Source organism: Aegilops tauschii, chromosome 2 (genome assembly GCF_002575655.3).
Source record: "Aegilops tauschii subsp. strangulata cultivar AL8/78 chromosome 2, Aet v6.0, whole genome shotgun sequence".
NCBI lineage: Eukaryota > Viridiplantae > Streptophyta > Magnoliopsida > Poales > Poaceae > Aegilops > Aegilops tauschii.
The window spans coordinates 340,239,387-340,311,475 of NC_053036.3; positions in this window are offsets into that span (position 1 = coordinate 340,239,387).

The window sequence follows — 72,089 nt, forward strand, 5'->3', positions numbered from 1 at the left end:
TGTGCGTACACATTCCCGACATGTTATTTAGACTAGCACACTCCTCCGGAAAGCAGCGAACACACTACTACAAACTAACGTACAGATAAAACACATCATACAAGCAGACATAACGCGCGGCTACTCGGCGCTCTTAGTCGGAGATGGTGACGATGTCCTTTCCCTTGCCGAGGGCAAGACTCAGCGGTGCAGGAGATTCAACCTCCACCTCCTCTCTAGCAGGCTCCTGGCGCGTAGCACTGCGCTGCGGTGATGGCGCGGGAGCGACGGGCGGCAGTGCGGGTGCGGCAGGCGGTGCAGCTCTGACTGGAGTAGGAGCGATGACTCGGTCGAACTCCTCAGTGGTAGGCAGACGGCGAGCAGTGGCCAAAATGGCCGGTGCATAAGAGGCTGAAGACGAGACGAATGTCAGAGGCGGTGCCGTGTGGAGAAGCTCCTTCCTGCTGGCAGGACTGCCCCGAACTAAGTCCATGCGGGCAGCCACAAGATCGTCCACGAGGTTGTCGAAAGATACCTCCAGAGCCTTGAGGTACTCAACAACCATCTCGATCGCTTCATCTCACTCTCCCCGATGGCAGGCGAATGCATAGTGACAAGTGTATGGCACATGGCATGGGAGGTAGCGGTAGCGACGAGTCTTCATCATAGGAAGAATGTCCCGAAGGCGAGCTATTGCCTCAACGGCAGCCATCTGCATGGCATGCCTCTCCGTAGGCATGGCCCTTCCCACAAAATGGAAGTGGCGAGATGCAGAACATCCTCCCTTGAATTGCACCACGGCCTGGTGCATAGACACGTCGTCGCTGAGCTTGTGCTAATAAAGCGTGAACTCCGAACGAGTCGCTGGCCCGATCGCGAGTTTGGTGATGGAGACGAGGAGTTTGACAAACCCCTCGGGCACGTTAGTGAACATCCGAGTCTCGCAGTTGCTGCCAGCCATCTACAAAAGTAGGCAAAAATTCTGAGTAGTCATGTCATAAATTTATGATGACCAACAAAAATTAGCTACATTTGCAAAATGCTGAAAAAGCACAAAGGACGCTAATAACCGATTAGCGGTCGCACCTAGTGGCTTCCTACAGTCAGCCTGGCTCTGGTACCAAGCTTGTCACGACCGGTTTTTCAATAAAAATATTTATTGAGAGACCAATCCCTTTTACGGACCAGTAAAGAAGAATTTCTTTTCACTGGTAGACAATATCTTGGTCACAGAAGAAAATACCAGGAGTACTGAATATAATACAAGGTTGAGCAGAGACTGCCCAACAATTTATTACATGCATGCCATTAAAACATAATGGCGGATAGGGTGGCATAACTACTAACTCACGATAGAAGTGGTGGTGGAAATATCACCGCGATGTGGGTGATATGACTCCTGAAAACTAACAACACTTCGAGCGTCGGAGTGAGGCTCGAGGAGACTTATTGCGGGTGGCGGAAGCGTATATAATACAAGTGACCAATATCCAGGATCGCACGGGACTGACTGGGATTCCTCTAGGCGTCGGACTCACTATCAAACTCTTCACCCAAGATATCGCCTTCGTCAACATCTGGCCAAATCAACAAGCCAGGTGAGTACTATGAAAGTACTCGCAAGACAGTTCGGACTTAAGATATAACAAATGTAAACATGATGCATATGGACAGGTTAACAAGTGCATTTAGACATAGAGATAATATTGCATGGGAAATAAAAGAGGAATCGGGTAGTAGTCCTCCCGAAATCCCAAAATAAATACTAAGGGCCAAGCGAGTGTCTGAATGACTCCTCGAGAGGAAAATGCAAGAATAACAATGCCGTAGCTGGGCGTCAAGGCGACACCACATAAAGGGCTTATAATTGAAAATAAATGACAGTGCGTGCCACAGTCGGACGTCTGAGCGACATCGCATAAAGGGCTTATATTGAAAGTAAAAGACAAACATGCCATAGTCAGACGTCTGAGTGACATCACATAAAGGGCTTATATTGAAAGTAAGAGACAAACATGTCACAGTCGGACGTCTGAGCGACATCACATAAAGGGCTTATATTGAAAGTAAAAAACAAACATGCCACAGTCGGACGTCTGAGCGACATCACATAAAGGGCTTATATTGAAAGTAAAAGACAAACATGCCACAGTCGGACGTCTGAGCGACATCACAGAAAGGGCTTATATTACATAACTTGATATCTCAGCAAGTCGAGAATTTAAAACATTTCAAGGGCATAATCAGGTATGAAGTAAACAACAGGGTTAGTCCATCCACAGGAATAATGTTTAACCAAGTTTACCACTCAAGTTTGTTTACCGGGGATAATACCACGAGGACTTGACATAGATATGGGTTCACCGATCACGGTCCTTGACCATGGATACGATGACTCGGAAGGATTTGACTCTGCAGAGTTTGTACTTTAACCACAGCCAACGGATTTCAGTAGTCACGGGGACTAGTTCTGTTTATGGTGTTTTGGAAGAAACACATCTAACCAGTCCACACCCATTCAACATTACGAAGCTAGGAATCACCCTCGGCAACGTTCAAGAAAAACCTTGAGACGGGGAGGCTACAACCTCGCGTAGCATGGGATCAAATTTCTATTCGCGCGCTCTAAGGGGTGCCCCCCTCTCGGTCCCAACCGGAAACACCCATGCCCCCTGACCGGATGGCTGGCTTTAATCCAGGGCCATGGAACCCTCATCCCGGCCCCTCTAATTGGTGTGTACACGGAAAGAGGTTACCAACTTACTAAACCGTATTCTGGCAGAAGACATGTGGTAGCACGGAAGGGGAAAGAACGATAACGTGACTCCGTCCACGTTAACGTCGGAATTAATTGGATGACGTAAGGCTGGCATGCTACAACAGCACCACCTTACTGCCCTTCATGTCACCACATGACTAGGCCATCTCTCATCAGAGATCATAGTAACTTCGGAACACACGGGTAGTTGCCTTACATGCAACGAGATAATCACCGATGCTCATATGCCATGCACAACCTTTCAAGCAAACATGCAAAACACCTATCATATCAAAGGTTCAAACATGCTTGCCTGGTTCGGAGAAGTCAGAGTCAAGCTCGGCGAAGTTCGCGGCTCCGTCACCTGTTCCGGAACCTACGGTATAGCGAAAATGCATACTAACGTGAAAACCAACGCGTGCATAAAATTTGTCTCAAAAAATTTCCAAATAAATCCTATAAAAAACTAGACAAAAATATAAGACTGTCAGAAAAAGAATCACTCAAAAATCACTTTTTATTAAAAAGTTATTTGGGTTTTTGTCCAGGGACTAAGTTGTGATGAAACAGAAAAGAACCAGGGACTTAACTGAGAAAACAGAAAATGGTTCGAATAGAAACGCGCCAGCCCACAGAGAAAACGTACTTGCCCGAAGGCGCCAACAGAAAACGCTTCGGGGAGAGAAAGAAGAGAGGCTGACGTGGGGGTCCCACATGTCAGGTTCAAATCCTCGCCGGCGCCCGAAGGCTGCGGTGGTCGCCGACGTCGAACCACGGCGAGTCAGGGAGATCGGAGTGTACCAAGAGGTTCAGCGTGTCCTTCCGCGTCGGTGGGTGGTGGACTTGGTCGTCGGAGAGCACCACGTCGACGGCGACACTTTCTCCGGCGGACGGCGGCTCGGGCGATGGTGGGGAACTCCGGTGAGTGCTGCAAACTCCGAATTGAAGCGCGGGTCAGAAGAGTGGATGCACTAGAGAGCTACTGGCAAGAGCTGGGGGTTAGGGATGCACGCACGGGAGTGAATCGAGTTGGATCCCGTGGCGGGTCGCGGCGGCCGGAGTTGAGGAAGAAGGCTCCCTCGGGGCTCTCCCAGTGGCTAGCCGGGGCGTTGGAGGTGTGCAGAGGTGGTGTGAGTTCGAGGTGGAGCTCGGGGCCTCTATTTATAGGCGGCTCGAGGGGGTGGCCGTGAACGGGATCGCTCCGGTGAGCAATTACGGCAAGGCAGTGGCTTGGTAAGGAGTTTGAGTGGCCAGGGAGCACCAGTGAGGTGTACTGGTGCCGTTCCCCCGCTAATCCCGGTCGGTCTTGGCGTAATGGCGCCGGTCCACGGCGGGGTGGCCGTACGGACACGACGGCGGCAGAGAGCGCGCTCCGCGCCCAGCGGTTCACGACGAGGGTGGCAGTGCGCACGGGTAAGTGGAAGACCACACGGCGACCTCCGGTGGCTTGGGCGGCGCTGGACGGCGCCGTCTGCGCTGCGCCTCTCTCTGGCGGCCGCAAAGCCCCGCTGGCGTCGGTCACGGGGCGGCGCACCTCCTCCTGCTCGTCGCCGACGCCCGCAACCTTCCAGGCGCTCGTGCGGTGCAGAGGACAAGGGGGAGGGGACAGGAAGCACGGCGATGCCGGGGCACTGGCGAGATCGACAAAGGGCACTGAAGAAACGACAGTAGTTTCAGACACTGTTAACCGAACTTGACTGAACATTATAGAGACAGTGTCCAGTAGGTGTTCGATGAAATGATTTGGCAAGAAGAAAATTTTCCTGGAGCTGGGACTTGGTGAGGTGACCTCTCAATGCACCCAGAGGCTGCCTGATTTTTCTCAGATTTTTAGGAGAAGGAGTTGAATGAATTTCATCAAATTTGGCAAATCTGGTCCAAACTTGCAGCAGGTGTAGTTTGAAAATTTTGAACTGAAGACCAGTGGATCTTCATGGATCTTGGTTGAGGGTTCAAAGGACTAGCTAGGGAAATTGGTTTGGGGGCAAAAATCAAAACAGAAAAGAGCTAGAATAGGAGGCAGAAATTGTTTTTGATAAGAAATAAATGGAAATATTTATATGGAGAGGTTCAACTTGCTAGATCTGAAGCACATCATGATCCAAAGATGAGGAAAGGCTTATGGGAGAGGATTCGCACTTGGGTCATGGCAAGAGGGATTTTTTGAAAGTGGAGAGAAACATTCCAAAAGCCATTGGATATATTTAAAGGAATTTTCAAAAGGAAAATCTCCCAAGTGAAAGGCATTTTGGTTTTGAGTCCAAATAAAAAGGAAAACTTCCAAGACCAAAAATCAAGTCTTGGGTGAATCCCAAAACAAAAACACTTGTCACAAAAGAAGATATTTTGAGAGGGAGAGTTCTTTAGAAGAAAATTTAAATCACCTCCCTCAAGTCAAATAAAAATTGTGAAAAAGCCAAATAAAATTTTGGGTGTCACACCCAGCAGCTGCTAGCTCAACCAGCTGGGCAGGCACCTGCGTGGCGACGAGCGGCCTCTACACCAACTCAGCAAGCACCTGTGTGGCAGCATGCAGATCTTCGCGAAGACCCTGCCATCGTGCCACCTCAGCAGCATGCCTGCCTACATGGCACTGCATGCATCACTGGCCCGGGCGCGTGTCAAAGCATGAAGGAGCGGTGACGGACGAGACGGGCCTCGTTCCTGTCCCCGATAAAGCTAATGGACACCTAACTAGTGCATTTAATGCGCTTTGTCCCGTAATGCCGGGTGATACGTCTCCAATGTATCTATAATTTATGAAGTATTCATGCTATTATATTATCCATCTTGTATGTTTAATGGGCTTTACTATGCACTTTTATATTATTTTTGGGACTAACCTATTGACCCAGAGCCCAGTGCCAGTTCCTGTTTTTTCCCTTGTTTCAGTGTTTTGAAGAAAAGGAATATCAAACAGAGTTGAAACGGAATGAAACCTTCTGGAGAAGTTATTTTTGAAAGGAAAGCAACCTGATAGACTTGGAGTGCACGTCAGGAAGAAACGAGGGTGCCACGAGGTAGGGGGCGTGCCCTCCACCCTCGTGGGCCCCTCGTGGCTCCCCTGACGCATTTCTTCCGCCTATATATATCCATATACCCTAAAACGATCGGGGAACAGAATAGATCGAGAGTTCCGCCGCCGCAGGCCTTTGTAGCCACCAAAAACCAATCAAGGCCCTGTTCCGGCACCCTGCCGGAGGGGGGAACCCTCACCGGTGGCCATCTTCATCATCCCGGCGCTCTCCATGACGAGGAGGGAGTAGTTCACCCTCGGGGCTGAGGGTATGTACCAGTAGCTATGTGTTTGATCTCTCTCTCTCTCTCGTGTTCTTGATTTGGCACGATCTTGATGTATCGCGAGCTTTGCTATTATAGTTGGATCTTATGTTTCTTCTCCCCCTCTACTCTCTTGTAATGGATTGAGTTTTCCCTTTGAAGTTATCTTATCGGATTGAGTCTTTAATGATTTGAGAACACTTGATGTATGTCTTGCCGTGCGTATTTGTGGTGACAATGGGATATCACGTGATTCACTTGATGTATGTTTTGGTGACCAACTTGCGGGTTCCACCCATGAACTTATGCATAGGGGTTGGCACACGTTTTCGTCTTGACTCTCCGGTAGAAACTTTGGGGCACTCTTTGAGGTTCTATGTGTTGGTTGAATAGATGAATCTGAGATTGTGTGATGCATATCGTATAATCATACCCACGGATACTTGAGGTGACATTGGAGTATCTAGGTGACATTAGGGCTTTGGTTGATTTGTGTCTTAAGTTGTTATTCTAGTACGAGCTCTAGGGCTGTTTGTGACGCTTATAGGAATAGCCCAACGGATTGATTGGAAAGAATAACTTTGAGGTGGTTTCGTACCCTACCATAATCTCTTCGTTTGTTCTCCGCTATTAGTGACTTTGGAGTGACTCTTTGTTGCATGTTGAGGGATAGTTATATGATCCAACTATGTTATTATTGTTGAGAGAACTTGCACTAGTGAAAGTATGAACCTTGGGCCTTGTTTCAACGCATTGCAATACCGTTTACGCTCACTTTTACCACTTGTTACCTTGCTGTTTTTATATTTTCAGATTACAAAAACCTATATCTACCATCCATATTGCACTTGTATCACCATCTCTTCGCCGAACTAGTGCACCTATACAATTTACCATTGTATTGGGTGTGTTGGGGACTTTGTATTGGGTGTGTTGGGGACACAAGAGACTCTTTGTTATTTGGTTGCAGGGTTGCTTGAGAGAGACCATCTTCATCCTACGCCTCCCATGGATTGATAAACCTTAGGTCATCCACTTGAGGGAAATTTGCTACTGTCCTACAAACCTCTGCACTTGGAGGCCCAACAACGTCTACAAGAAGAAGATTGCGTAGTAGACATCAAGCTCTTTTCCGGCGCCATTGCCGGGGAGGTGAGTGCTTGAAGGTATATCTTTAGATCTTGCAATCGATTCTTTTTGTTTCTTGTTTTAGCACTAGTTTAGTTTATAAAAGAAAATTACAAAAAAATGGAATTGAGTCTACCTCATACGCTTCATCTTTTTAATATATTTTGTGAGTATGATGGAAAGGAAAATTGTGCCAAAGTGTTAGAAGAAGAATGCATTAAAATGTTTGGCATTAAATCTTTGAATGATGAGCATGATTGCAATGTTGTTAGTATGAATTCCTTGAATATCCATGATGCTAATGATATGCAAAGCCACAAGCTTGGGGAAGCTATGTTTGATGAAGATGATATTTTTTGTCCCCCAAGGTTTGATGAGCAAATTTACTATGATGAAAGCATGCCTCCTATCTATGATGATTATTGTGATGACACGTATGCTTTAAAGAATATTGATAACCATGAAACTTGTCATCTTGATCTTAATTTTCAATCACATGATAGTTATTTTGTTGAGTTTGCTCCCACTATTATTCATGAGAAGAATTTTGCTTATGTGGAGAGTAGTAAATTTTCTATGCAAGTAGATCATGAAAAGAATGCTTTAGGTGCTGGTTATGTTGTTGAATTCATTCATGGTGCTACTGAAAATTATTATGAGGGAGGAATATATGCTTGTAGGAATTGCAATAATATCAAGTTTCCTCTCTATGTGCTTAAAGTTTTGAAGTTATGCTTGTTTTGCCTTCCTATGCAAGTTGATTATTGTTCCCATAAGTTGTTTGCTCACAAAATACCTATGCATAGAAAGTGGGTTAGACTTAAATGTGCTAGTATATTCTTCATGATGCTCTCTTTATGTTTCAATTGTTATCTTTTATGTGAGCATCATTGAAATCGTCATGCCTAGCTAGGGGCGTTAAACGTTAGCGCTTGTTGGGAGGCAACCCAATTTTATTTTAGTTTCTTGATTTTTGGTTATGTTTAGGAATAAATAATCCATCTAGCTTCTGGTTAGATGTGGTTTTCTGTTTTAATTAGTGTTTTTGCCAAGTAGAATCTTTGGGAAGACTCGTGTGAAGTCTTTATGATCATGCTGTAAAAAACAGAAACTTTAGCACTCACGAGATTTGCTTCAACGTTTTAATGGAGAGTGCTATTTAGTTGATTCTTTTTGCAGATGATTAATAGACAAATTCCTCAGGTCCACCAATTTGTTTTAGAATTTTTGGAGCTCCATAAGTATACGTTTGATACATATTACTACAGACTGTTCTGTTTTTGGCAGATTCTGTTTTTCGTGTGTTGTTTGCTTATTTTGATGAATCTGTGAGTAGTATCGGAGGGTATGAACCATAGAGAAGTTGGAATACAGTAGGCTTAACACCAATAAAAATAAAGAATGAGTTCATTACAGTACCTTGAAGTGGTGTTTTGTTTTCTTTCGCTAACGAGCTCACGAGATTTTCTGTTAAGTTTTGTGTTGTGAAGTTTTCATGTTTTGGGTAAAGATTCGATGGACTATGGAATAAGGAGTGGAAATAGCCTAAGCTTGGGGATGCCCAAGGCACCCCAAGGTAATATTAAAGGACAACCAAGAGCCTAAGCTTGGGGATGCCCCGGATGGCATCCCCTCGTTCGTCTTCGTTCATCGGTAACTTTACTTGGAGCTATATTTTTATTCACCACATGATATGTGTTTTGCTTGGAGCGTCATGTCATTTTATTTTGTTTTGCTTGCTGTTTGAATAAAATATTAAGATCTGAAATTCTTAAATGATAGAGAGTCTTCACATGGCTAAATAATTATTTAACTACTCATTGATCTTCACTTATATCTTTTTGGAGTAGTTTGTCATTTACTCGTGTGCTTCACTTATATCCTATGAGTAAATAGTTGAATGATTTGAATGTCATAAATCTGAAATTATATATGTTTCATATGCCTTTCCCATGGGGAGTAATACCTTCACATATAAGAATTAGAGGTGGTAAATTTATTGAAGGTTAGCAAACATTGTATTGGTCACTTGAACAATTCATGAAAGAATATTGAAGGAAGAGAGATTTCACATATAAATATACTATCTTGAACATCTTCTATGGTTGTGAGCCCCATTAATTATTTTCAAACCTGAGCAAATTAGTTGAAGTTGGACAAGGAAGACAACATAATGAGTTATGCTTGGGTATATTTGTATAGAAGTTATATTGCTATGGATCCTCTAACATGTGGTGCTTGCTATTTAGAATCCTTTGCTAGCCAAAATATCTGTACTAAGCGGGAATACTGCTTGTGCATCCAAATTCCTTGAACCAAGTTTCTTCCATGAGTGTCCACCATATCTACCTATATGCGGTATTTACCTGCCGTTCCAAGTAAATTTGCATGTGCCAAACTCTAAACCTTCAAATAATAATATGTTTTGTATGCCCGAATCGCTCATGTAGCGACTACGAGTTAGCAGTATCTTCCATGCTAGGTGGGTTATTCTCACGATGAGTGGACTCCGCTCATCATTCACGAGAAAACGGCTGGTAACTGGGATGCCCAGTCCCATGATCAAAATATCGAAATCAAATCAAAAATAATTGCAAACAAAACTCCCCCAGGTTTGATGTTAGTTGGAGGCACCCGTTATTTCAGGCAAGCCATGGATTGATGATTGTTGGTGGAGGGGGAGTAAAAATCTTTACCTTTCTGTTTGGGAACCGCCTATAATGTATGTAGTATGGACGATATTGGGAACTCTTGGTCGTTATGTTGACAATGAAAGCATACTTCTCAAAATTATTTTCATCTCTGTTTTTGCTTCGAGCTCTGGCACCTCTGCAAATCCCTGCTTCCCTCTGCGAAGGGCCTATCTTTTACTTTTATGCAAGAGTCAGTAGTAATCCTTCTCATTCCAACCTACTCTTTAGTTGGCAAGCATCATGTGATGGAAAGATCTAGGCATATATGGCCATTCAAATATATTTGAGCATGAATTATTACTGTTGACATTACCCTTGAGGTAAAAGGTTGGGAGGCGAAACATGAAGCCCCTATCTTTCCCTGTGTTCGATGAATAGTATTTGTTCTAAAAATATGCTTTGAGTGGTAGCAATCATGGAAGACTAAATGATAGTTGTGTAAGTGAAGTTTGCTGAATCAAAGCTCTGACATAGACTCTTCCTGAAAATAAGATGAATTGTAATTGTTTGATGACTAATAACACGGTTTGTTAGTTTTCAAGAAGGTTTATGATCTATACTTTAACATGTGAATAGTTTGTTACTTGATCATGCAATGTTTTATGATATGATCTACTGTTATGACATATAATGATGCTAGAAAAGGTGATTGAAATTATCATTGATCAAACTTATGCACCTGCTAGCATTCACACTTCATAAATTATTTCTTTTATCATTTACCTACTCGAGGACGAGCAGGAATTAAGCTTGGGGATGCTGATACGTCTCCAACGTATCTATAATTTATGAAGTATTCATGCTATTATATTATCCATCTTGGATGTTTAATGGGCTTTACTATGCACTTTTATATTATTTTTGGGACTAACCTATTGACCCAGAGCCCAGTGCTAGTTCCTGTTTTTTCCCTTGTTTCAGTGTTTCGAAGAAAAGGAATATCAAACGGAGTCGAAACGGAATGAAACTTTCTGGAGAAAAAGTTATTTTTGGAAGGAAAGCAACCTGATAGACTTGGAGTGCACGTCAGGAAAGAAACGAGGGAGCCACGAGGTAGGGGGCACGCCCACCACCCTAGGGCGCGCCCTCCACCCTCGTGGGCCCCTCGTGGCTCCCCTGACGTATTTCTTCCGACTATATATATCCATATACCCTAAAACGATCAGGGAACAGAATAGATCGGGAGTTCCGCCGCCGCAAGCCTCTGTAGCCACCAAAAACCAATCGGGACCCTGTTCCGGCACCCTGCCGGAGGGGGGAACCCTCACCGGTGGCCATCTTCATCATCCTGGTGCTCTCCATGATGAGGAGGGGGTAGTTCACCCTCGGGGCTGAGGGTATGTACTAGTAGCTATGTGTTTGATCTCTCTCTCTCTCTCTCGTGTTCTTGATTTGGCACGATCTTGATGTATCGCGAGCTTTGCTATTATAGTTGGATCTTATGTTTCTTCTCCCCCTCTACTCTCTTGTAACGGATTGAGTTTTCCCTTTGAAGTTATCTTATCGGATTGAGTCTTTAATGATTTAAGAACACTTGATGTATGTCTTGCCGTGCGTATCTGTGGTGACAATGGGATATCACGTGATTCACTTGATGTATGTTTTGGTGACCAACTTGCGGGTTCCACCCATGAACTTATGCATAGGGGTTGGCACACGTTTTCGTCTTGACTCTCCGGTAGAAACTTTGGGGCACTCTTTGAGGTTCTATGTGTTGGTTGAATAGATGAATCTGAGATTGTGTGATGCATATCGTATAATCATACCCACGGATACTTGAGGTGACATTGGAGTATCTAGGTGACATTAGGGTTTTGGTTGATTTGTGTCTTAAGGTGTTATTCTAGTACGAACTCTAGGGCTGTTTGTGACGCTTATAGGAATAGCCCAACGGATTGATTGGAAAGAATAACTTTGAGGTGGTTTCGTACCCTACCATAATCTCTTCGTTTGTTCTCCACTATTAGTGACTTTGGAGTGACTCTTTGTTGCATGTTGAGGGATAGTTATATGATCCAACTATGTTATTATTGTTGAGAGAACTTGCACTAGTGAAAGTATGAACCTTGGGCCTTGTTTCAACGCATTGCAATACCGTTTACGCTCACTTTTACCACTTGTTACCTTGCTGTTTTTATATTTTCAGATTACAAAAACCTATATCTACCATCCATATTGCACTTGTCTCACCATCTCTTCGCCGAACTAGTGCACCTATACAATTTACCATTGTATTGGGTGTGTTGGGGACACAAGAGACTCTTTGTTATTTGGTTGCAGGGTTGCTTGAGAGAGACCATCTTCATCCTATGCCTCCCACGGATTGATAAACCTTAGGTCATCCACTTGAGGGAAATTTGCTACTGTCCTACAAACCTCTGCACTTGGAGGCCCAACAATGTCTACAAGAAGAAGGTTGCATAGTAGATATCACCGGGCGATAAGCTCGCACACTGTACGCCTTTCCACCTCCTGTGTGCCACTGTGGCAACCCCTTTTCGACTAGAAAAGGAGGCCCAAGGCATACTGGAGAGGGATTCGGCTCTTTGGAACTACGCAGCCACCGTAGCTTGTTCAAAAGCTCAAGAACACTCAATACATCCACCAAAGCAGGACTAGGGTTTTACGCATCCTCACGGCCCGAACCTGGGTAAACGATCTTTGTGCTGGCTCCTGGACCTGCTCTTCTCACAACCCCGCGCCCACTGACCGTAGAAGGGATTCCAGTGATCCCATAGGTGTCGTTCTCACCGACATCTTTGGCGCGCCAGGTAGGGGCGGCGCAGTTGTGAGGATCTAGTTTAGCAACCAGCTTAGCAGTTCCTCGTGGCCATGGTTTCTAAGGAAGAAGACGGCCAAGAGAACTGCACTGCCTGCAAGCGCGAAGGGTGCCAGTGCGGCGACAGGAAAGCTAAGTCATGCCGAACTTTACATATTTCCTTTCTATATAAGGTTTTTTCCCTCAGAGATCTTGTTCTTTGTATGGAAAACCTGCACGCAAAGGGGCCCTCATGCGATTGGCAACGCCCTTGTTTTGTTTTGAGTCTGCTCAACAGCTCAAGCGGCCGCGTCGAGAGTGGCAGGTTAGCCTTCCGCAACCGGGAACGCTCTCGATTCTGACTCGAGTCAAGCTCGACTGTTCGAGCGGCCGCGTTGGGGGCGGCAAGGTGGTTCGCTCGGCTGCAAGCACACCCGGCAGGCCATTGGGGATCCGTCCTCAAGACGCCGCCCTGGGTTTATGCGCCGGAAAGCCTACCCGGTTAATGTAGGGTGGACGTACAAAGGAAAATCGAACATGGAAATAACATGCATTGTATCAAAAGCACTGCAGAGTTATATTACATAAATTGTTGCCGCGCTTCTAACTAAAGATAGAAATTGTCTTGGTCATGAACCTACAGCGGCAATGAGAAACGGGGTGTGTTGAGGATATGACCATTAGAGTCACCCGCCCAGGAGGGGCCGGGTTAATCATAATGATCATCACGTGAAGCCCAATACCAAGCTTGAGGATGGCGGATCAATAATGGGCTTAAGACCCGGAGGCGGCTTAAGGCCCTTTGTGATAACCCGCCGTTATGGCAAGACTTGTAACGTAAGGCAAGAGTAGTTAAGAGTCCGAGCCGGATACGGTTATAAGCCGGCCGGGACTCTGAGAGCCACGGGGCGTCAACCTCTCTATATAAAGGGATGACCTGGCGGTGGTTCAGGAGGAGAGACAACAGATCGAGAGCCAGGCATAGCGATTAAGCTCCCTGGTCATCGAAACCCTAAGTAATACCACCTCAACTGGACGTAGGCTTTTACCTTCACCGTAAGGGGCCGAACCAGTATAACCCTCGTGTTCCATGTCCCGCTTAACCCCTTTAAGCTTCCTAGATGCGATGGCTCCACGACTAAGTCCTTGCACGAGGACATCTGCCGTGACAATTACACGACAGTTGGCGCCCACCGTTGGGCCAGCACACGGTGGATTTGAGTTCTTGAAGGGCAGCTTCGAAGGGCTCAAGGGATACGCCGTGGGCCGGATGACCAAGAGTTGTCGCGGCAAGCTCTACATCGACGATGCAAACTGGGGCCCCGACGCCGGCTCAATCGAGTACGGGTACCAGGTCCCCTTCGGCGGAATCCATGTCTTTATTGGCAAGATTGGTGAGCCGGGCATTAAGCCGGACCTCTGCGCCGATCTCATCGAGACGGCTCAGCGTGCACGACCCGCCCGGACTCTGCCTGCCTTGAAGCATGCTTTCGTGGGATGCGTCCATGGAGGACTCTCTGAAAGATCTGGATCTGGCGAGGAGACGGCTGCTCGCTCTGACGGCGAGTCATCCACAGAGGAGACCGACTCGTTATACCAACTTCAAGATGGCAGGCTCAGGGGTTGTTCCGATGGCGACAGTATTCCGGACCCCTTTGAGCCGCCGAGCCGGGTTGGAATCTTCATGGCTGGCGCACAGCCTATTCAAAACCCCGCCGCCAGTGCAGGAAGCCATGTGCCCTCGCTGGCTCAGGTGCTGATGGATCTCACAGACAAGATGACGGCCCTGTTAACCGCTACGGTCGCCCCAGCGGATCAAGCTCAGCATGACGCGGAGGTGGCACAATTAAATTTGGATCTAGCAAAAGCCAAGGAGGATCTGGCGGCGGAAGGGATCAGGATGGCTGCAGAGAGGGCGGCTCTCGACGCCCAGACTCAGCTGATTCAGGCGCAGTCTTTCCGACTCGCGATGGATCAGAACGCGTCCAATGAGGTCATGAGAAGGAGGCATCAAAAGGCCCAATCTCGACTCCCTTCGGTTTACGATCCTCAAAACCTCTTCAACACGCCTGGTGCAGGGCCCAGTAACCCGCCAGAGATCACAGCGCCCGGGGCTGGAACGTCAATTCAGCCCCAAGTGATGGGGCCTCCCCGGGTGAACTCTGCCCCGCCTCAGTACGTGCCAATACCACCGGATCATTATGCCAACCCGTTGGAAAACATGGTCGCCGCGGCAGCGTGACTGGCGGCTCTCCCAATCGATGGCGACTCTCCGACGGCGGTTGAAACCCGCCGGGTCAGAGAACTCCTTCAGACAGCTCTGGCGCAACAGGAGGCATATTCATATAGCCGGGACAGGATTCATTCAACCCCTCGTCCAGGCCGGAGCCCGAGTTATAGCAGACACATGGTCTCAGCGACCGGCTCTAACAATGTCCGACGCCGTGACTTGCCTCCAGGCCACAGTCCGGTTCATAATGGAGCTTTTAACGTGGTAGACCAAGACAGAGCACGACAAGAGGCAGAGCAGGCGGCTCAGTTGACGGCTTACCAGCCACTCCCGGCTTATCCGACGGCTTCCATCGACGCGGGTATACCTACGAGGACTGGAGGTGTTCCTTGTCTAGTGCCGGCTCTCCGTAATGAACGTCTGCCCAAGGATTTCAAAGGGCCTAGGAAGGTACCTAATTACACGGCTGATTTACAACCCGGAGCATGGATCGAGAGTTACGAGATGGCTATGGAGTTGCTGGAGGTCAGTGAAGCGGCAATGGCCAAGTACTTCACCATGATGTTAGATGGGACTGCCCGCACTTGGTTGAAAGGACTGCCACCGAACTCTATCAGGTATTGGGCTGAGCTAAAAGATACATGTAGGCAATCTATGTCAATTGTGGATTTGACTAACTGTAAGCAGCAGGAGGGTGAGTCTACAACCCATTGGGTTCGCCGGGGCAAAGAGATAATACATTCATCTGATAAGATGGATGCCAGCTCTGCAGTCTTAATGTTAGAGCAGAATTGTCGTTTTGCGCCCCTGAAGATGAAGCTCGGGCGGCTCAAGCGCGATTGCAATGATATGGGTATGCTGATGGCGGCTCTGGTCAAGTACGCCGACTCTGATAGTACCAAGGATCCCGCGTCGGATGATGAAAGGACAGGGAAGGGAAAACGGAACGGCAATGGCAAGGGCCCCTAGCATAACCCGGCGAACCAAGGAGGTAACAAGCGTAAGGCTGATGGCAGTATGGAATTTGTGGCCAACGCCAATTCACAGGGTAACAACCACCGGCGCAAGGGGAGACCACCTCCCCGAGCCGGCGGGTCGCTTGAACAATTGTTGAATGAGCCTTGCCCAAGGCATGGCTCTAGGGAAAAGCCGGCCACTCATCTATGGATGGACTGCGCAATCATGAAGGCCTTTAAAAATTCCAATGCTTTCAATGGCAACAGTGGCCCAGGCGGCGGCTCAGGCGCTGGCGGCTTTCATGGCCCGGGCGGCAGTTCAAATTCCAATTCTCAGAATGTTCAAGGGGGCTTTAATCAGCAGTCCGGCCAGGGTCATCAGCAGCAGCAGGGGGATACCAGACTAATCCAAAGCAGCTCAATGGCGGGCAGTATCACGTATTTACAACCAGTCTGTGCAAGCGAGAGCAAAAGCTCCATAAAAGGGCTGTGAATGCTGTTGAGCCGGCGGTTCCACGCTATTTAAGATGGTCTGAGCAGCCTATTGTGTGGAGTAGGGAAGATCATCCTCCCCGGGTTGATAATCCGGGTCACCTGGCCTTGGTGGTGGCTCCTCAGGTTGGGGGGTATAAATTCACTAAAGTGCTCATGGACGGAGGCAGCAGCATCAACATACTCTATTATGAGACCTTCCGTCGTATGGGTTTAACTGATAAAAACCTCAGGCAGTCCAATACTGTTTTCCATGGTGTGGTGCCCGGCAAGTCGGCATATCTGGTCGGTAAGATCGAGCTGGAAGTGGCCTTTGGAGATGAGTACAACCACAGGGCGGAAAAACTAACCTTTGAGGTGGTCAAGATAAGAAGCCCGTACCATGCCTTGTTTGGGCGGCCGGCTTACGCCAAGTTCATGGCACGGCCGTGTTACGTGTATCTGCAGCTCAAGATGCCGGGTCACAATGGGACCATTACGGTTCATGGCAGCCGAAAGATAGCCTTGGAGTGTGAGGAAGGTGACGCGGCTTACGCGGAATCTGTTTGTGCAACAGAGGAGTTGAAGTTTTACAAGGACAATGTTGACCCGGCAGATATGACGTCTTTGAAAAAGCCAACCACGGAGCATGAGCCGGTAATGAAATTTAAGTCCGCTGATGAGACTAAACTTGTTGACTTTGTTCCAGGTGACTCATCTCAGCAGTTCAGCATCAGTGCCAATCTGGATCCGAAATAGGAAGGCACGCTCGTCGAGTTCATCCGTGAGAACAGGGACATCTTTGCATGGAAACCTTCTGACATGCCGGGTGTACCCAGAGAACTCGCTGAGCACACTCTCAATATTGATCCGAAGTTTAAACCGGTCAGGCAATTCCTCCGGCGGTTTAATGAGGAGAGGCGGAAAGCCATTGGTGAGGAGGTAGCCCGGCTCTTGGCGGCCGGGTTTATTGTTGAAGTCTTTCATCCAGAATGGTTAGCTAACCCGGTGCTCGTGCTCAAGAAGAACGACACCTGGCGGATGTGTGTGGATTACATGGATTTAAACAAGGCTTGTCCGGCTGATCCATATGCTCTCCCCCGTATTGATCAGATTATTGATGCTACGGCGGGTTGTGAGCGCTTAAGTTTTTTGGATGCTTATTCTGGATACCATCATATTAAAATGGCAGTTAAGGACCAGGAGAAGACGGCGTTCATCACTCCCTTTGGAGCCTTCTGTTATGTATCTATGCCTTTTGGGCTCAAGAGTGCACAGGTGACTTACCAGCGTTGTGTGCAGAATTGTCTTCATAACCAGATTGGGTGCAACGTTCATGCCTATGTGGATGATATCGTGGTTAAATCCAGGGAGAAGGAGACCTTGGTAGATGATCTTAGAGAAACCTTTGATAATCTCCGGGTTTACAAGATGATGCTTAACCCGGCCAAGTGTGTTTTTGGTGTTCCCGCAGGCAAACTCTTGGGTTTTCTGGTTTCCCACAGAGGCATTGAAGCTAACCCGGAAAAGATCAAAGCAATCACCTCCCTGGCTAAGCCGGCGTGCATAAACGACGTCCAGCGTCTGGCGGGCCGCATCGCTGCTTTGAGCCGGTTTATAAGCCGTTTGGGTGAAAAGGCCACGCCACTGTACCAGTTGATGAAGAAAACAGATGACTTTATCTGGAATGATGCTGCTAATGCTGCTTTTGAGGATTTGAAGAGACAGCTGGCTGAGCCCCCAGTCCTTGCTGCTCCTGTTGACAAGGAGCCCTTATATCTGTATGTAGCCGCTAACACACGAGCCGTCAGCGTGGCTGTGGTGGTGGAGCGTAAGGAAGCAGGTAAGGAGTATCCAGTTCAGCGGCCGATTTACTACATCAGCGAAGTACTCATTGAGTCCAAACAACGGTATCCACATTGGCAGAAGCTTGTTTATGGGGTATTCATGGCAAGCCGGAAGCTTAAGCATTATTTCCAGGGTCACCCTATCACTGTGGTTAGTTCTGCTCCCCTGGGAGATATCATCCAAAACAGAGAAGCCACAGGAAGAGTGGCTAAGTGGGCTATAGAACTTGGACCTCATGGTCTGAAATACGTGCCACGCACTGCTATTAAATCTCAAGCATTGGTGGATTTCATCAACGATTGGACAGAGCTGCAGGTGCCTGAAGAGAAACCGGATAATACATACTGGACTATTCACTTCGACGGGTCTAGGAAATTGGAGGGCTCGGGGGCTGGAGTTGTATTAACTTCCCCTCGAGGTGACAAGTTTTGCTATGTGCTACGGTTGATGTTTCCCTGTACTAATAATGCGGCTGAGTACGAGGCCTTGCTCCATGGTCTTCGGATGGCTAAGGAGATGAGCTTGAGCCGGGTAAGGTGCTTTGGCAACTCAGATTTAGTGGCCCAACAAGTGTCAGGCAAGTGGGATTCCAAGGACCCTCTCATAGCGGCTTATCGCCGCGAAGTTGATGCCATTGCTGGACATTTTCAGGGTTACCAAGTAGATCACATCGATCGCAGGAAGAACGAGGCGGCTGATGCATTAAGCCGGCTGGGCTCTCAGCGAAGGCCGGTGCCGCCTAATACTTTCTTGGACATTTTGCATAACCCTTCTGTTAAGTTGCCTACAGAGGAAGACTTGGCTGTTCCTGACCCGGAGGCATAGTTGGTGGCGGCTCTCCACATTACCCCAGACTGGACAGTACCATACTTGGCTTACATGACCCGGGGAGAATTGCCTGAGGATGAAACTTTGGCCAGACAAATAACCCGGCGGTCTAAGTCAATGATAATTATCAATGGCGAGCTGCATCGTCGCAGTGTCACTGGAACTTTCCAGCATTGTGTTTCCCCTGAGGAAGGTCAAGAAATTTTACGTGAAATTCACGAGGGGGATTGTGGCCATCATGCCGGCTCAAAATCCCTTGTGGCCAAGGCTTTTCGTCATGGTTTTTATTGGCTGACGGCTCATGCTGATGCAGAGGATTTGGTCAGTAAATGTGACGGTTGCCAGAGGTTCTCGCGACGGGCTCATGTGCCGGCTCAAGAATTGAGGATGATTCCAATTACTTGGCCATTTGCGGTCTGGGGGCTTGATATGGTTGGGCCTTTTAAAAGATCCAAGGATAAAAAGACCCACCTCCTGGTGGCGGTCGACAAGTTCACAAAGTGGGTTGAAGCAGAGCGAGTTAGTAAGTGTGACGCAGCCACAGCGGTTCAGTTTATGAAAAGGGTGATATTTCGCTTTGGTTTTCCACACAGCATTATAACTGACAATGGTACAAATCTGTCTAAAGGCGCCATGGAGGTGTTTTGTCAACGAGAGCATATTCGGCTTGATGTTTCATCAGTGGCTCACCCTCAGTCCAATGGTCAAGCTGAGAGAGCCAATCAGGAAATCTTGAAGGGCATCAAGCCCCGGCTTTTGGTCCCTTTGCAACGGACGCCGGGTTGTTGGGTGGAGGAGTTACCCTCCGTGTTATGGAGCATCAATACTACTCCTAACAGGTCTACGGGTTACACGCCTTTCTTCATGGTTTATGGAGCGGAGGCGGTCCTCCCTAGCGACATCCGTCATGACTTGCCTCGAGTGGTGGCTTATGTTGAGGCGGATAATGAGCAGGCGCGCCAAGATGCTCTTGACTTGTTGGACGAACAGCGTGATGTGGCAGCGGCTCGCTCGGCGATTTACCAACAAGACCTGCGCCGCTATCACAGCCGCCAGGTTAAGTCCAGAGTCTTCCAGGAAGGTGATCTGGTGCTCCGGCTCATCCAAGATCAAACAGATGCACACAAGTTATCCCCGCCTTGGGAAGGGCCCTTTGTGGTCAGCAAGAACTTGCACAACGGGTCATACTACCTTATCGATGTTCGAGAGCACAAAGATTCACGTAAGTCGGAGGAAGAGACCCGTCGGCCGTGGAACATAGCTCAGCTTCGACCTTATTACACTTGAGCCACCAGCTCTCATAATGTACATATTTCTATAGCCATGTATATATTATGATAAATAATAAAGCAGGACCTCTGTCCTTTTCTCCTCCAAAGGTAAATGTGTTATTTCCATTACAACATTACATGGTCACTTGGAGGTGGATCCGGCTTATGATCGTATTCGAATCTAGCCGTTAAAAATATGATCACTTGGGGGCTTCCTGTTCAAACATAGGTCGTATTCGAACCAAAGAGAACATAGCTGTCGATACCCACTTGATTGGCAAATTGCCGAGCTCATTGGGGAGTTTTTCTTGATCATATTTGAATCATAGCTCAACCCCCTTTGGGAACCGACGTGGATCGTATTCGAATCAGCGTCGTTAAACAACTCTTAAGGTCATTTGGGGGCTTCCTGTTCAAACATGGGTCGTATTCGAACCTAAGAGAACATAGCTGTCGGTACCCTCTTGATCGGCAACGCCAAAGCCACTGGGGGCTATATGATCGCATTCGAATCTTAGCTTAACCCCTTTGGGGGCTATATGACCGCCTCCGCCCCGTCGCCGACGCCGGTCGCCGCCTCCGCCGCGCCCCGCCACCGGGGTCCGCCGCCGCCTCTCTCCCTCGCCGCCGCGCCCGGTCGCGAGACCCGTGCCGTCCCATGCCGGCGTGCCCGACGCCGCCCCGTCCTCCAACTCCGGTGGCCACCCCGGCCGTCCTCGATCCGAGCGCCCAAACCCTGGATCTGGGTCCGAAGGTTGACTTCTTCCCCCTCAATTTTCTCCAAGTCCCGAGATATTTGCATTCTGGTGCATACTTTGACCTACCATAACTCCATAACCGTAGATCCGTTTTGCGTGCATGATATGTAGAAATGGTCGTCCCGAGATGCTCTCCATTTTGTTCCATTGTGCCATGCTCGTTGAGTCCATCTTGATGCCCAAATCTCTGGTGCAAGAGTGTTATATGATGTTTACTGCTGTTACTTATCAGAACTTGATGTTTTGTTATTTTTGTTGCATTTTATGTGTGCATCTTATGGGCATGAGCTCTACAGGTGTTTTGATCTATGCCATGCCATGTTTACAGATGTGTATGTCATGTATTTTTTGATCTATGTGGTGACTAGCACAAGCATGCAAACTAGGCTTCGTGATGTTTCTGTTTTCAGGGAATTTAGGATTTTCACCGTCTGTTACTGCTGTTATTTTGTTGCCATGTATCCATATGTCTACAGTGAGATCCATGCTTCTTTTGAGTATGTTCAGTAAGGATATTTTGTAGATATAGTTGTGCTCTATCCATCCATGCCCCTGTTTGTATTTATGAAGTGCCCTAGCATGTCTCAATCTTGCTCTACTTTTGCTATAAAATGTTTCTGCCAGATTGTTAACATGATATTCAATTTTGCCAAGGTTGTTGTAGTTGATCCATACATGCTATGAACTTGCTCTTGCCATGGTTAGATTCATAAACATGCCATCTTGCTGTAGGTATGCTTGTTTTGTCATGCATGGTTTTGTGATGAGTGAATCAAGCTCACCAAGATGCCCTCATAATTTCTGTTAATGCCATGCTCTGTTTTCTGCTAAGTCTGAAACCTGTTAACGAAACTTCCTATGTTACATGGGTGCCATCATATCTTCTGATCCTTTTTGGCTCATGGTCAGTAAGGGACTTTTGTTCTATGCATTTAGTAGATTCATGCCATGCCTTGTTTTGCTATGTTAAGTTCCTGTAGCATGTTGATTACTTGCTCTGAACATTGCTACCTGATGCTGTTTATGCCATGTCCAGTAATTTCACCAAGTCTGTGAACCTGATATCTTTTGCACTTTTGCCATGCTTATTTGAACCTGTTATGTTGTGATCTAGCCATACCTCAGTGTTCATTGTTTGTCAAGCATCTCCTGTAGATTACTGTCATATGCTTCGTTGCTATGTTGGGGTGATGTAGCATAGTTACTTGAGGTATTCTAAGTGCTATCATGCTGTTAATCGCAGAATCGTGTCATTCTTGTTTTGCTTGCCATTTGCTAACCGTGCATCCGTTTCCGGTGATCTTTATATCGATTTCAACCGAAATCATCTCATCTTTCTAGTGGCATACTTGGTTTGCCAAGTTGCTGTAGTGACCCGACCCGAAAGGATCAAGTCTCTGTGCTTAAGTGTCATCCCTGGATCGGTATGCTGACACACACAGTACTCGAGGATTTATAACAGAGGTAAATCACATGTATAAAGTAACGTAAATACTATTACCTCAATCCAAATAGCGGAAGTAACAAGGTTGTGGATTCCCATCAACACCAACGGCAAAGTTGAGTGTAGAAATCGTAACCCTAACGAATCACTTACTCGTCGTAAGATATCCTGCAACATGAAACGTTGCAGCCCGAAAACGGGTCAGCACATGGAATATGCTGGCAAATTCACACCATAGAGAAATAACGAACAAAGGCTATCACTACATGCATATATGGCTGGTGGAAAAGCTCTATGGTTATAATGTTTTTGCGAAAAGCCAATTTTTCCCTACTACAAAGGAATAAATTTTATTTAACTATCATGGTGGTTGTGAAACATTGAGATGGTTGACAGCATCTCAATCCCAATTAAGTATCATCATTAACCCAACAATATTAATTAAAGTAACATGATGAGATCAACGGGATAATCCAAGAACTAGATACTCAAGATGTCCATAACCGGGGACACGGCTAATCATGATTAGTTTCTACACTCTGCAGAGGTTTGTGCACTTTTCCCCACAAGACTCGATCGCCTCCGCTTGATTCTCGCACTGCATGATGTTTGAGAAACGGATGATCGAGACATAGTCTTTCAGAAGCGTTAGCACCTTACGATGGGTAGACCGGTACACCTACATCCCCTACATCTGCTAGTCTACCACTGTAAGAGTTCACACAACTTAATCAACTATGCTAGAGCCCATAATAGCTTGTGGCTGCACACGGAAGATTCTAGCATGAATAATCTTATGATCCCTTTGAGCCTGGGTGGCGGTCCTTATACAAACAGACAACACTGGGTTCTCCAGGTGCCTCAATCCACCCAGATGTGAGTTTTAGTTGCCACCTTAAGTAAACCATTATTAACAATCTCACATCTGTCATGAATATCTCTCAAACCCAATCCACGTCTACGGGCATAGCATGGCAATATAATAGCAACGTAGAAGTAACTCCCAAAGGTTTGATCATAAACAGGGCAATAGGTACTACCTCAACTACTTCCCAATACCCACAATTTAAATTTGATCCTAACCATGCAATGTTTGAGGGTTGAATCTAATGCATAAAAACTGGGAATGAAGGGATATGATCAAAGTGTGAACTTGCCTGCAATGTTGATGAAGATGATTCGCACTCAAAACTCTTGATAGATCTACTCGTCACACTCCGGTCAATCTATCGTAAGCAAGCAATAGTAAGCACACATAAGCAATCACTCAAAAGATCAGAAAGAACGAAGAAGACGATTCGGGAAACATCAAAACCAAGCAAATAACTCTTGCAACATAAAACAATTTCTAACAGTACCAAAATTATATGAATTTGGCCTTATCAGAAAGTTTAGGTCAAGAGCTTCGATTTGCAAAAAGAATCAACTCAAACGGAGTTACGGAACTTAAGTTATGAACAAAAGAAGTTTGAATACAAATCTGTTTGAATTCAAATTTTAAAACTTTCAAAAACATGTTTAAGTTGTTTTACTGGATAGAGGAGATCATAACGAAGAAGTGGGTGTTGGTTTCGTTGGATTTGGATAAACGAGTAAAAAGTTGTAGACATTTGAAAATCAGGGGCTAATATGTAAATAAATCATCACAGATAAGTCCCTGGCCGGAAATTAAAAAGAAAATAAAAGAAAATAAATCCTATCGAACGAACGTTCGCTACAGAGCCCTACGGAACGAAATCGTTCGCTACCGAATACTAACAGATGAACGTCCACTAATTAACCTATCTAAAATATAAGACCGACTTTTAAAAGAAAAACCGTAGAAAACCCAAAAAAAAAACCAGACCGGAGGGGGTTATACCGGGTCGGCGGTTCGGCTGAGAAAAACCGGCAGCGGCTCCGGTGAGGCGGCGGACTCCGGCTAGGTGGCGGACTCCGGCGAGGCGGGCAGCGGCGGCTACGGCGGCGGGGTGGTGCGGCAGGCGGCGCGGTGGCGAGGAGCGGCGCGAGGTGGAGCAGCTGCGGCGGCGCGGCAGCGGCAGAAGTGCGGCAACGCGGCTGATCTCGCCGGCGGCGGCGGTTGCGGCGCGGTGGCGCGTCGAGGAAAGGAGAGAGGGCGGGGCGGCGGATCTCGCCTTATAAAGGCCAGGGGAGGGGCGGGTGTTGCGTGGGCGAGGGGGCAAAGGAGTCCGGCCGGACTCCGGCGGTGGCGCTCCCGTGCGGGAGTCGGTCTCCTGCGGGAGATCGGGGACAGGGCGACGGGCGAGCTGGGCTGGGCCGGCCCAGTCGGCGAAGAGAATTTTTTTTAACAAACGGAGAAAGAAATAATAAAGACAAAATGAAAATATTATATAGGCATATAATATATCAAAATTTTCAAAAAAAAATTCCAACAGCGTGAACATTTTTGTAAAGTCAAATAAAATCCACAAAAATTTTAATAAATCAAACAGTTCTACTGCCTTAATAAAATCCAATAAAAATATTTTTTTTAAATACCAAAATGATTTCAAATTTATTTTTCTCCAATTTTCTGATGTAGGGAATCATGTTACCCTATTTTCTGTATATTTTATTTTTGGAGAAAAATAATTTGAATAAAACTCAAATAAGTCCAATATTGGAAAATAATTTCAATGGGACTTTGAATTTAATCCGTTGAAACTCCCAACTCCTATTTCATATGTTTTGAAGAAGTCATTTTATCTTCTCTCGTGAAAATCATTGAGTTGCGTAAAGTTTCAGAATTGGAAAATATTTTCAAATGAAATTCAAATATTTTCAACACCCCTTGTCATTAAAATAAATGGAAGAAGTCATGTCATCTTCTCTCCAGGGTTTTGTGGTGAAAAGTATTTGAATTCCTGGAGATCATAAAAGCAAAATGAATGTTTGGGAAAGTCCTTTTATTCCCTCTCATTTAACTTTCAAAAGATTTCGAATTCACTCACTTTTCAGTCAATCAATCAAACAATCAATCCAATCTATATGTTTATTATAACATTCCAAAATTTAGAATTTTGGGATGTTACAAACCTACCACCCTTAAAATGAATCTCGTCCTCGAGATTCGGAGAGGCTAGCAAGAAATAGGTTAGGGTTTGGGGGTCTCCTCAAAATCCATCGATCATCTCAGGGGTCTGGGGTGCTACCACCCTTAGAAACATTGTTACGGTTCCATCAAAACTCATATACTCCATCCATTATTCTTGACAGTGTCGGTCTTCTCAGATCTTCAGTATAATTCCTTCTCTGGGTTCTTCCGGTGGTGGCATAACCTTTACCACAATTCTTCTGTCCTTTCATCTTGGTAAGGTTATTCCGAGACTGGGTCTTCACAGCTGACGGGTCTGGCGCCAATACTAAACAGCTATCGACATCTCATGGTGGTCAACAATTTACGGTTTCTCCTGCAGGAAAATGGGTCTGGGTTGATCCTCACCGTATAACCTACGATTGGTATTGACTGCCGTGTACAAGGGAAACATTCTTATACCATTATAAGGTTCAAACAAGGTTTGGTCGTCGTCTCTCTACTATAGGTAAGTCACTCAGATTTACCATCCCATATAGCAAAGCGAACAATAAGAGTAAGTCGGTATGGTGATCAATCCATCCCGCACCCAAATCATTACCTTGTATATGGTTTAGCGAATCTCGCATTCTAACACTCGGTCATCCTCGCAAGCATTGCAGAATTTCTCTTGTCGACGAACCAAGTTCGGAAAAATCCAATGATTCTGCAAGCCAAACAAACATCTATCATTCCTTCACAACTCTCAGGTTTTGCGTAACTCCTATAAGATCGTGTGTCGATAAAATCGTAACTTCTTCCAGGGTCTTCCCTTCAACAAGAGTGTGCTTGCTTCTTGGCAGGTCCTGTGGCCTGTGGGTTATGGCCCATCTCATCACTTGTAAGCCTTGAACTCATCATCGGCAACTGATCCTTAATCCAACATCCAACTTCCTGGTATTCTTAAATCCATCCAATTGTACTGTCTTCCTTCCTTCTATTGGCACCAACTAGGACATGATTACTCAGACTCATCATGGAATTTCCATTGATACATATTTCCAACATCATACCTCTTTTATATCCAATAGTAATTTATCCCTTCATCCTTGGGGAATATCCCACATACCGAGATAAAAACTTATACTTATGAAGTCCATACTCCACTTCGTGGAACATCATTATCCTTTCCAGGGTCAAGCATCCTTACAGGGGTATATTGGCCATCTCTGCATGGCACTTCTTCAACTGAGAAAGGTGAAACACATCATGAACTCATGACAGTCCTTCGGGTGACTCCAACTTGTTGGCCACTTCTCCCATACGCTCCAAAACTCGATATGGTCCTACAAATCTCGGGGCTAACTTTCCCTTAACTCCAAATAGTTTAACTCCTCGCAGAGGGAACACACGAAGACATGCTCCGTCTGCAATTTCATAGACTACCTCCTTTACATCGAATAATACTCCATACCCTCATATTCTTGGGGTATCCAACATATCGAGATAAAACTCATACTTATTTTGTTCGAAATCCACTTCGTTGAATATCATTACCTTTTTCCAAGGGTCAAGTTTCCTCACAGGGTACTACCACCCTTAAGATGCACAATCTTCCATAGACCATATTTCTCTTATCCTCGAAAATGGTCAAAATCTTTCTTCATAGAGTAACAACTCATAGAATCCAAATCAATACCAATGATGCTAACTTTATTGATTCTCAAATTATTACAATCTCCTGCATTCCATTACATGCCTCAATCCGACACCTCACTAATAAAAGAAATGTCCACACTACTACTACATTTCTCGTTGCACTGAACTATTTATCACAAGTCTTCGTATCCTTGGGGCATTCTCTGGCAAAGTGCCCTGCTTCATCACAATGGTAACATATTACTTCTGACATATCTCGGGGTTTCCTTGTGATTATATAGCCTCCTGGGGTCCTCATCTTCCCTTTTGGGCAATCATTGTGGTAGTGTCCTGAATTTTTGCACCTGAAACATGTGATATGACTCAGGTCTTTTTTTGTGGAAATTGGGTTGTTCCTGGGATCCAATCTATTTCTCTTCCTGGACTTTTTCGTTCCAATCAGGGCTTCTATTTCCTGTGGGTCATACTCTACTTCCTCTGTCGGGAATTCTACTAAATCCCTATTCAGACAATTTTGGGAGATGTGTCCTTCTTCTCCACATGAATAGCATGACTTGGTGCAGGGTTTATTTGGTTCTTCTTTGGGTGTGTCCTCCACCTCTTCCTTCATCACAGATTCCTCTAAATTTTCCATGAGGGCTCTTTTCATTGCTTCTTTCTTCTGCTGAACGGTCCTTTGTACCATGGGGTAGATGTGACACTGAGCAGGGTAGTGGGTAGTCCCTTCACACAAGCAACAAGTGATCTGCCGAGTTGGGCATTCTTCAGCTAGGTGACTTCCTTCACAATTAGGGCATTCATCCTTGTGTTCCTTATGGTTGTGTCCTATTTCTCCACAAGGCTTGTATGCACAAGGTTTCTTCATATCCTTTCCATAAGGCTTCAATTTCTGGGACACAAGACGAGATCTTTGTAGAGTCCACTTAAATTCTTTCCAAGTGGTTACTTCTTGCCATCCATTGATGGTTTGGTACATCCTCCACCAAGTAGCAGCACCTCTTTCAAAACATTGAAGAGCATGCCGGGTCATATCCTTTCCGACTATAGGGTTATTCCTCATGTGATCCTCCATGTTCTGAATCCATCGGTCCGTCTCCAATTGACTCATCGGTCCAGAAAATACAAGCTCATCTCCATTCATCCTCTGTTGGGTCCAAGGGTTTGGGGTGAGATAAGAGAGGTAGAGAGGGATGCACACAATACAAACAAAAGTTTTGAAAAGACAGATTTTATTGTGGCTGTCGGAAAAACAACAAACAAATGACAGCTCACCAACGTCGCATCTAACGTAGGCATAACAGGGGTTTGGTCTTCTAAAGGTCAATAAGTCTTCAACATCGCCAAACTCTTCAAGTCTTGTTCATGTCTCCGATGGCTTCTTCCAATCATGCTTGTCCTTCTCAAGTTCTTTTGCCAAATTATCTCTGTTGACGCGAAGTCTCTCGTGACGTCCTTTAAATTTTTCTGGAGTTGCGCTCCAACTTCTGGGTTTCAACATCCTTGACATGAACCATGATCCTACTGTCCTTCAGTTCATGACGAACTTTGATGTCTCGAGGTTTTGCTCCTCTAGCTTGGCTACTTTCAGCCTCTGCGTCCTGAGTTCTTCACGAAACACTTCTTTGTCAAAAACTTCTTGATGTAATACTCCGGATCCTGGTGATACACCGGTCTAAAGTTAAAACTTCATCTTGCTGATAGGTGCTCCATCATCCTTCTACCATCCAATCCTTCCATGCATATGCATGCTTAACTCGGCACGGTGGCAATAGAATAAGCGGACGATAACATCATGGATAGCCGTGTTTATGCCCATGTTACTGCCATGAGCTTTCATTCCATAACTGATATCTCCTGTCTTTGGGTTTTCTTAACAAAAACTTTGAGTTCTAATGCTCCATGTTTCGGTCTTTCTCCGATACACCTTGCTCTCGGGCATTGACGGCTTCCATAGTTTGCCACGTTCCATAAGGGTAACCTTCCTAGGTCATACACATCTGGCAATTCTTCAGAGCCTTCAAATTCTCCCAGTCTTCGAAGTCTTCAACCATTGTAGTTTCCATTATCATAATGCATGGTAAAATCCTCTTTATTCCAAATGGTCTTGGTTGTCTGATATCTTGTCCTTCTTGGAGTGGTCTCATCAGTCGAATCTTCGTGTGGTCAAAAGGGGAAAGGGTATGGTCTAACTAAAAGGGAATATTTGAATAAGACTCAGAAAAGAAGAGAGGTAAAAGATCTTTTTGAAAAGGAAAGTTTTTAGGGAAAATCCTTCCTATGGGCTTGCCGGTTCCTAGGGTCACGTCCTACAGTCAACATGTGCTCTGATACCATCTTGTAGCGACCCGACCCGAATGGATCAAGTCTCTGTGCTTAAGTGTCATCCCTGGATCGGTATGCTGACACACACAGTACTCGAGGATTTATAACAGAGGTAAATCACATGTAGAAAGTAACGTAAATACTATTACCTCAATCCAAATAGCGGAAGTAACAAGGTTGTGGATTCCCATCAACACCAACGGCAAAGTTGAGTGTAGAAATCGTAACCTTAACAAATCACTTACTCGTCGTAAGATATCCTGCAACATGAAACGTTGCAGCCCGAAAACGGGTCAGCACATGGAATATGCTGGCAAATTCACACCATAGAGAAATAAGGAACAAAGGCTATCACTACATGCATATATGGCTAGTGGAAAAGCTCTATGGTTATAATGTTTTTGCGAAAAGCCAATTTTTCCCTACTACAAAGGAATAAATTTTATTTAACTATCATGGTGGTTGTGAAACATTGAGATGGTTGACAGCATCTCAATCCCAATTAAGTATCATCATTAACCCAACAATATTAATTAAAGTAACATGATGAGATCAACGGGATAATCCAAGAACTAGATACTCAAGATGTCCATAACCGACACGGCTAATCATGATTAGTTTGTACACTCTGCAGAGGTTTGTGCACTTTTCCCCACAAGACTCGATCGCCTCCGCTTGATTCTCGCACTGCATGATGTTTGAGAAACGGATGACCGAGACATAGTCTTTCAGAAGCGTTAGAACCTTACGATGGGTAGACCGGTACACCTACATCCCCTACATCTGCTAGTCTACCACTGTAAGAGTTCACACAACTTAATCAACTATGCTAGAGCCCATAATAGCTTGTGGCTGCACACGGAAGTTTCTAGCATGAATAATCTTATGATCCCTTTGAGCCTGGGTGGCGGTCCTTATACAAACAGACAACACTGGGTTCTCCAGGTGCCTCAATCCACCCAGATGTGAGTTTTAGTTTCCACCTTAAGTAAACCATTATTAACAATCTCACATCTGTCATGAATATTTTCAAACCCAATCCACGTCTACGGGCATAGCATGGCAATATAATAGCAACGTAGAAGTAACTCCCAAAGGTTTGATAATAAACAGGGCAATAGGTACTACCTCAACTACTTCCCAATACCCACAATTTAAATTTGATCCTAACCATGCAATGTTTGAGGGTTGAATCTAATGCATAAAAACTGGGAATGAAGGGATATGATCAAAGTGTGAACTTGCCTGCAATGTTGATGAAGATGATTCGCACTCAAAACTCTTGATAGATCTACTCGTCACACTCCGGTCAATCTATCGTAAGAAAGCAATAGTAACCACACATAAGCAATCACTCAAAAGATCAGAAAGAACGAAGAAGACGATTCGGGAAACATCAAAACCAAGCAAATAACTCTTGCAACATAAAACAATTTCTAACAGTACCAAAATTATATGAATTTGGCCTTATCAGAAATTTTAGGTCAAGAGCTTCGATTTGCAAAAAGAATCAACTCAAACGGAGTTACCGAACTTAAGTTATGAACGAAAGAAGTTTGAATACAAATCTGTTTGAATTCAAATTTTAAAATTTTCAAAAACATGTTTAAGTTGTTTTACTGGATAGAGGAGATCATAACAAAGAAGTGGGCATTGGTTTCGTTGGATTTGGATAAACGAGTAAAAAGTTGTAGACGTTTGAAAATGAGGGGCTAATCTGTAAATAAATCATCACAGATAAGTCCCTGGCCGGAAATTAAAAGAAAATAAAAGAAAAAAAAATCCTATCGAACGAACGTTCGCTACAGAGCCCTACGGAACGAAATCGTTCGCTACCGAATACTAACAGATGAACGTCCACTAATTAACCTATCTAAAAATATAAGACCGACTTTTAAAAGAAAAACCGCAGAAAACCCAAAAATAAAAAAAATAAACCAGACCGGAGGGGGTTATACCGGATCGGCGGTTCGGCTAAGAAAAACCAGCAGCGGCTCCGGCGAGGCGGCGGACTCCGGCGAGGCGGCGGACTCCGGCGAGGCGGGCAGCGGCGGCTACGGCGGCGGGGTGGTGCGGCAGGCGGCGCGGTGGCGAGGAGCGGCGCGAGGTGGAGCAGCTGCGGCGGCGCGCCAGCGGCAGAAGTGCGGCGGCGCGGCTGATCTCGCCGGCGGCGGCAGTTGCGGCGCGGCGGCGCGTCGAGGAAAGGATAGAGGGCGGGGCGGCGGATCTCGCCTTATAAAGGCCAGGGGAGGGGCGGGTGTTGCGTGGGCGAGGGGGCAAAGGAGTCCGGCCGGACTCCGGCGGCGGCGCTCCCGTGCGGGAGTCGGTCTCCTGCGGGAGATCGGGGACGGGGCGACGGGCGAGCTGGGCTGGGCCACGGCCTGGCTGGGTGCTGGGCCGGCCCAGTCGGCGAAGAGATTTTTTTTTAACAAACAGAGAAAGAAATAATAAAGACAAAATGAAAATATTATATAGGCATATAATATATCAAAATTTTCAAAAAAAAAATTCCAACAGCGTGAACATTTTTGTAAAGTCAAATAAAATCCACACAAATTTTAATAAATCAAACAGTGCTACTGCCTTAATAAAATCCAATAAAAATCTTTTTTTTAATACCAAAGTGATTTCAAATTTATTTTTCTCCAATTTTCTGATGTAGGGAATCATGTTACCCTATTTTCTGCATATTTTATTTTTGGAGAAAAATAATTTGAATAAAACTCAAATAAGTCCAATATTGGAAAATAATTTCAATGGGACTTTGAATTTAATCCTTTGAAACACCCAACTCCTATTTCATATGTTTTGAAGAAGTCATTTTATCTTCTCTCGTGAAAATCATTGAGTTGCATAAAGTTTCAGAATTGGAAAATATTTTCAAATGAAATTCAAATATTTTCAACACCCCTTGTCATTAAAATAAATGGAAGAAGTCATGTCATCTTCTCTCCAGGGTTTTGTGGTGAAAAGTATTTGAATTCCTGGAGAACATAAAAGCAAAATGAAAGTTTGGGAAAGTCCTTTTATTCCCTCTCATTTAACTTTCAAAAGATTTCGAATTCACTCACTTTCAGTCAATCAATCAAACAATCAATCCAATCTATCTGTTTATTATAACATTCCAAAATTTAGAATTTTGGGATGTTACAATTACTGCCTTCTTCATCCTTTTTCTTCCGGAGAACGCATACGCATCGCATATCATTCATGTATTGCGTCATGTGCCTTGTGCATTTCCCGTGATTGATTGTGGTTACATTGATTGTGTTCTTGCTGTGGGTAGAGCCGGGAGACGAGTTCGTGAACGAGGAACCTGTTGAGTACGCTTACGAGGATGAAGCTTTCGACAACTCTGAGAACCTTGCAGGCAAGATGACCATACCCTCGAAATCACTTCTATCTTTGCTTTGCTAGTTGTTCGTTCTATTGCCATGCTGCGTTACCTACCACTTGCTATATCATGCCTCCCATATTGCCATGTCAAGCCTCTAACCATCCTTTCCTAGCAAACCGTTGTTTGGCTAAGTTACCGCTTTTGCTCAGCCCTTCTTATAGCGTTGCTAGTTGCAGGTGAAGTTGAAGTTGGTTCCATGTTGGAACATGGATATTTTGGAATATCACAATATCTCTTATTTAATTAATGCATCTATATATTTGGTAAAGGGTGGAAGGCTCGGCCTTATGCCTAGTGTTTTGTTCCACTTTTGCCGCACTAGTCTCCGTCATACCGGTATTATGTTCCTTGAGTTTGCGTTCCTTACGCGGTTGGGTGATTTATGGGACCCCCTTGACAGTTCGCCTTGAATAAAACTCCTCCAGCAAGGCGCAACCTTGGTTTTACCATTTGCCACCTAAGCCTTTTTCCCTTGGATTTTCGCGAGCCCGAGGGTCATCTTTATTTTAAACCCCCGGGGCAGTGCTCCTCTGAGTATTGGTCCAACCTGTCAGTCGCCGGTGGCCACCAGGGGCTACTCTGGGCTCGCCTATCGGAAGCTTGGACAATCCGGTGTGCCCTAAGAACGAGATATGTGCAGCTCCTATCGGGATTTGTCAGCACATTCGGGTGGTTTTGCTGGTCTTGTTTTACCATTGTCGAAATGTCTTGTAAACCGGGATTCCGAGATTGATCGGGTCTTCCCGGGAGAAGGTTTATCCTTCGTTGACCGTGAGACCTTATAATGGGCTAAGTTGGGACACCCCTGCAGGGTATTATCTTTCGAAAGCCGTGCCCGTGGTTATGAGGCAGATGGGAATTTGTTAATGTCCGGTTGTAGAGAACTTGTCACTTCACTTAATTAAAATACATCAACCGTGTGTGTAGCCGTGATGGTCTCTTCTCGGCGGAGTCCGGGAAGTGAACACGGTTTGAGTTATGCATGAACGTAAGTAGTTTCAGGATCATTTCTAGCTTCGCGACCGTTGCGTTGCTTCTCTTCTCGCTCTCATTTGCGTATGTTAGCCACCATATATGCTTAGTGCCTGCTGCAGCTCCACCTCATTACACCATCCTTTCCTATAAGCTTAAATAGTCTTGATCTCGCGGGTGTGAGATTGCAGAGTCCTCGTGACTCACAGATTCTACCAAAACAGTTGCAGGTGCCGACGATACCAGTGCAGATGACGCAACCGAGCTCAAGTGGGAGTTCGACGAGGAACGTGGTCGTTACTATGTTTCTTTTCCTGATGATCAGTAGTGGAGCCCAGTTGGGACGATCGGGGATCTAGCATTTGGGGTTATCTTATTTTCATTTGGATTTGACCGTAGTCGGTCTATGTGTGGATTTTGGATGATGTATGAATTAATTTATGTATTGTGTGAAGTGGCGATTGTAAGCCAACTCTCGTTATCCCATTCTTGTTCATTACATGGGATTGTGTGAAGATAACCCTTCTTGCGACAATACCACAATGCGGTTATGCCTCTAAGTCGTGCCTCGACACATGGGACATATATCCGCATCGTGGGCGTTACAAGTTGGTAATCAGAGCCATCCCCGACTTAGGAGCCCCCTGCTTGATCGAATCGCTGGCGTTGTTGAGTCTAGAACAAAAATGTTTTGAGTCTTAGGATTATATATATCGGAGAGTAGGATTATTTTTACTCCTCAGTCCCTTCGTCGCTCTGGTGAGGCCTCCTGACGTAGAAGTTTTGACTCTTCTCTCCTCAAATTTCACTAAAAAAAAAGTTAGGATCACGCGGTTATCTTAGAATTGTTCCGATGGTTTTGTGACGAGAACATTGTTCTTGGTGCCTCCTGACATTTATGGGTTGTGGCAGTGTCCCGGGGAGTTGAGCTCCGAGGTGTTGTCGTCACAATTTTATCGTTGCAGTTCTGGAATACCTGAGTTTCGCCGACATCGAAAATCTCTTTTATGAAGTTGTTGGTGAGATCACCTCGACGCCACCCAGTACTGGGGCGGGAGTTCGGGAGTATTGCCATAACTCGTATAACGCATGCTTTTCGAAGGTTGAGGTACACGATTTCCGAAGGTTTCTTGGTTATGTGTTGACGGATGGATACAGCTGGATCTAGGGATTGCTAGTTTGGGTGATATATTTTGTGTCCCCTATATCCCCAACACCAGATTGCATAACCAGAAAGTTTCGGGATTTTATAGGTGGGATTCAAGTAGCTCTTAGCATTTCTTCCCGTAGATATTTGGTTTGTGATTGGGTAATCCTTACCACTTATTTGTTCCACTTGTACCTTGTTATTTTATTCATCAACCCTTTATCAAGTGGTTTCTCACCTTATGGAAGTGTGATGATTTACTATGGAATTCATTCGTTCATCCTCATTCGAATGTTTATTGTGAAGACTATATGTTGCAATTTCTATCCGTTGATTCAACTTGTCTATTTGTCTATCAAGATGCTAACGGATGTCACCCTCTTCAGGATGGCTCCGCCAACGCGTCAGAATCCGGAACGCAATGAGGGAAGTCAGGCGAACCCTCCGCCACCACCTCCACCTCCGGAGGCATGGCAAGCTATCATGGCAGCCACCAACGCCAATGCTCAGATGATTTTGCAACTCTTGCAAGAACGCACCCAAGGGCAAGGCAATCTAGGAAATCAAGGCCAAGGCAACAATCAGCCTCATTTCGCTACCCTCAACCAGTTCCTCGCAAATCAGCCGAAGTCTTTCAGCTACTGTGCCGAGGCCACAGATGCCGATGATTGGCTCGTGGACATCAACAAGCATTTTGAATGTAGCAATGTCAGGCCTGAGGACTTTGTCAAGTTCTCTTCTTTTCAACTCAAGGATCAAGCTGCCGAGTGGTATCAACAATACAAAGATTCCAGAGGAGGTCGTGTGATTACCTGGGATGATTTCCGCTGAGACTTCAAAGCTCACCACATTCCACAAAGTGTTGTTGAGAGCAAGCGTGAGGAGTTCCGCAATCTCAAGCAAGGTAGCATGTCTGTGTATCAATACAATACACAGTTTCAGAAACTCGCTCGCTTCACTAAGCAAGACGTTCCTGATGAAAAGAGCATGATCTATCAATTCAGAGGTGGCCTCAGAGAGGATCTGCAATTACCTCTCGTGCTTTTTGAGCCGACCAGGTATGATGATTTCTACAACATGGCACTGAAACAAGAGGCTGCTCAGCTCAAGTGTGAGGCTTCTAAGAAGAGAGTCAGGGACGCAGTTCAGTCTTCTTCTTCCTCAATAGTGGCTGCTAAGCAACAGAAGTTCTGGTTGCCTCCTCCTCCTCCGTTTCGTCAATCTTTCGAGCAGAAGAACAAAGGTGGCCATGGATCTTCCCACTCATCCAACCCTGGCTATCAGAACAAGTCTCAGAATCAAGCTCCAAAGTCGAATGCTTCTTATCATCGTCCACTCTCAGAGGTGACTTGCAACAAGTGTCAGCAGAAAGGTCACTATGCTAACAAGTGCTTCAACCAAAGGCGCCTTCCGCCTCCTCCTCCTGTGAGATCTTCCAGCAATGCAGTGGTCAAGCATAATCCCAAGTTTGCAAAGGTCAACATGATGAACGCAGCTCAAGCGGAGGAATCTACTGATGTAATAATGGGTAATCTCTCAATTAATGATTTTCCTGCAAAAGTTCTTTTTGACACTGGTGCATCGCTTAGTTTCATCTCAAGACCATTTGCATCCAAGTATGAGTTGCATTTCCAAGAATTGCCTAGAACGTTAGCAGTTGTCTCTCCGGGCAAATGCATGAACGCAAGCTACATGGTTCCGGATGTTTCCATCAAGATGGGCAACTATAAATTTCTGTCCAAACCAATTGTCCTTGGTGACTCGGATATTGATCTAATTCTTGGGATGGACTGGCTTTCTAAGCACAAGGCTCAACTTTATTGTACTGCCAGGGAAATTCAATTGACACACTCTTCTGAGGATGTGATTATCTATGCCGCTCGTGACGAGACCATTCGGTTATTTTCTCTCAATGAGAAGGGCGAATTGGATGCTATTTCTCAAATTTCAGTCGTTTGTGAGTACCAAGATGTCTTTCCAGAAGAGCTTCCGGGTATGCCTCCTCACCGGCCAGTTGAGTTCGTTATCGATCTTGAGCCTGGCACTGAACCCGTTTGCAAGCGTCCTTACAAGCTTGGACCCAAGGAGCTGAAAGAATTGAAGAAACAGCTCGATGAACAAGAGCGTCTGGGTTTGATCAGACTGAGTTCTTCTCCATGGGGTTGTGGTGTTCTTTTTGTCCAGAAGAAGGATGGCACAGACAGACTTTGTGTCAACTACCGTCCATTGAATAAGAAGACAATCAAGAACAAGTATCCACTTCCCAACATCAATGAGCTATTCGAGCAACTTAAAGGTGCTAAAGTATTCTCCAAGCTTGTCCTTCGAATGGGTTATCATCAGATTCGCATTCGTGAAGAAGATATTCCCAAGACAGCATTCAGAACAAGCTTTGGTTCTTACGAATATACTGTCATGTCTTTCGGCCTTGTCAATGCTCCTCCAACATTCTCTCAAATGATGAATTTCATCTTCAACCCCTATACCAATGAATTCTTCCTGGTGCATCTCGATGATATCTTGGTCTTCTCCAAGAATAAGAAGGATCATGCCAAACATTTGCGATTGGTGCTCGACAAGCTCAGAGAGTATCAATTATATGCGAAGTTTTCCAAATGTGAGTTTTGGCTCGATGAAGTTCTTTACCTTGGTCATATCATCTCTGCCAAGGGCATCGCTGTTAATCCCGAGAAGGTGTCTGCAATTGTGAATTGGGAACCTCCTCGGAATGTCAAGCAGCTTCGCAGTTTTCTTGGTCTTGCAAGCTATTGCCGAAGATTCGTTGAGAATTTCTCTAAGATTGCAAAGCCTCTTTCCAACCTCCTCCAGAAGCATGTGAAGTATGTCTGGACTCCTGAGTGTGACGTTGCTCTCAACACTCTCAAAGTCAAACTCGTCACAGCTCCTGTCTTAACTCCTCCTGACGAATCCAAGCCATTCGAAGTTTTCTGTGATGCTTCTCTTCAAGGTCTTGGTGCTGTGTTAATGCAAGAGAAGAAAGTTGTGGCCTATACCTCTCGTCAGTTGAAGCCCAACGAAAAGAACTACCACACTCACGATCTTGAGTTGGTGGCAGTTGTCCATGCATTAATAACATGGAGACATCTCTTGTTGGGAAGAAAAGTGGACATATTCACCGATCACAAGAGTCTCAAGTACATCTTCACTCAGCCCAACCTCAACCTCAGGCAAACTCGATGGGTCGAAATGATTCAAGAGTACAATCCGAGTATTGAATATACTCCAGGCAAGGCCAGTGTCATTGCAGATGCTTTGAGCAGGAAGGCTTATTGCAATAGCTTAATTCTCAAGCCCTTCCAACCGGACCTTTGTGAAGCTTTCCGCAAGCTGCATCTCCAAGTTGTTCCTCAAGGCTTTCTTGCCAACCTCATAGTCTCTCCTACTTTGGAAGATCAAATTCGTGAGGCATAACTCCTGGATACCATGGTGAAGAAGGTGAAACGTGGTATTGACAAGGGTCTTTCCAAATACAAGTGATATCGCATTGATGACAGAGACACTTTATTCTTCGAGGACCGGCTCATGGTTCCTAAAGGTGATCTAAGGAAAGTCATTATGAACGAGGAACACGATTCTCTTTTTTCCATTCATCCTAGAAGTACGAAGATGTACCATGACCTCAAGCAGTCGTATTGGTGGACTCGAATGAAGCGAGAAATCGCTCAATTCATGAATGAATGTGATGTCTGTCGAAGGGTGAAAGCAGAACACCAACGACCAGCTGGTCTCCTCCAACCTCTTGCTATTCCAGAATGGAAGTTTGATCATATCGAAATGGACTTCGTGACTGGATTTCCTAAGTCCAAGCGCGGAAATGATGCTATCTTCGTTGTCATTGACAAGCTTACTAAAGTGGCTCATTTCCTTCCAATCAAAGAATCTATCACAGTAGCTCAGTTGGCAGAGCTATACACCTCCACGATTGTCTCCTTGCACGGCATTCCACAATTGATTTCTTCAGATCATGGAAGCATCTTCACTTCTAAGTTCTGGGACTCCTTCCAGAAGGCCATGGGCACCAACATTCGCTTCAGCACAGCTTTCCATCCTCAAACTAGTGGCCAAGTCGAGCGAGTCAATCAAATCCTTGAAGATATGCTCAGGGCTTGTGTCATTTCCTTTTGCATGAAGTGGGAAGATTGTCTTCCATATGCCGAATTCTCCTACAACAACAGCTTCCAAGCGAGTTCGGGCAAGGCCCCATTCGAGATTCTATATGGCAGAAAGTGTCGTACTCCTCTCAATTGGTCAGAGACTGGTGAATGCCAACTTCTTGGCAACGACTTAATCACAGAGGCTGAAGAAATGTGTAAAGTCATCCATGAAAATCTCAAAGCCGCGCAATCGCGCCAGAAGAGTTACTATGATAGTAAGCACCGTGATTTGGCTTTCGAGATCGGAGACCATGTCTACCTCCGCGTCTCTCCAATGAAAGGCACTCGAAGCTTCGGTATCAAAGGGAAGCTTGCCCCTAGATACGTGGGTCCTTTCAGGATCATTGGCAAAAGAGGCGACCTCGCCTATCAACTTGAGCTTCCCTCCAACTTCGCGAACGTGCACGATGTGTTCCACGTGTCATAGCTTTGCAAGTGCTTCAAGACTCCTGAGCGCACCATCAACTTCGAAGAGATTGATCTCCAAGAAGATCTGTCTTATCATGAGCACCCGGTTGCTATTCTTGAAGAAACTGAGCGCAAGACTCGCAAGTCAATCAAATTCCTGAAAGTGAAGTGGTCGCACCATTCCGACCGAGAAGCCACCTGGGAACGCGAGGACCACCTCCGTTCCGAATATCCGGAGTTCTTTCGGTCCTCGATCTCGGGACAAGATCCTCTCGTAGTGGAGTGTTGTAACACCCCGGATGTAAGTTTCCATATTTGTAACTACAACTCTTGCCATTTTCGGCTATGTGTTATGATATTCCTTCCGTGGTTGGGTTTCATCTTTCGTTTTGCATTTTGTTCATGTCATGCATCTCATATCATGTCATCATGTGCATCTCATTTGCATACGTGTTCGTCTCATGCATCCAAGCATTTTCCCCGTTGTCCGTTTTGCAATCCGACACTCCCACATGCACCGGCGCCCCCCTCTTGTTTCTTTTCGTGAGCGGGTGTTAAACGTTCTCAGAATGGACCGAGGTTTGCCAAGTGGCCTTGGTACACCACCGGTAGACCACCTGCCAAGTTTCGTTCCATTTGGAGGTCGTTTGATGCTCCAATGCTTAACCGAGTAACCGCAAAGTCCTTTTGTGTGTTGCAGAAAACCCCCCTCCAAACATCCCAATAACCCATCTAAGTCACCTCCATGCTCTCAGTCGTTCGATCACGATCGTGTGGGCGAAAACCGCACTCCATTTGGAGTCTCCTAGCTCCCTCTACCTATAAATATGTGTTCCCCCTCCGAAATCCGGGTCCCGAAACCCTAGCCCCGCTCCCTCCGCGCGCCGGACACGTCCGCCCGGCGCCGGATGAAAGCCGCCGCCGCCCGCAGCCAACCGGGGCGCGACACGTGGCACCCCGGCCACCCGCACCGCGCCGGCCCGCTGAGCCCGTGTCCGGCCCCCGCGGCCCGTCTCTCCCACGCCGCTCCGCCCTCCATCGTCGCCGCTACCGGAGCAGCGCGCCCCGTCGCCGACGCCGGCCGCCGCCTCCGTCGCGCCCCGCCACCGGCGTCCGCCGCCGCCTCTCTCACTCGCCGCCGAGGCCGGTCGCGGGACCCGCGCCGTCCCGTGCCGGCGTGCCCCGACGCCGCCCCGTCCTCCAACTCCGGCGGCCACCCCGGCCGTCCTCGATCCGAGCGCCCAAACCCTGGATCTGGGTCCGAAGGTTGACTTCTTCCCCCTCGATTTTCTCCAAGTCCCGAGATATTTGCATTCTGGTGCATACTTTGACCTACCATAACTCCCTAACCGTAGATCCGTTTTGCGTGCATGATATGTTGAAATGTTCGCCTCGAGATGCTCTCCATTTTGTTCGATTGTGCCATGCTCGTTTGAGTCCATCTTGATGCCCAAATCTCTGGTGCAAGAGTGTTATATGATGTTTACTGCTGTTACTTATCAGAACTTTATGTTTTGTTATTTTTGTTGCATTTTATGTGTGCATCTTATGGGCATGAGCTCTACAGGTGTTTTGATCTATGCCATGCCATCTTTACAGAGGTGTATACCATGTATTTTTGTGATCTATGTGGTGACTAGCACAAGCATGCAAACTAGGCTTCGTGATGTTTCTGTTTTCAGGGACTTCGGATTTTCACTGTCTGTTACTGCTGTTATTTTTTTGCCATGTATCGATGTGTCTACAGTGAGATCCGTGCTTCTTTTGAGTATGTTCAGTAAGGATGTTTTGTAGATATAGTTGTGCTCTATCGATCCATGCCCCTGTTTGCATTTATGGAGTGCCCTAGCATGTCTCAAGCTTGCTCTACTTTTGCTATAAAATGTTTCTGCCAGATTGTTAACATGATATTCAATTTTGCCAAGGTTGTTGTAGTTGATCCATACATGCTATGAACTTTCTCTTGCCATGGTTAGCTTCATAAACATGCCATCTTGCTGTAGGTATGCTTGTTTTGTCATGCATGGTTTTGTGATGAGTGAATCAAGCTCACCAAGATGCCCTCATAATTTCTGTTAATGCCATGCTCTATTTTCTGCTAAGTCTGAAACCTGTTAATGAAACTTCCTATGTTACATGGGTGCCATCATATCTTCTGATCCTTTTTGGCTCATGGTCAGTAAGGGACTTTTGTTCTATGCATTTAGTAGATTCATGCCATGCCTTGTTTTGCTATGTTAAGTTCCTATAGCATGTTGATTACTTGCTCTGAACATTGCTACCTGATGCTGTTTATGCCATGTCCAGTAATTTCACCAAGTCTGTGAACCTGATATCTTTTACACTTTTGCCATGCTTGTTTGAACCTGTTATGTTGTGATCTAGCTGTACCTCAGTGTTCATCGTTTGTCAAGCATCTCCTGTAGATTACTGTCATATGCATTGTTGCTATGTTGGGGTGCTGTAGCATAGTTACTTGAGGTATTCTAAGTGCTATCATGCTGTTAATCGCAGAATCGTGTCATTCTTGTTTTGCTTGCCATTTGCTAACCGTGCATCCGTTTCCGGTGATCTTTATATCGATTTCAACCGAAATCATCTCATCTTTCTAGTGGCATACTTGGTTTGCCAAGTTACTACCTTCTTCATTCTTTTTCTTCCGGAGCACGCATACGCATCGCATATCATATCTCGCATATCATTCATGTATTGCGTCATGTGGCTTGTGCATTTCCCGTGATTGATTGTGGTTACATTGATTGTTTTCTTGCTGTGGGTAGAGCCGGGAGACGAGTTCGTGAACGAGGAACCTGTTGAGTACGCTTACGAGGATGAAGCTTTCGACAACTCTGAGAACCTTGCAGGCAAGATGACATACCCTCGAAATCACTTCTATCTTTGCTTTGCTAGTTGTTCGTTCTATTGCCATGCTGCGTTACCTACCACTTGCTATATCATGCCTCCCATATTGCCATGTCAAGCCTCTAACCATCCTTTCCTAGCAAACCGTTTTTTGGCTAAGTTACCGCTTTTGCTCAGCCCTTCTTATAGCGTTGCTAGTTGCAGGTGAAGTTGAAGTTGGTTCCATGTTGGAACATGGATATTTTGGAATATCACAATATCTCTTATTTAATTAATGCATCTATATATTTGGTAAAGGGTGGAAGGCTCGGCCTTATGCCTAGTGTTTTGTTCCACTCTTGCCGCCCTAGTCTCCGTCATACCAGTATTATGTTCCTTGAGTTTGCGTTCCTTACGCGGTTGGGTGATTTATGGGACCCCCTTGACAGTTCGCCTTGAATAAAACTCCTCCAGCAAGGCCCAACCTTAGTTTGACCATTTGCCACCTATGGCTTTTTCCCTTGGGTTTTCGCGAGACCGAGGGTCATCTTTATTTTAAACCCCCGGGCCAGTGCTCCTCTGAGTATTGGTCCAACCTGTCAGTCGCCGGTGGCCACCAGGGGCTACTCTGGGCTCGCCTATCGGAAGCTTGGACAATCCGGTGTGCCCTGAGAACGAGATATGTGCAGCTCCTATCGGGATTTGTCGGCACATTCGTGTGGTTTTGCTGGTCTTGTTTTACCATTGTCGAAATGTCTTGTAAACCGGGATTCTGAGACTGACCAGGTCTTCCCGGGAGAAGGTTTATCCTTCGTTGACCGTGAGAGCTTATAATGGGCTAAGTTGGGACACCCCTGCAGGGTATTATCTTTCAAAAGCCATGCCCGCGGTTATGAGGCAGATGGGAATTTGTTAATGTCCGGTTGTAGAGAACTTGTCACTTCACTTAATTAAAATACATCAACCGTGTATGTAGCCGTGATGGTCTCTTCTCGGCGGAGTCCGGGAAGTGAACATGGTTTGAGTTATGCATGAATGTAAGTAGTTTCAGGATCACTTCTTGATCATTTCTAGCTTCGCGACCGTTGCGTTGCTTCTCTTCTCGCTCTCATTTGCGTATGTAAGCCACCATATATGCTTAGTGCCTGCTGCAGCTCCACCTCATTACACCATCCTTTCCTATAAGCTTAAATAGTCTTGATCTCGCGGGTGTGAGATTGCTGAGTCCTCGTGACTCACAGATTCTACCAAAACAGTTGCAGGTGCCGACGATACCAGTGCAGATGACGCAACCGAGCTCAAGTGGGAGTTCGACGAGGAACGTGGTCGTTACTATGTTTCTTTTCCTGATGATTAGTAGTGGAGCCTAGTTGGGACGATCGGGGATCTAGCATTTGGGGTTATCTTATTTTCATTTGGATTTGACCGTAGTCGGTCTATGTGTGGATTTTGGATGATGTATGAATTAATTTATGTATTGTGTGAAGTGGCGATTGTAAGGTAACTCTCGTTATCCCATTCTTGTTCATTACATGGGATTGTGTGAAGATAACCCTTCTTGCGAAAATACCACAATGCGGTTATGCCTCTAAGTCGTGCCTCGACACGTGGGAGATATAGCCGCATCGTGGGCGTTACACTCGACCTCTCCCCGTCGCCGGAGGGTCGACAGCCTTGGCCTCCTCCTCCGACAACTCGTCGACCACATCTTCGACGAGAGGAGCCCCGGTGCCGGCGCTGCTGGCCTCCCCAGCGGCCTCCGCCCACGGGGCGAGCTCCTTCTCCTCTGCTTCCGCCGTGGCCTTGTCCTCCACGCTGCCGGTGCTGCCGGCCTCCTTGGCAAGCTCCGCCTCCACCGCCCTGGCGGCGATGTAGTCCAGCTCTGCCTGGGTGGTGTCCTAGATGAGCCGCGGCTCGGCGGTGACGTACCCCTCATGCAAGGTGTCAAAGAACTCCTGCACTCGAACTTCCTCTGGCTCGACCCAGCTCGGGTCAAGACCATGCGCATTGAAGTTCGGCATCATGGCGACGATGTCGGTCCGGCGAGAGTTGTTGCTCAGCGGGACCACTCCCGCCGGCAACTTAAACAAGGGCGCCTTGGCGACCTTCCCGGCCTTTGCAGCGGCCCTCGCGGCCTTGCCGGACCGCTCGACCTCGCCATCGCGGTTCACGTCGAGCTGAAAGAGTCACTGGCAGAAGTGGGCATGCCCCAACTCCGTGAAGTTGTGGTCGAGGCCGGGGCAAAGCCTCATGATGTCGGCGGCGTTCGTGAAAAGCCAGGCCGGCCTCCCCTTGTTGTGCAGCGGAGCGATTCGGCGGCGAATGAAATCCGCCCCGATAATCTCAAGGGTGAGCCCGGCCTTGGTGAGGCGAAGAATCCTGGTGGTGGTGACCGTGAGCTTCGCATCGTCGGCATCGACATTGCTCCAGTCGCTCCGCCGAACCGACGGCGCCTGGCGAACCCGGCAGAAATCTTATGGATCATCCTCCTCAATCCAGCACCACCGACCCTGCCATTCTACCCACCTCTCCTTCCGAGCGCCCTCCGGGTATGCCCCCTTGAACCGTGGGATCCAGGCGATGCAACCGGAAATGGCGCCCCCCGGTTGGATCCGAGGGAAGAAGTAGTGGCGGAAGAGCGCCGTGCTGGGATGCACCCCGGCGAAACCCTCGCAAAGGTGCGCAAAGAGAGCCATGCACGCCACGGCATTTGGAGTAAAATCCATAAGGTGGAAGCCGTAGGTGTGCATGCTGTTGTTGAAGAAATCAGAGAAGGGGGGTAGAGGCCGCAAGAGAAGTAATCGACGAAGAATGGATACCGATTTGGGGCGGCCTCGGCACAATTGGCGGGGATGACACGCGTGGCTAGATGCCGCGTCGTCCTCCCCCCCCCCTCGTCTTTCACCCCCACATGGGCTTGAAGAGTCCAGGAGTTCAAACACGTCGACCATCGAGGGAAAGTGGGCGAGCTGCATGCGTCCATCGCGCCGCCTGCTCACTCTCCGGCGGCTCCGTCGTCCCGGCATCTTTGGCCACTCCCTTGCCCTTGGTGGATTTGGGAGCCATGGCGGCTGCAAGAAGCGAGGGGCGAAGGACAGCGAAGGTGCAGCGGCGGTGAGCAAAGGCGAAAAGCCCGAGAAAGAGGGCGAAGGGGAGGCGGTGGCTCTGAGATTGGAGAAGATGCAGGAAGGGGGGTAAAGTGAGCAGCGCGCCCGCGGTTATCCCTTTTTACGGGGAAGGCGCGGGCTGCCTCCTTTCCCATTAACTACGACGTGACGCACGCGTGCAGACACCGCCCCACGCATGACCCCCACGTCACGCACGACCCCCCACATCACGTGTTCAACGCGGGTCGTGGGGAAGTGCAGCGAGCGGAATATTACTGCGGTAAAATCCCGCCCCGACTGCTTGCGCACCTTTCTGGGCCTGGCCCAACAACGTGTCGCGCTTATGTGTGGCCCAGGCCCGGGGGGCTCCTGTCGGTGTACTAAAGTAGGGGCACTCCTTTGTACCCCTTTACTTGTGCACGGACAGTCGGAGCCGCGCCGACGGCCACGCTAAGCAGGGCAGAGGAGGGGAGCCGGGAAGAAGCCGAAGCACAAGACGGCCAAGGCAACACCAAGACCAGGAACACCAGACAAAGGGGCGAGGTGGAGTCCCCCGGCAAGGCCCTTGCGGGGGCGGCCTCCGCGGCCCCGGCAAGAGCCTTGCCGGGGCGACTTGCCCAACACTAGCAGAGCGAGCCACCCTGCTTGAGCCCAAAGGTTCCGAACGCCGTCAACAACTACGTTGGGAGCAGGGCTCGGGAGGCACCTCCGTGGTGGCATGCAGATCTTTGTCAAGACCATAGATATATGAGATCAGATGATGACCAGAAGACGGCGACCCTCGGCAGGATCCTAGCCGAGGAGACCCACAAGACCCCTGGCAAGCGCCTTGCCGGGGACGACTGCGACGCCACGGCGAGACCCTTGCCGGGCCCCCGGCAAGGCCCTTGCCGAGGACGCCAGCTGGGCCACTTCCGGACCCGCACCAGCCAAGACTCCACCGCCATCCCCAAGCAGTTGCTAGCTCAACCAGCTGGGCAGGCACCTGCGTGGCGACGAGCGGCCTCTAAACCAACTCAGCAAGCACCTGCATGGCAGTATGTAGATCTTCGTGAAGACCCTGCCACCGCGCCACCTCTGCAGCCTGCCTGCCTACATGGCACTGCATGCATCGCTGGCCCGGGCGCGTGTCGAAGCATGAAGGAGCGGCGAAGGACGGGACGGGCCTCGTTCCCGTCCCCGATAAAGCTAATGGACACCTAAGTAGCGCATTAAATGCGCTTTGTCCCGTAATGCCGGGCGATAAGCTCGCGCACTGTACGCCTTTCCACCTCCTGTGTGCCACTGTGGCAACCCCTTTTCGACTATAAAAGGAGGCCCAAGGCATACTGGAGAGGGATTCGGCTCTTTGGAACTACGCAGCCACCGTAGCTTGTTCGAAAGCTCAAGAACACTCAATACATCTACCAAAGCAGGACTAGGGTTTTACGCATCCTCGCGGCCCGAACTTGGGTAAACGATCTTTGTGCTGGCTCCTGGACCTGCTCTTCTCACAACCCTGCGCCCGCTGACCGTAGAAGGGATTCTAGTGATCCCATAGGTGTCGTTCTCACCGACAATGCCGCATCCCATCTAAATACTTTCGTTGAGTTGTGTGATATGCAAAATAAAACTGATGTGGATAATGATATTGTTAAATTGAATCTATTTCAGTTCTCTAAATGAGATCGTGCTAAACTTGGTTTTCATCTTTGCCTAAAAATAGTATTGATTCATGGAACAAGTGTAAAGATGCTTTTATTTCCAAGTATTTTCCTCCCGCTAAGATCATCTCCCTTAGGAACGATATATTGAATTTTAAGCAACTTGATCATGAACATGTTGCACAATCTTGGGAGAGGATGAAATTGATGATAAGAAATTGCCCTACTCATGGTTTTAGTTTACGGATGATCATACACTTTTTTATGCCGGATTGAATTTTGCATCTAGAAATCTTTTAGATTTCATCGAGGGAGGTACTCCTAGATAGTATTATGGCTAATTACTCTCAATGGCATACCGAAAGATCTTCTACTAGTAAAAAAAGTGCATGCGATTGAAGAAATTAATACTTAGAGTGGAAAGATGGTTGAACTTATGAAATTGATTACTAGTAAGAGTGCTCCTATTGATCCTAATGATATGCCTTTGTCCACTTTTATTGAGAACAATAATGAATCTATGGATGTGAATTTTGTTGGTAGGAATAGTTTTAGTAATAACGCATATAGAGGTAATTTCAACCCTAGGATGTTTCCTAGTAATTCCTCTAATAATTATGGTAATTTCCATAGTAATTCCTACAAAAATTATAATAAAATACCCTCTGATCTTGAGAACAATATTAAAGATTTCATTAATTCTCAAAAAGTTTTCAATGCTATGGTTGAAGAAAAACTGCTCAAGATTGATGATTTGGCTAGGAACGTTGATACAATTTCTCTTGAGATTGATTCTTTGAAGATTAGATCTATGCCACCCAAGCATGATATTAATGAATCTCTGAAAGCCATTAAAATTTCTATTGATGAATGTAAAGAAAGAACCGCTAGGATGCGTGCTAAGCGAGATTGGTTTGTAAAAGCGTGTTCTTCTAGTTTTTGCAAAAACAATGATGAAGATCTTGAAGCGATTGGTGTGACTCCTATTGAATATTTATTTTCTAATATAAATCTTGATAAATATGGGACTGGATATGAGTCAATTTTAGCTAGAAGGTGTCCGAGTGATTCGGAGTTTAAGATCTTAATGAAAAAATTGATAAAAGTGGGATTGGAGAGGTCAAAACTTTAAGTAGCGATGAACCCGCTCTTTTGGATTTCAAAGATTTTAATTATGATAATTGTTCTTTAATAGATTGTATTTCCTTGTTGCAATCCATGTTGAATTCACCTCATGCTTATAATCAAAATAAAGCTTTTACTAAACATATCGTTGATGCTATGATGATATCTTTTGAAGAAAAACTTGAGTTGGAAGTTTCGATCCCTAGAAAACTTTATGATGAGTGGGCACCTAATATTAAGATTAAGATTGAAGATTATGAGTGCAATGCTTTGTGTGATTTGGGTGCTAGTATTTCCACTATCCCGAAAACTTTATGTGATGTGCTAGGTTTCCATAAACTTGATGATTGTTCTTTGAATTTGCATCTAGCGGATGCCACTATTAAGAAACCTATGGGAAGGATTAATGATGTTCTTATTGTTGCAAATAGGAATTATGTGCCCGTTGATTTCATTGAGCTTGATATAGATTGCAATCCTACATGTCCTATTATTTTTGGTAGACCTTTCCTTAGAACGATTGGTGCAATTACTGATATGAAAGAAGGAAACATTATATTTCAATTTCTGTTACGGAAGGGCATGGAACACTTTCCTAGAAATAAAGTTAAGTTGCCATATGAATCTATTATGAGGGCTACTTATGGATTGCATACCAAACATGACAATACTTAGATCTATGTTTTATGCCTAGCTAGGGGCGTTAAACAATAAGACCTGTTGGGAGGCAACCCAATTATATTTTTTTGCCTTTTGTTTTTGGTTCTCTTTTTCAATAAATACACATTATTACCTCTATAGTAATTGTGTTTTGGTGTTTTAATTAGTGTTTGAGCCAAGCAAGACCTTTGGGATGGTCAATGGTGATAGTTGATTTGATTCTGCTGAAAAACAGAAACTTTTGAGTCTAGTAACAGAATTGTTTAAATTCATTGGAGCATGGAAAAATTCTGAATTTTCTACACAAGATTGATATACAAATTGCCCATATTGTCCTTAATTTTTAGAATTTTTGGAGTTACAGAAGTATACAAAGTTTTCAGATTACTACAACCTGTTCTGTTATTGACAGATTCTGTTTTCTATGTGTTGTTTGCTTATTTTGATGAATCTATGGGTAGTATCGGGGGATATGAACCATAGAGAAGTTGGAATACAGTAGATATAACACCAATGTAAATTTAGAATGAGTTCACAATAGTACCTAAAGCGGTGATTTATTTTATTATGCTAACGGATCTCATGAGTTTTCTGTTGTGGAGCTTTCAATTTTTGGGTAAAGATTTTATGGACTATGGAATAAGGAGTGGCAAGAGCCTAAGCTTGGGGATGCCCAATGGACCCCAAGGTAATATTCAAGGACAACCAAGCATCTAAGCTTGCACTACAAAAAAATAAACTTCCGTGATGATACGTGTTTGTCACAGTAGGTTACGTTTTCCGTCATGCATGTACATCCATGACAATTTTATGACAGAATCAAGATAGTCATACCTGTGCTGTCGTAGAAGTGTTCCATGACATTACAAAAATTATCATCACGGAAGTGTCCACTTCCATGACGATAAATCGCGCGTCACAGAAGTGCTTTCGTCAAGGGTGACCGACACGTGGCATCCACCGTAACGGAACGCCGTTAAGCTATCGGGTCCGGTTTTCGATCCGGTAACCCGTTAATAGCCCCGACCAATGGGGATTTTCCACGTGTAAAATCATCATTGGCTGGAGGAAACACGTGTCGGCTCACCGTTGGGACAGATGTCATCCACTCATTGGACCCAAAGCGCCTATGATACGTCGACACGTGGCACGGCCCAACAGTGGCCCATAAAGTTTAAATGGGCCGGCCCAACTAAAGGCCCACAAGATTTTGCGACCCATAATGGGACGGCCCAGCTAAAGGCCCATAAGATTTTGCGGGCCATAATGGGCCGGCCCAGGTAAAGGCCCACAAGATTTTTGCGCGCCATAATGGGCCGGCCCAGGTGAATGCCCACAAGATTTTTGCGGACCATAATTGGCTAGCCCAGCTAAATGCCCATGAGATTTCGCCGACATTAATGGGCCGGCCCAGCTGTAGGCCCACAAGATTTTGAGGACACTAGTAGGCCGGCCCATTAACTGGCTACCATGTTTTAATGGCCTGCCACGTTCCGGGCCTAATAATGGCCCATATGAGATCCGGCCCGTTAAAAGCCTACCATGTTCTGGGCCAAATTACACCCCAGATCAGGTCCGGCCCTTTAAGAGGCTTTGGGCTAAATTATGGCCCATATCAGATTCGGCCCGTCAACTGGACGCTACGCTTTTGGGCCCATTTGCTAAAGGCCCATTTAGTAATTCGGCCTGATATTAGTTTCGGCCTGTTAAGGGCTCATTTAACATTTCGGCCCTATATTAATTTCGCATGTTAAAAGCCCGTCATATAGTTGGGCCTAACTACGGCCCGGTTTGCATCCGGCCTGCTCGCAGCCGATAATCTGATTGGGCCAAACAAGGACCGAGACAATTTTGGCCTGTTATAAGCCCATGATTTGATTGGCACAGTCATGGGCCGGGGTCTATTTCGGCCTGCTGCCGGCCCGTGAGCTGTTCGGCACATTTCAGGCCCAACCTACTTTTCAGCCTCCTAAAGGCCCATTGAGTTTTCTTGGGAAAATAGGGCTGGCGGTTTACTCGGCCTATTAAAGGCCCGAATCTACTAGTGGGCCAGTTTACATTTAGGCCTGTTAACGGACCAAGATGACGGGGCCCATGATGTGGATCATACATGGTGATTTGCATGACGGCCCGATTATGTACCATAATTTTACGGTTTGGCCGGTTTACTGCGAAGACAGGATATATGTACAGTAAAATAACTGCAGCATCGTGAATAAGAAAAAAACCTAGACTATACAATAAATAAATTACGGCATATTACATCCACTGGGCATCAAAGTTCGCCACTATGATAATAAAGCACAAGCAGACAGTAGATTACATACATTGGGCATCAAAGATCGCCACGAGTGCAACTAAACACGCCGACAAAATAATATACAAAACCGACAGCACTTCAATAGATTTCAAGAAAGGTTAGCCCTACTCGGGAGCTGAAGCGCAAGCAGCTGAGCAAGCTGGTGAGACTGCACTTGTTTGACACTTATATCCTCCTCACTCTGAAAGATAAACAAGCAGACAGATGACATGTTTTGCACATGTAAGTATCAGTGCTGACAATTCATCACTTTTCTTACAGATGAATAAAGTGACACAGTTTAAAATAGCATTAACACAATATGGTATTGTTCAGGTCAAGACATGGCAGGAAATGACATTGTGAAGGAGTTGGCAGCTTCACGACACCACTGGATTACAGATCAAGAACTCATAAGTATCAATGGTTAGTGTGCTGTCAATTTATCCCATTTCAGATTGGCAAAATAAGATCACTTGCTCTGTATAGTTTAATTTACATGGTATGAAGAAGGAACTTGGTTGTACAACTAAAAACTTAAATTGAGAAGGACAAACTTTTGTTTATGAACTGGAGTACATAATAAACTTTAAACATGCAATTTGATGCAAACACCAAAAATAAACAGCTGTTGCAGTCATGCCTAACCAAATATACACAACAAAGTTTGAAGGCTTGAGAAGGACAAACTTACATTATTGGTGAAGGCAGGCTCTATAAAGCCCTTGTCCATGCTGATGGGGGGGGCAATTCAAGAAGTTTACCACAGAATCTTCTTCATAAGCATTGCCTTTATTCTACATTTTGTTAAGAGTAAATATAGATCTGACAATATAAGAAAAAATGGAGAATATTTAAGATAAGATGAAGAGTGATGCTACATAACCAAGTAGCTATAAATGTAAGTACAACGATACAGGAAAAAGGTACAGCCAAGAGCAATGCAGAGCTAAACTTCCTCAGTACCATCGGTGTTATCCAACCTTATGGTAAGAGTAAATATAGATCTTATGTGTAGAAAATGGAGGGCAAAGGAAAATAAGCTGCAGAGTGATGGTACATGAACAACTACCTGTCAATATAAGTACACTGATAAAGGACGGCAGGTACTTACAAGAACAATGCAGAGCTAAAAAATTTCATTGGCATTTGATATATTCTACACTAATGTAACCATTCATACAGATCAGATAATTTGGAGCGAACAATTGATAAGCAAGCTATCATGCATGCTGCTGTCACATAATGAACCAGGTATGTATGCAAGTACAGTGATACAGGAAAACAGGTACTAACAAGAGCAAAGCAGCGGGCAGCATATTTGCGATATCCTGTCGTTCTTTTTAAACCGGAATTCTTTTTTGAGCAGATTTCCTGCAAAAAAGATCCATAAGGCACATGCGGAAAAGTAGAAGTTCAAATTGTCATGCGATATCATAGACAGTACCTCATCCTCGGAATGAGATCAGTGCATAACAAGGTTTTTCCATTCAATGTCTTCTAAATTTAGCACAGGAGACTTCACCAGAAATTCGTTTATAGACTTGCCATCAAAGTGTGATTTCCTCAAGTAACACTGATACTGCTGCAATGCTTCCTTGAAAAGCGCAACCAAGCTTTGCTCATCATGACTATCCAGATTGACCCTCGCCTACTTACAACAATGTAATATAAATCATTGATGTGTTCAATCAGCAGAAAACAGGAAAATAATCACCATGAATAATAGCACTTACACGTAAGTGGGACAGGAAGATGTGAAATGGTGCTTGTCTTCACTATAATCTTCCCATGATGGGAATATATGCACGTAGTCCCTAACAACATTGAAAGCATTGTCTTTTAAACTGCGAATAACTAGAATGGGGTTCCAATCTGCAGGAATTGGCCGTCTCTGCAGTTGGGATAGGTCTTCTGCCGGTGGACTTGCTGTACTTTTTGCTGGAGTGGGATTTTTCTGTGGTACGGCTGGTGCTATGGGAACTGAAATCGGCATACCTTTTGCTGGAGTGCAGGTCCTGTGTGGTGCGGCTAGTGGTGTGGCCAGTGAAGTATGGGTACAGTCTACTGGAGTCAGTCCTACGTTTTGTATCACTGGTTGTATAGCCAATATAAGTGGGGTGATGTCTGATTTCTCCGGCACAACCACGTTTTTCAAGGACTTTGCAGGTGCTCCTTCAGGTTCAGCAATCACCCTCTTCCTTTTTGATGTCTGATGCACAAGAATAGCATCTGAGTGGAAAAACATGGTATGATGACAGATGGAATATGTATTGATAATGGATGGGCATGGCATCTTGACATATATGATGAGTAAACTAAGCAGATGGCGGTGCAACAAAGTAGAAGAAATGCAAGACAACATATGCAAGATACGCACAATCAATAAAACTGTGCCAAATTAGAACAGGCACCTTGATGGGTGAACAGGACAGGCCTTCTGCCTTTGACTCCTCGAGGTTAGAATAGTCATTAGGATCATATTCTGAACAAGAATCAACAGGTGGTGAGCGTATGAGTTTCATTGCATCCAGAATGGCACTCAATGCCTTGGTGCCAATTTTGTAAGTCATTGCGGTGTTTAGCTTCAAGAGTGGACTGCTGCTAGTGTGACACAAAACAGCTAGATAGATCATAGTGTAGATATAACGGGAAAACCATAAGCATCAAAGTAAAATGAGCAAAGTGGAACTTGCTGGAATATATGTGCTAGTATTGCCGGTACAGCTAGAAAGGCTTCGGATACCAGCTCTCTTCAACTGAAGGTGCCGTACTGTTAATATCAGTTTAACTCTCAAAGGCGACACAGCTCCCCGCATTTCCTTGCTATTCTTATATGATTCAAGTGGGCAGGCCACTACAAATCCTATTCCCATGTTTACAAAATCCTACGAATCAAAGAGGCCCGACGAGTTCAAAGTGTCCATACCAACCGACCGTATAGACCTCCACACTGCAAATGTCCCTGCTCATATTCACTACAAGGAACATACTGTACTACTATCATACTCCCTCCGTTCCAAAATATAAGTCTTTGTAGAGATTTCCACTATGGATCACATACAGATGTATCCAGATACATTTTAGAGTGTAGATTCACTCATTTTGCTCCATATGTAGTCCATGGTGGAATATATACAAAGACTTGTATTTAGGAACGGAGAGAGTACTTATTAAAGAAGAACAAAAGAGGAACATGGTAAAGAAGAGCAAGCAGATTTTGGATAATAAAATATTCATTGCACAATGCCCACACATGATGAACCAGAGCGCATTAAGAAAGCAACTCCCTGTTGTCTCTCTATATGTGGTGCACGTGCTTTTTCAAAAGTAAAGTAGGAACATTAGCTGACCAATTAAATGTTATCTGTTTTATTAATATGAGCATCATATCAGATTCGTACTTGAGCAAAAAGTTTGGAATTATGAGTGGCACGTTGTTTAGCTTGATGGATTCAGGAGCAGTACTAAGCAGGTACGATGATGGTACTGAATATAAAGGCATGTCTGCATTTGGGTCAGTCGACCATTTCACGCGGTTGGATGAAGATCCTACATCTCCTAACCCTTCTTCTTCCTCGTCTCTGATTCTTCCCATACAGAACACCGCACGGGCCGCCGTCCGGACCATCGGCCCCCACCGCCTGTGTTCCTCCGCCACCCCCACCCCCACCCCCGCCCCCACCCGCGTCGAGTTTCCTTCGTTCGGCGAGGCCCCACCACCGCCCCCAACAACCAAAGTCCCCACCCGAGCCCCTTCGTTCGCACCGGCGAACTCCGGCGAGCTTTGAAAAATCGACTGACCCAATTTTGAAATTTAGTCTACTGTGATTTAACTAGTGTGGAATATAAAAGGGGAAAACCATAAGCATTGGGAGTATAGTGTTGAGCGTGCCATGGCAGATCTGAAGGTGCAAACCAGACAAAGGCAACTTCGCAACCAATGTTTGCTCTCAACTAGCAAGTAAGTGATGGAAAAGAAATCAGAGTAAAGTAGTGGCGATCTAGTTTCTTGGTGCGATAAATAAGTTGACCAGATACGAAAGAGTACCGCCTCTGGTGCGGCACCGTGTATGCATCTGCTAAGAATTTGACGGTGCTGCGGTAGCGATGGCTGTCGGCGGGGTGGAAGCAGATATAGGAGGGTAGACGGTGGCGGCGGGGCACGGTGGACGAGACGGTCGTAGGAGCAGCGCCGGCAAGGTGGACGACGATGGGGATGAAGCGAGAGGACGGGATGCAAGGATCCCGGTCCGAAGCCATGGATGAGAGAGGTTGATCTCTTGTAATGGACGGCGGCGTCGGGGTATCAGCTCCGGCATGGTGGAGGAGGACGGCGGTGGATGGGGTGGCGGATGGAGGAGGCTGGGGTGGAGAGGGTGTTTTGGCGCCCACGGAGTATGAATGGGGAAATGGAGGTGGAGAGGAAGGGGGGAACCATGTCTTCAGGGCGCGCTTGTCTCAAATGCGAGGCAATTTACAAACTTAGCCCCCATTTCAAATTTCCTACATCACAGCAATGTTAGTCGGTTGGGGATAGGACGGTAATCTCGCATACACCGAATATTTGCCGACGAGAGTTTGTTTTTGGCGCCCACCGTGTATGAATCGGGGAGGGAGTCGATTTCGGCCGAGGGAACACTGTGTTTTGGCGCCCACCGTGTATGAATCCGGGTGAGAGGCGATTATGTCACGTTTGAGTGAAATTACAAACCCACCCCTATCGAAACCTATAGAAATCGAGCAGATAGGCTTTGCGTGGCAGGGATAGGCAGTAGTAATTTCCATCTCGCAAATTTTGGTTTCGGGCGGTTACTGCGACTTTCCCCGCTTCGTTCAAATTTTGCAGAGTGCACGTTTACCGTGCCAACTCAATCGAATCCCGTTTGTATTCTATTTTTTTCGAGCGGGATCCATTTTCGATTGGAATAAAATTCTATATACATCATTTTTTATATATACTTTCAAAAGCACAACAAAGATCTCTGCTCCTTTATTTGTATAATATGCTTTACAAATACAATGATCTCAAAATCATAAGGTTGAATTCAAAAAATTAAACCAAATTATGTTCTACTAAAATGTATGGATCAGTAATATCTACATATTAAAGAACATAGATGCGCATGAATTCATATGAGTATGCATGTTTGATAGATCAATTTTGGTTCGAGTATGGATTACATGTATCATCATCTCGAATTCAAATATTTGAATCCCTTTTATGTTCACTCCTTTCACGCCCATCTCTCTCGCATGCATGCTCCTTCATGTAGCTATCACTCTCTTTTCTCCAGCTCACCCGCACGCTCACTTCATGTTTCTCCTATCCTCGCAAACATGGTCTCTCGACGTCTCCCTTGAGAAGTGTCACACTCTCCCTATCATTATACATTACACGGTTTTCATTATCTCTCACATCTCTACCGTTCTCTCGTATCACTAGGTACCTAAGCTTTCCTTTTCACCGCCACACGCACAGTCTCCACTCGTCTTTCACTTTGTGTTTCTCTCTATGGGAATCTCTCACACACCCTATATGTCTCTAGATATGAATCATACCACTAAAATTACTCTCTCTCTCTCTCTTGTAGACACAACATTTGTTGTGGTCTCCTTTTCGTCTCCATCCCAGACTGATATTATTCATTTGTTTACCGATCAGACAAACTCCACCCCTCTCTCTCACACAAACACACACAACTCCTGCTTCCACTCCCCTTCCCGACTACCGTCTCTCTCTCACACACACAAAACTCTCGCTTTCGCACCCCCGTCTCGTATTTCTCTCACAAACATTTATCGACTAGCCTCTAGATAGGTTTATACACCCGCACACTCGTGCTTCCACTACGGCATACATGTCTCTCTCCCGCTCCTTGTATCTATGTAGATTTTTCTTCCCTTCTTGAGACACGCGCTCTCGATCGTGCACACACACACTATCGCCTCATTTTAAGCTGATACCTCTCGCACACACACTCTTTGTGTCTTTGTCACATATGCACTCTGTCCTCCTCCTCTCTCCCTCTCTCTCACACACACATGGGCTTTTTGCAACAACTAGCAAGATGCCCATGCATTGCACGGAACATGAAGATGCATTTGTATGAGTAGTTTATCTTGTGGGAGAAAAGGATGAACAAGGGAAGGCCTTATTTGCAAGTGTGGAGAGGGGCGTGGGTATCTTTTTGCAAAATTGCCATAGTTTCCTTCCTATCCGTCAGATATAGATCGGACGGCCTATATTGCAGGATGGCAAGCACACGATCATCACCGACTATGCTTTTTATAAGAGTAGGGATAAAAAAACAGAGTTGGTGATGATGGTGGGCCTGCCATCCTGCAATATAGGCCGTCCGATTTATATCTGACGGATAGGAACGAAACTATGGCAATTTACCCGCACTGCTCTCCACATTTGCAGATAAAGCCTTCCCTCGTTCATCCTTTTCTGCCACAAGATCTTGATGTTCCGTGCAACGCACGGGCATCTTGCTAGTAAGAGTAGAAATTAGACATATACCACTTCTCGAATCTTGAAACCAACAACATTCCTCCCTTATCTCATCAAAACCGCCAAAGGAATATATTTTGAGTGAAACATAACATTTTTTTAGTGATATACGTATTTCAAAACTAGACTTTTTTCTATCAAATCGGTGAATATGTATTAATCTACTCAGATCGTGTGGCAACGCATTGGCACATTTCTAGTAGTTATTATAATTTTGTGGACACCAGACAAACGGTGGAGTACATATACGAAGAGAAGAGGCACACGCACGTAGTCGGTCTCTCGCTGTCTCGCACACATGAGTGTTACGTAAAGGCAACGTTAACAAATAAACCCTAAAACCCTAGGTGCACGATTGCTACATTCGCAGGTACTGGGTACGTGGTGGAGCGCACCTTTGTAGGAATAGTCAGCTCGCATGATAATTTGATCCGTAGGAGTTGATGGTCGGGACCAGAGGTGAACGACTTGGAGCCGGTGGCTCGCCAGTTGCCACAGATCGAGTAGCCACGTTTAAAATATCATTTTTTAGCGGGGTTAAGAGTTCCAATTTTCAATGGCGCGTTATAAGTACTAAGTAGTTTTTAGAACGATTGGTATGGAGTGAAAATGGAATTCATAGTACTACCTACTACGTACCTCCTTGGCGTATGGTTGTATGGGTTTATGTTGCGAGATGTTGAACCTGGTAGTTCTAGGGCAAATACTATGTTTAGATTTAGATGTTGGTTTTCAGTAATGAAAATCGGAAGGGGGAACCCTTCTTTGATTAAAAAAACTACTACCTCCGTTCTGGTTTACTAGTCCCCATCGTTTTTTGGGTCAAAGTTTGTCCACGAATTTTACTTGTAAACGTTGAATGGAAAACGAGATTTTATTATACGCAAACAAAAAAGGACTGGAGGGAGTGATTGCTCTGACACGGACGCAACCTCTCATAGCGCAGGCATTGAACCGGCGCGCCGGCCAAGAGGGCCCCACTCACTGCAGGCCCGGCTGAACACGCCTCCTCGCCGCATGCAACCGGCTTCTGACTGCCCCGCCTGCCTTCATTGAATCCACGCATGTGCCGGCAACACGTCCTTCCGCGAGCCGGCCGGCATTTTAGAACACAAAAAGTGACCAAAATATAATTAATTATGCATGGTCTTGACTTGTTGTGCTCGCACTGGTAGCAGGAACTAGAGGTTTTTCTTTATTCATAAATCTCCTCAATTTTTTTTGGCTTTGAAGTGAATCATGGCTGTGGACATTATGTATGAATGTGGAGATATCTGTGAACATGAGTTTGATGTGGAAGTTGAACTTGGAATGTCGGGCTTGCGCGTGAACTATACCATGTCCAATGCTTCGTATGTTATTGTTTGGAAAGTAATTGCTGTTATTACATGACCCGAAAAAAATATTTTGTGCCACATCAGTAGATGCACGGACATCACAATAGGCATGCTGACTAGATAAACATTTGAACCTATCTACTATATAGGAAATTTTGTATGGACAACAATTTTAGATAGCAGGAGACGCCTAGCCTGCTCTGCCTCTGCTAGCTTATTTCTGGCTTCTTCCATCTCTTCTTTGGCATGGGTGAAGAGAGCATCTGATTGCTCTTTTCGCTTCTTCAGGAACTCAGCTACATTCTCAAGGGCTGCTGCACGCTTTCTTTCAGCCTTTACTAGAGCCACGAGGACACAAACAGCTGACGACTCCACCTGGCTTGTGTGTAATCCAGCATCATCTGGGAATTTGCACCTTGTGTCTAATCCAGCATCATTAGGGAACTGGCACCTTGTGTGTAATCCAACCTCATTCTGGAAACATGATCTTGAGGTTGACCATACTTCCCTCCTCGCAGGAACTGCATCCTGACATGAAGTTACTTCTTTTTTAGATAATTACTCAGAGCAACCCAGATCAATTTAGTAGAAGCCAGATAAACTGAACTGGGAGAAGTGAATTCAAAAGGAAAAAATATAAAAACAGACTACAAGGTGAGAACACCCACGTCCTACATCAAGCTAAAAACGAAAGCATTAGGATGATTAAGACTCTTCTTATGACACATCGAAGAACACGAGGCTTAAGAGAAACAGAAACTACAACATATACACATCGAAGAACACGAGGCTAAACGAAAGTAATTGAAAGGGTGTTACTTACCAAAGCTCGTTTTACAGGTTCGGTGCAGCTCCTCTTTAACTTGCCACGCTCCTTGAAGATGTCCCCAATATCCCGTGTTTGGTCTTCATTGCTCCTCTGCATGTTCGCACTCGTGGTTTTAAACTCTCAACCTGGCAAGAAAAATATACTACTAGTAATACTCGCGCATCTTGTGGGCGACATTAAAGCACTCGTCTGCCATGTTAGAACATCTCCAACAGAATCGCAACGCGCGGCGCTTTAAAAAAGCGTTTACAGTGCTGAGATCGAGAAGTAGAGATAGAGAGTAGAGGATAGTTCTCAGCATAGATAGATAAAAAATAGATTATTCAACTACTCCTCGTCGTCCGACTCCTCCTCGGTGATGTCCTCCTCTGACGTCTGACTGTAGGCGTGAAGATACTGATCGTCGTCGGATTCCCAGGGCGATGCTGCTCCTAGCCTCATGTTGAATTGAGTGTCCGCTTTTCGCCTACGCTTGTCCTCGCGATAGGAGGCTCGCTCCGCCCTCTTATCCCTCTCTGCCCTCCTTTGCTCGTAGAACTCATGCTCGTTGATGATGTCCTGCGGGAAGCGTTGGCGCCATAGCGCCATGGCTTCCTCGTCCATCTCGGTGATGCCGAGACGGTGCTCCCACCTCCGGTTGTCGCGATGATCCTCGTCGGTGATAAGCCGCGGCAGAGGCGCGAGCTCCTGTGCCCACTCCCGCATCGGTACGTTGGGGAAGTTCAATGTTCTATGAGGCCACCGGAGATGCCACGCTGCCGCGTCGTACGCACGAGCGGCCTCGTTGGCGGTGTCGAAATTGCCGAGGCCGAGGCGCATCCCGCGGAACCGGATCTCGGTGGAGAAGCCGCCGGAGGGGCGCGCGCGGACGCCGCGGTATCCCCAAGTTTCCCGGCGACGCGGCGGCATGGTGGCGCGGCGGCGGCGAGGCGAGAAAGAGCGGGGAGAAAGCGGTGGCGAGGCACAGAGCGGGGAGAGAGCGGTGGCAAGGCAGAGAGCGGTGGGAGGGCGTTGGATTTTATAAAGCACGCCGGACGCCGCGCGCCAAAACTAGCGCACACCCGGCCACTTTTTCCCACGCGCGCGCAATCCTTTCCCGACGTCTCTGCTATCTCTACTCTCTTCTCTACTGTTATATTTATTTTATATTTAATATTTATCTCTACTTCTCTACTCTCTATTTTTTCTCTCTACTTTTTCCCTACTCTTATAAAAACAGAGTTGGTGATGATGGTGTTCCTGCCATCCTGCAATATAGGCCATCCGATTTATATCTGACGGATAGGAAGGAAACTGTGGCAATTTTGCAAAAATATACCCACACCCCTCTCCGCATTTGCAAATAAGGCATTCCCTCGTTCATCCTTTTCTCCCACAAGATAAACTACTCATACAAATGCATCTTGATGCGTGCAACGCATGGGCATCTTCCTAGTTCTAAAAAACTATCCATCATTTGCCACACTACTGGTTGTAGATGAAATACCTACCCAAGCACAGCGCGATACAGGAGCGACGCACAATTACAAGCTGATATTTTGTTGGACAATAGGGGCTATAACCAATTACTTTTACGGGAACAATAGCACCCAGGAAATTTGAAGGGTAGGTATGAACAAAATTGGAGCTGCACATGTACTACTAAGTGATTGAATACACACATTACTAATCGAGGAGGAGAACGATGGTCGCGGCGGCCTCTGTGAGTCATGGTCGGCAACGGGAGTCAGTTCATTGAGCACGACGGTGGTGCTTCTGCGCTTGGCGTCGGCTTCCGGGAAGCAGATCCGAGACCGTGGAAGACGGTGCCGGGGAAGAGGCTCCGTGTACGATGACGACGGTGGACCAGCTCCAGTGCGGCGTATGAGGTCGTCGATGAGGCAGATGCGCTGCGGTGGAACAGTGCGCCGATGTAGAAGGGGAGGAGCACAAAGGCTGCGGTGCCGTGCAGAAGTCTATTTTGCGGTGGGGATAGAAAATGGGGAGTATTCAGGTGTACTACTCTGGGTGCCGGGGTGGGGTTGGCTGGGTAGGGTGTACCTGAAGTTACGAAAACAGCCCCCTACCAACCGTCATCCGTAGGCCTGTTCCGAAGGCTATGATGGTAACTTCCACTGCTCAAATCAGGGTTGCAGGAGATTTTCCCGCCGACCTCAAAATTTTGTGACACCGAACTCCCCGTGTGGCGTGTTGGGTGATTCAGCTAAGCAACTAGCGAGTAGTACTTGTCAGAGTAATGGGCCACGGGTAGCCTAACCCGAGCCCCCAAACCTTTCAAGACGTCGGGGCCGGCTGCGCCCCTCAAGACGCCAAGATAGATCTCCACCTTCTGACGGCCGATTGGCCGTACGGCCGACTGTCAGAAGGCGGCCGAGTTCCAGAAGACGGCATCACGATTGGACGACTCCTAGCGGGCGGCCTCTAGAGAGGCCGGCCCCTAGCAGTCGGCCCATGGCGCCCTCAAAGTCTGCGCCCTCATCAAGGAGACAAGACAGGGTATGGCTACAGCATAGCCATCCCCCGAATCCAGGGTCGGGCGTGGCCACAGTGCCCCGTACAGGCGGAGATCTCCGCACGACGCGACACTGTTGCCACTCTGCCCCTGACATCACTCCTATCAGGCGAAGCCCTGTTCCCACGACCGCTTGTCAGTACGGCCTGAAGATGGCGGGCCCTGCCGGTCAGCGAGGGCCCGGAAGACGGCGGGGGCGTCACCAGTCGGACTCAAGGGAGGCCGGCTCCCAGCAGTCGGCTCGTTCCTTCCTCGGGGCCCTACGCCCCATTAACCAGATAAGACACGGAGTGGCTACAGTGATCTCCCGCTAGACGGCGGGACTGTAGCCACGCTCCCCTGACCAAGCAAGCGTCATTAGCATCACAACTACAGTAATCCGCAGCCGGCAAGACCCGCGAGCGGCGGGAGCGGCCTGTCGGCTCCGTACCAGACCAGTCGGCGGGGCCCACCAGGCGGCGGGCCCCTGCAGCCGGTGGAGGAGCCGGCGACCAGAGACACTGACAGCCGGGTCCTACACCCGGCAGATTACCAATGTACCCCTGAGGGGGTAGGCCTATATAAACCCCCCAGGGCACCCATGCAAAGGGTTCGGACCTGTTAGAACTAGACTCACACCTAGAGGAGGAGAGAGCGTGCCTGCCTTGTTCCACCTCTAGCAAACAGCTCAAGGAGCACCATTGTACCACTAGTGCCTTAGTGATCATGCGGAGACCCCGCAGAGCAGGACTAGGGGTGTTATCTCCACGGAGAACCCCGAACCTGGGTAAAGTTTGCCGGCGTATGTGTCTACGCCTCATCCCACTTCCAGGCACCGGCGACGTTCTACTTGCTCCCACCATGATAAGCCATCCTTTGGCATATGTCGCACCCAACCGCCAACATTTGGCGCCGACCGTCGGGCGAGGTGCACCGTCTCCCGGAGACCTGCTCTGGACGGGAACCTTGTTCCTTCCTGGCGAGCGCAGCCAGCCCGGCACGCTAGATGGCGTCTGCACCGATGCGCTGCGCGGCGCGGAGGTCGCCTGCACGGCGGGCTGCCTCGCTGATCTTGTTAGCGAGATTCGCCTCTCCCATGAGCCCGCGTCTGATGCGGGCACCGATGGCCCTGAGAGCCGCCTCGTGAGCCTCCTCGATCAGCTCCACGTTGCCAGCGAGCCTGCTGCTGACTTGGAGTCGGTTGGCTCCACCGACCCGATGTTGGTCGACTCCGACACAGCGTCGCTTGACGCGTTCCCCTCCAACGTGGATGTCTACGACGAGCCTCTTCCTCGCGCGGACAGCGGCGGCAGCACCGTCACAGAAGTGCTCGTCATCAGCCACGCCGAGCACTCTGACGGAGGTGGCCCAAATCCGTTGCAGGCGGCGATACAAGACCTGACTGCGCCCATCCCCGAAGACGCCAACGCCGAGACGCTGGAGGCACGCCGCGTCCAGCTCGTCGAGAGCGCCAATCGGCTGGCCAGCATTAGACGCCTTTCGGAGGCCTACCAGCGTGAGATGGACCATGTCGTCGGTGGCACGCCGGCTCCTGGTGGGCCTAGCCGCACTGGCCAGATCCAGCAGCGAGGCACAACCATCGCCAGCTTGTTCGGCACAGATCGTCCCGTCTACGCCACGCCTGCAGCAAACATACGGGCTGCCCAGGCGGCAGCAGACGAGCTAGACAAGCTCGAGGGCGACGAGCGTCGCCACATGACGGAGCGGGTCCAGCAGCTCCTCGACGCTGCTGCTGAGCAGCAAGACGCCGGGTGCCGCACTGAAGCGCCCAACCGGCGAAACGACGACCCGCCTCCTCGCCGAGACCAAGGCGCGACATCCCGGACGCCGACTGGTGGCGTCCGCGATAGAAGAGACAAGGAGCCAGCTGCTAGCCGCAGCCGGACTCGCATCACCATCGAGCGCGACCAAGACGGCCGCCTAAGAGCAGTGCAGCGATGAGACGACTGTCCGCCTCCTCCACCCCGCAGGGAGAGGCGCATTTCCTCGCCACCTATTGATCATCCGTCACTCGGCGACCGCCTTGGCCGCCGAGAAGGAATCGGGGAAAATGACGCCCGCCACCGGATCGATCGCCTCAATCGATCCCTGGTGCTAGAAGAAGAGGATGAGCTGGGTCCGCCTTGCTTCGGCCCCCGCATCCGAGATGAACCTTTCCCCAAAGGGTTCACGCTCCCGAGAGATACACCCAAGTACGCCGGCTCCGTGAAGCCGGAGGACTGGCTGGTCGACTACTCCATAGCCATCAGCATCGCGAACGGCAACAAGCGCGTTGCCGTGAAGTACGTTCCGCTCATGCTCTAGGGCATGGCCCGGACATGGCTGAACAGCCTGAAGCCTCGCAACATAAACAGCTGGGTTGATTTCACTGAAGCATTCATCCGCAACTTCACCAGCACGTACAAGCGGCCGCCCAAGCCTCGCCAACTCTCCTTGTGCGTCCAAGGCCCCAACGAGTCGACTCTTGACTATCTTACGCGCTGGGCCGAGTTGGGCAACTCGTGCGAGGGTGTGCACGAGGTGCATGCCATCGAGTACTGCACTGCCGGGTGCCGAGAGGGCACCCTCCTCAAGCACAAGCTTCTGTGCGACGAGCCGGTGACCCTCGACGAACTTCTGATCATAGGAGACAAGTATGCCACGGCCAACTCCTCCGTGAAGGCGGAAATTCAAGTCAACGTGTCAGGCAAGGTGACCCCTCAAGCTCCTCGGACCCCGGCTGGTGACACCAGTCGGAGACAGCAACCAAATGACAACAAGCGCAAGGCCATGCAGCCGGCTTCCTCGAGCCGGCAGGTGGCAACAGTCGAAGATCAGCAGCCAGAAGGGCCGCCTCCTCCCAAGCACCAGAAGGGCGGCAAGCCCAACTAGCTGCCCGCTTTCTCGTACGAGCAGACTCTAGATGCACCTTGCAAGTTCCATAGTGGTGCGAAGCCGTCCAATCACACAACTCGGAAGTGCCACTGGCTCACCAGGATCGCCAAGGGCGACGGACCCCAGCCTCCTCCGCCAGCCGGTCCGCCGCCTCCTCCTCCTCAGCAGCCGGCGGCCTTGCCAGTCGGTGCCATACAAGATGATTATCCCGAGGAGCATGGGGCCTACGTCGTGTTCACCAGCGTGGCCGACGACAGGCGCAGCAGACGGCAGCAGCAGCTAGAAGTGAATGCAGTAGCATCAGACACCCCCGAGTTCATGCATTGGTCAGAGAAGCCCATCAGCTGGAGCAGAGCTGACCACCCGGAGGTGATGCCAAATCCCGGCTCTTATGCCTTGGTGTTGGATGCCACATTTGCTATAGAGAGGCGAGCTGCTCGCTTCTCCCGAGTCCTGATAGATGGCGGCAGCAGCATCAACATTCTGTACAAAGATACCATGGAAAAGTTGGGGATCAAGCAAAGACATCTTCAGCCCAGCCGGACTATTTTTCATGGCATAGTTACTGGCCTTTCCTGCTCACCAATCGGCAAGACTCAGATAGATGTCCTCTTCGGGGACAAAAATCATTTCCGCCGAGAGCCAGTCTGGTTTGAGGTGGTGGACCTTGAGAGCCCCTATCATGCACTGCTTGGCCGGCCTACTCTGGCCAAGTTCATGGCGGTCCCCCACTATGCCTACCTCAAGATGAAGATGCCGAGCTCCAAGGAAATCCTGACCATAGTAGGAGACTACAAGAAGTCGTCCGCCTGCGCAGCAGAGAGCGGCCGGTTAGCCGAGTCCCTCGTGACCGCGGCTGAGAAGCGGCTCCTTGACCGGGTTGTGGCAATGGCAGGCAAGCAGCCGGAAATGTCACCCGACCCCAAGGAGTCGGAAGCTGAGGGCTCGTTCAAGCCGGCCAAAGAGACAAAGAAGATACCCTTGGACCCGGAGCACCCGGAGAGGTACGCTGTCATAGGTGCGAACCTTGACAGCAAATAGGAAGGCGAGCTCGTCGATTTCCTCCGTGAGAATCGGGACATCTTTGCATGGTCCCCCAAGGACATGTCGGGTGTTCCGACGGAATTCGTCGAGCACAAGCTACACGTCCGGTTAGATGCCAAGCCAGTCAGGCAGCCCTTGCGCCGCCTGTCGGAGGAGAAGCAAAGAGTTGTTGGAGAAGAGATAGCCCGGCTTCTAGCAGCCGGCTTCATCATGGAGGTATTCTTTCCAGAGTGGTTAGCCAACCCGGTCCTAGTGCTAAAGAAGAACAAGCAGTGGCGCATGTGTATTGATTATACCAGCCTCAACAAAGCATGCCCCAAGGACCCCTTTGCCTTACCAAGGATTGACCAAGTGATAGACTCCACAGCCGGATGCGAGCTGTTGAGCTTTTTGGATGCATACTCAGGGTATCATCAGATCAAGCTAAACCCCGCCGACAGGCTGAAGACCGCCTTCATCACGCCATTCGGAGCCTTCTGCTACCTGACCATGATGTTCGGCTTGAGGAATGCCGGTGCCACGTTCCAACGTTGCATGCAGAAATGTCTCCTCAAGCAACTCCGCAGAAACGCCCATGTTTATGTGGACGATGTGGTGGTGAAGACGGAGAAGCGTGGAACGCTACTAGAAGATCTCAAGGGGACCTTTGAGAATTTGCGCCGATTTCAGATCAAGCTCAACCCGGAGAAATGCGTCTTTGGAGTACCAGCCGGCCAGCTTCTTGGCTTTCTGGTCTCAGAGCGCGGCATAGAGTGCGACCCTGTGAAGATTAAGACCATTGAGAGGATGGAAGTGCCCACCCGACTGCTGGACGTGCAAAAATTCATCGGCTGCTGGAAGTGCCCACCCGTTTCATCAGTCGGCTGGGAGAGAAGGCTCTTCCCCTATACCAGCTCATGAAGAAGACCACTTTTTTTGAGTAGAACGACAAGGCGGATGAAGCTTTTCTCCAGCTCAAGAAGATGTTGACCACTCCGCCAGTTCTGGCGGCTCCGACTCCCAAGGAGCCCATGCTCCTCTACATCGCTGCTACCAGCCGGGTGGTCAGCACAGTCATAGTGGTGGAACACAAGGAAGAAGGCAAAGCACTACCACTCCAGAGGCCGGTGTATTACCTGAGTGAAGTGTTGTCCGCCTCCAAGCAAAACTACCCCCACTACCAGAAGATGTGCTACAGCGTCCACTTTGCCGCCAAGAAACTGAAGCCATACTTCCAAGAGCACCCTATCACTGTGGTCTGCACTGCCCCCCTTGCAGAGATCATTGGAAGCCGAGATGCCTCAGGCCGAGTGGCCAAATGGGCCATAGATTTGGCCCCCTACACCATCTACTACCAGCCTGGCACCGCCATCAAGTCACAAGCACTAGCCGACTTCCTCGTCGACTGGGCCGAAACCCAGTACTTGCCACCTGCGCCAGACTCCACCCATTGGCGAATGCACTTTGATGGTTCCAAGATGCGCACCAGTTTGGGAGCCGGCGTTGTCCTCACCTCTCCCAAAGGCGACAAGCTCAGATATGTGTTGCAAATTCACTTTGCCGCCTCCAACAACGTTGCTGAATACGAAGCACTCATTCACGGGCTCCGGCTTGCCAAGGAACTCGGCATTCGCCGGATCCTGTGTTATGGTGATTCCGACTTGGTGGTCCAGCAGTCGTCAGGCGACTGGGACGTCAAGGATGCAAATATGGCGAGTTACCGTTTCCTCGTACATCAACTCAGTGGATACTTTGAAGGGTGCGAGTTTCTCCATGTGCCAAGAAATGATAATGAGCAAGCAGATGCCTTGGCACGAATCGGCTCCACCCGGCAAGCAATACCAGCCGGCGTCGCCCTGCAACGCCTCCTCAAGCCGTCTGTCAAGCCATCGCCAGAGTCGGATCCGACTTGAGGACCCCAGCAGTCGGATCCGACTTGAGGACCCCAGCAGTCGGCACGGGGAATTCGACAGGCGACCTGGGGACTACAGCAGCCGCACCCGGCCAGGGGACTTCAGAACCCGGCTCGGGGACTGCAGCAGTCGGCCCAGGGACTTCATCGACTCAGCAAGCGGCAGCCGACTCCAACCCGCCGCCTCCCAGCCCAACCACCCTCGTGCAAGTAGCAGTCCTAGCAGTCGAAGAAATTGCAGCACCTTCATGGGCCCAGCCCATCCTCAACTTTTTGGTGAACAAAGAACTGCCGACTGATGAGATCTCGGCCCGGCAAGTGCAACGCCGGGCAGCAGCATACACCATAGTCAACAAAGAACTTGTGAGGCGCAGTGTCACTAGTGTTTACCAGCGCTGCGTAGAGCCGGAGCAAGGCCAAGCAATCCTCAAAGATATCCATCAAGGCGAGTGTGGTCACCACGCAGCTTCAAGAGCACTCGTGGCCAAAGCTTTCCGCCACGGTTTTTTCTGGCCGACTGCTCTAGAAGACGCCAAAGACTTGGTCCAGAAATACAAAGGGTGCCAGAAGTTCCGCTCCAAACCACATCAGCCGGCTTCTGCACTCAAGACTATCCCCATTGCCTGGCCCTTTGCCGTCAGGGGCCTCGACATGGTGGGACCATTCAAGACGGCACTCGGCGGCATGACTCATATGCTTGTCGCGGTGGACAAGATCACCAAGTGGATAGAAGCAAAGCCAATTAAAAAATTGAATGGTCCAACTGCTGTGACTTTCATCTCCGACATCACCATTCGGTACAGCATACCGCACAGCATCATCATCGACAACGGCATGAACTTCGCCGAAGGCGCCCTGGCCCGTTTCTGCGCGACGCAGGGCATCCGACTGGACTTAGCGTCTGTTGCCCATCCGCAGTCAAATGGCCAGGTGGAGCGAGCAAACGACCTCATTTTGTCCAGCATCAAGCCCCGACTGGTCGAGCCTCTGGAGCGTTCGGCCGGCTGCTGGCTCGACGAGCTGCCGGTCGTCCTCTGGAGCCTGCGCACAACTCCGAACAAGTCAACCAGCTTCACGCCTTTCTTCCTCGTCTATGGTGCCGAAGCCGTCATCCTGACGAACATAGACTTCGACTACCCTCGAGTCACCATGTACACTGAAGAGGAGGCAGAAGAAGCACGACAAGATGGCGTCGATCTGCTGGAAGAGGGCCGGCTGTTGGCACTCAGCCGGTCCACCATCTACCAGCGGAGCCTGCGCTGATACTACAACCGAAAAGTCAAGCCAAGATCCTTCCAAGAGGGAGACCTTGTGCTCCGGCTAATCCAGCGAACAGCCGGCCAGCACAAGCTCTCGGCACCTTGGGAAGGCCCCTTCATCATCAGCAAGGTGTTGGGCAATGACTCCAACTACCTGATCGATGCTCAGAAGCCTCGAGCACGCAAGAGAGACGACTCCGGAAAGGAGATGGAGCGACCATGGAATGCGAACCTCCTCCGAAGGTTTTACAGTTGATGCAGTATGTACCATGCCAACTTTTGTATTAAGTATGGAGACTCCGGGTCCCCCGAGAAGATCTCGGGGACTGCCCTGTTTTATCTATATGATAAGTATTACGCCTGTCATTTGTGTTATTTCATTTATCCGTCTGGCACCGGGTTTGACCAGTCGACCCGGGGACTTGCCGCCTTGTACTATGTAATGCTTCCTGCAGCCGGAAAAGTAATGTATTGGCACTCAAGCTTTCTCCTGCAGAGGCCGCAGCTCGCAGAGCGACTGTCCGGCCGGCAGGAGTTAAGGCAGAAGGGGTACCTGCATGAAAAATGGCTAAGGACCCAAAGCATGCACATAGTCCAAGCCGACCGGCTGCTGAGCAGCCGGCCGGCCGACTTCTACTTAACTTGCTAGAAAACTCTAAACCGGCTAAGTACTTGCCTCCCCAAAGTGGCTAAGTACTTGACTCAGCCACAGTCCGCAGAGCAGCTGTTTGGCTGCCAAGACGACAACCAAGGGAAGGCGGCAAAGGAAAAAAAGCCAAAGAGCAGAAAGCAAGGAAAGATAGAACTCGGCTAAAAATTTACACGTCAAAAGGCCCTTGGCCGACATCCAACAAGAGTTTGAAATACACCCCGCGGGTGGAATTGTGTGAAGTTAACAAAGTTGTCGAGACTGATAGACAGGTAAAAACAAAGATAAACTGGCGGCCTAGGGAGCAGCAGACGGCTTCGATTGAGCGGAGGAGTCGGTGTTGCCGGTTGGTAGAGCGGCCGGGTGGTCAGTCGCTGCTTGGTCGCCTTCAGTAGCAGCCGGCTCGCTCGGGCATGGGTCGTTGCTGGAGGCGCGGTCGAGCTGAGGCTGGTCGTCCGCTCCGACCTTTGGCGCCTCCTCTTCACCTTCCTCTTCCTCCTCTTCTTCTTCCTCGCCGCTGGAGTCGATCACCTTGGTCGAGTCCTCGCCGTCCTCCGGGTTCAGCCCGAACCACTCTAGTGGCGCCTCGGCGCTGTTCTCGGCTCGCTCAGGGATGAAGACGCTGGTGTTGGTGTACTCGGCGATTGCCGCCGCGCGCTTGACAAGGTCATCCTCTACTGCCACCAGCTCCTCTTGGGCCTCCTGCCGAAACGTGGTCAACTCGGCTAGATTTAGCCCAGGGTACCACGCCTTGACAAACTCCAAGGCCCGGCGCGCTCCAGCTCGGGCCGAGGAGCCCTTCCAGGCCTCAAGACGGTCGGCCGCCACCTCCAGCCAGTCGGCAGTCCGACTGGGAGTGCGCGGTGCCGGCATGTCCGGCCACAGGGCGGCGATCGCCTGGGCGCCGACACGCTGAAGACGGCGCAACATCCGATGAGCCGGCCGAAGACGGGCCTCGATGCTCAGGAGCTGCTCGCTAAGGGTCCGGGGGGCGTCGGCAGCAATCTGCGCACCTTTCGCCCTCCGTCCTTCGCGATCGGCTTCGATGGCCTGATTGGCGGCGTCAGAATGACCAGGGAAGAAGTCTGCCCAAACAGAAAGCAAAGAGCCAAAGTTAGAGACGAGAGGCCGGCTCGATCAACAGCCGGCAACTCAAAGAAGGAAAAAGAGGGAAGCTCACCATCAACTATGTCTTCAATCTCGCCAAAGCCGGCAGTCAGCATCGCCTCCTTGTCAGTCCAGGCAGAGCGTTCGGCCGCGAACTCGGCAAGGAGGCTAGTCTCCTTGTCCTCCGCCTCCTTCTGGGCCTTCTTGAGAAGCTCAGTCTGTTCCGCCAGTTGCGTGACCAGTAGGTCACGCTCTTCGACCAGCTTGTTGCATTCCGCTTCTTTGGCACGCAGCACGGTGTTGGCTTCACCCAGCTGCTGCTGAAGGGTGGCGTTGGCCTCTGCGAGAGCAGAAAAAGAAAAAGGCGTCAGTAACCAACAAAGAAGAAGCATAGTTGCAGGGGAGATCCGACCCGACTACTCAGCAGTCGGCCCGAATCTCGGGGACTACAGCCAGCGAGTGCGCCAGCACGCCCCTGCGGAGAAAGAAGTCGTCAATATCAACCCAAAGAAGATCAGTCGCCAGGGAGATCCGGCCCGACTGCTCAGCAGTCGGCCCGAACCTCGGGGACTATAGCTCGCGGGTGCGCCAGCGCGCCCCCGCAGAGAAATAAAAAGACTTACTCCGGCTCTCCGACAAGTCGACGGCACGTTGATCCGACTCCTGGACTTTGGAGTTGAAGGCGGCCGCACGGAGGTAATGATAGTCCTGCAGCAAAGACATTAGCACTCGGAGCTTGCCAATTAAAGTTCCGAGCCGCCTGCTCAGCAGCCGACCCGAAACTCGGGGACTACACCCAGTGGGTGCGCTGGCGCGCCCCCACGAAGCAATACAAGAATTAAAAATGAAGAAGCAAGAAGCGTACCTGGATGGCCTCTCGCGATTCCAGGAACGTCTTGTT